At 38.0% G+C, this 72000-nt stretch overlaps 1 long non-coding RNA gene across 1 annotated transcript; it reads left to right on the forward strand.

Annotated features, from left to right (window-relative positions):
• The first annotated feature begins 31157 nt into the window (after positions 1-31157).
• On the forward strand, positions 31158-54749 carry LOC138923097 (uncharacterized). Its single transcript, XR_011436297.1, has 3 exons — positions 31158-31587; positions 36093-36190; positions 54539-54749. It is a non-coding gene; the product is annotated as an uncharacterized lncRNA (long non-coding RNA).
• Positions 54750-72000: the final 17251 nt, after the last annotated feature.

Raw genomic sequence — 72000 nt, forward strand, 5'->3', positions numbered from 1 at the left:
CACGGGGCATTCCCAATACATTTTCACTCGCTCTCCAACTCCCAGCTCCAACTGATAGGCTCATTATGACCCCATCTTATCACAGGTGACCCTGTGCTCTGGGCTTTAAAAAACTGTCTCAATTCTTTGTCCCTCCAGCCTAGAGATGGTGGCTTCCTGTGGTTGTTAACTTCTGAGTTGCCTTGCCAACCTGACGACTTCTGAACTCTTTTATTTTCAATGTAACCAATTACCTACATTAAATTCCTTCTGTTTCAAATACACTGTATTTTCCAATTAATACCCTGACTGATACCCAAGATATTACATTAATACATATAGCTATCTCAAATTTATATACATTATAATTTGATCCACTTTAGTGCTATGTTCTCAGTGGGCCTTTAATTCTCTTGAAGGTGGGATTATAATATGAAAATAAATGCATATTTAACTTCCTTTCTCAGATTCTTTCTCAAAACAAAAAAAAGTTGTTTTACCTATACAGAAATTTAAATTTTAAAGAGGTATCTAACAGCAGTTACAAGGCCAAATAATGCTTTTGTAACTTTTGCTTTTTATGGAGTCGTTTTCATATAAAGTACAATTTTCTTTCTATCTCCTTGTATTCAACTGTGTATTAAAACTAAATGACTAAGGGGCTGGTCTCGTGGCCGAGTGGTTAAGTTCGCGCGCTCCGCTGCAGGCGGCCCAGTGTTTCGATGGTTTGAATCCTGGGCGCGGACATGGCACTGCTCATCAAACCACGCTGAGGCAGCGTCCCACATGCCACAACTAAAAGGACCCACAACAAAGAATATACAACTATGTACCATGGGGCCTTAGAGAGAAAAAGGAAAAAAATAAAATCTTAAAAAAAAAAAAACAGCTAAATGACTAAGCATCCATAACTGATTTAATTATAGAATCTTAGGTGCCAATTATATGCCAAGTAACTAACAGTTAGGTTCTAATATTTGAAATCATTTTTAAATATGAAATCGTATAATGATATTTATTTCCTGAGCAGCAAAATATTTGCATATGATATAATATGCAAAAATTCCATTTTTTAATAAAACTGAAATATCCCCAATTGAAAAAGTGCCAGATTTTATCTCTATGTTAAGCAAGGGTATCAATTCCTGTTTTGTAGTTGGATAATGATTAGTTATATACCTTAAGCTTTGTATTTTACAAAAATCATGTGCTCTAGTTAAACAGAAATAGCAATTCATAGTCAATAAAACCCAGTAAGAAATTTCCCTGAGAGTCACTTAAAAACTGCAGCAAAGCCAATGGGTCTCGCCTTGTAACTACAGAATGGCCCATTTACACAGCTTCTGCTAATGCAGTAAGACTTTCAATGGGCCAAAGTCTTCTGAGTTTTTGCCAACAGACTTGGAAATTTCCTGTAATTACTACATCTGGGTATTTTTCTGGAATGATGTATGTGAAAAGGATTAGAAAAGTTTATGGGTAAATTGATATGATAATTGCTACAGATTTGTTACAATTTATCATTTTATTACAGTTTATGAGTTCAGCTGCTGACGGCTTTGGTTATTTTCTTGGTACTGGGCTGGAAATATTTCCGTGATATGCCTTCTGCTCCTACCAACACACACGCTCCTCCAGGGAAATCATCCACTCTGTACCCTCGTGTCTTTTTCTTTAGCTGGAGCTCTGTAGACGGAACAAATAGAAACCCTGACACAGGGAGAAAATAAGGTACATACTTTGCTTGATCCACGTTTTTACTTGTACAGAAGCATAGAGTTTGTGTAGATAATTAACACCAGGAGATTCCCAACAGTTTTATTTACTCACTGCCCTATTGCATTTCTTGGTACACTATTCTGTGATATCAACCTTATCCTCCTTGTAATCCACCTAAGCACTCTTCAGAAAGTAGTCAACTCCAAGTTAGCCCAATTTCACTCCCATGCTGAGCGTTAAATGTGCTTCCTTATATAGTAAAACAGGTAATTATAAAACATTTTAACAGAAAAATCGCAAAGAAGTAACTAGAAGTAACAAGCAAACCACTGTGATCACAGTTTCTACAAAGCAGGAGATGGGAGTAGCATGTGAGTACGGATGGAAACGTGAGGGTCAGTGTTAAGGACTCTAAAAGCATGAAAGAGCGAAGGCAGAAGGAGTAGTGGGTACAGGGCAGATCCCCTGGACCGATTACTAAGTTACTACCTTTCAGCTCCAAGCCCACCTTTCTCCTCTGTGTTTGGATTTTGAAGCTGAGATTGCAACCCACATTTCTGCTTTGCCAGCTGGATATATGTTAGACTCCACCAATAGGAGGCGCTAGAGGAAAGTGGGAGCCTGGAGGAGGGAGAAAGGACTTATGTCTCCCTCATTTCTTCCTGTGGACCTCCTGGCTTCCTCTTGCTTCTGTATCATCCTAGTAATTCCTTTTTATGCTAAAATGGGCAGTTCTTTCCCATAGAAAGTAGTGAATCTAAGTTTCAGTTTTTTCCAAACTTGCAGAACAAGCTTCATCACGCTCCACTTCTCAGAGGCACTAGCGCCAGCTGGCTGGTGTTCCCTCTTCCAAGGCGTGGTTCCTAGCCCCCTGGGGCCCTCCTTTAAGTTTCTAAGTTTTAGTAATTCCAATCTCTTCCGTAAGGGTGGTAGCTGTTTCTTGCAGTTGCAACCTCCGTCAGAGCTCATAGTTCTCATTTTACCCTTTCAATTATTTAGCTAATCACTTTATGCCTCATTAACAGTTCATGCGAAATTTTCTCTGTTTAAATATGTAATGTCATTTCTGTTTCCCCACTGGACCTGGCTAATCCTGCTCTCAAAGAGGCAACTGGGTTATGAATTGTTCTTTAGACATTTGTAAAACCCACCCTACCAAGATGAGAAGGTGAAAAGGAGGAGCCAGCATGCTGGCAGTGGAAAAAGCAGGGAAGATAACAGTTGCCATAGTAAAACACGAGGAATGTTTTTTTCTGAAAAATGCATTGTAATTAGGAAGCAGGTCAGTGAAGGTCAAAGAATTAAAATGAATATAAACTTGAGGGGAGTTGATAGCGCGGTAGTTCTGGCTTCTACTGCATCAGCGCTCACCCCACCTCCTATCTCACCTGTGCTCCAACACTACTGACTATGAATTTCAGAAAGATATGCAGATACCACGAGTATAGGACTTCATGAGATATTTAGCATTAATAATGGGGCATAGTGAAACTATTAATTATGTATCTCTTTATTAGGTTTATTTCTATAACTCAGCTAATATTCTTTTTATGGAGGATGAGTAAGACTGCCTTTTCCGTTAATATGTTAATATCAACGGAAATTCTGGGAGTATAAACCACATGAAGTTAGCCTTCACCAAATTAGTCATCATGAAATATAATTAATAAGTGTGGCTGATTCAGAATCTAACGATGGAGATTTATGCATTGGTCCATTTTTTATGTCCAGTAGAACACATATAGAATAAAGAGCTTAATGAAGAAATCAAAGAACTGAAAGAAAATGTAGGTGAGCATATGTATTATTGGGAATGGAAAGGACTTTTGAGACAAAATGATTAGGTCAGAGAACAGTAAATGGAAATTTTATAGATTTAACCCCATTAAAATCTGAAACATCAGTACCTCAAAAATGACCACACATGAAAAGTAAAACACAAACTAAAAATATTAATGACACAAACCTTAGTATATTTCATAAATAAGCAATCACAAATCACTGTAAAACGATGAATGCACTAATAGAAAAAAAGGAAATGGTGGTTAATAGGTAATCTATAAAAAGAAATACAACTGGCCAGGAAATATATCTAATAAAAAATGCGTTAAATGAGATAATACTTTCCATGTATCAAACTAACAAAGAGTTTAAGGAAATGGGCACCTCACGCGCTACGGTAGAGTTGAGGGAGAGGATGTTGTTTCATCAAACAACTTGACAAGAGATGTTTTTTTAGCTTTAAAGTATTCATATCTTTTAACCTAGTAATTCTTTTCCTACAAATTAGTCCAACAGAAATGATCAGAAAATGGGCAAAAATCTATCTACTCTATAAAATATTCATCTCTGCATTGTTTACAGTTCCAAAACAACTCAAATATCTGTATCAGAGGATTAACTAATTATATTGTTATAATATTATGAAAGATTAGAATATTAAAATGTAATATTTATTGACATTGGAAAAAAGTCAATATTTTATTTGTTAAAAAAAAACGAACATAATGCCCTATGATGCTATTATTCGACTGCCTGTACTCTGTCAACATTCATATTTCTACTGAAAGAAAATATGCCAAAATGATCAAGGGTATTTCTGAGTGGTGGGAAGATTGGTGATTTTGAAAATTTGTGCTTTTCTATGTTTTCCAGGGTTCTATTTTTGGCCGATTTTTTCCATTCTCCTTGCCTTCCCAAAGCTGTCCAAACATGGTACTAAAATTATTATGTCCCTCAGTTTTCTCAGTTCCTTCCCAGATTGAGTATTTTTGCTGCTGTTAATCATTTGCTTTTTAGGTTTTCACAAAGTTAGGGAGGAGAAGTGAATAAAGGAAACTATAAATTAAAATATTTCACAAAATTAAACAGAACATCTTTCATTTTTATGTAGCATTAGGGAGTGTCTACAAATTACCTCACCCCTGATAATTTTCTATTTCCTCTCTCTGAATTAAACACTAATTCTAAACTCTAGTTCTTTTTTCTATTAAAATAATTAAGGGAATAATGTGTATTATTTGGAGAAGAATTGTCCCCTCATTACATAAAGTTATGTATGTCATATTAACAGTTTCCCAAATATACAGGTGTTTACTTTGAGAATGGAATTATTCCTTTATCATTTTCTTTAGGATAGAATTTTTAAAACATTGGAATTAAAAGTACCCAAGCATTTTTTTGAAACTGGATGAAGAAAATTCTTAAAGATATTTCTCTCTAACCTCAGCAGCCTGCTTTAAAGGAAAAAAAGTAATAAATATTTGAACGTCCTATGTGATAGCCAACTTGAAATACGGACATTGTAGTCAATAATATAAGACAAGCATTTTTAGCCACAGCATTTCCTAAGCATGTTAAACAGAGTCAGGCAGTTTCTCATAAGAATCTACAATATCAGGACGTTATTTAACCAGAATGGAAAAACACTCCTCTCATTCCACACTGTTGAAACAGAGTTACCACTGTTTAAAATGAAAAAAAAAAAAAAATTATTGAAGATGAATGGAAAGCCTTATCAAGTTAGTTTCATGCTTTTTCACCATAAATTCCTTTTAGTCCTTTGGGATTTATATATAAGGCATGCTAGTAAATTATATTAGAAAATGGTTACACCATTGAACAGTTACTGAGGGCCTCATTAAACTTAATAGAGGGTAGTTGAAAGATTTGCTGGTGTAAATGCCACTTTCTAAACTATAAGGGAAGGATGATTTGGTCGGTTATGTTTGAGGTGGTTTTAATCTAACAGAAGAATTAATACAAGAAATAACTAGTAACTTTTAAAGGGTCACAATAAAAATGTATACGCAAAGCTTTCTTTTATTTGATGGTGGGATTGGAAAGAGTAATTAGAGAATGACAATATAATAACAAGAAATAAAAATATTGACAACTACTTTTCATTGCATAAAAATAGTGAAACATGCATGCTCAAAAATAAAGAGTCCTTGAAAATGGACCTTTGTAATTGCCAATTCACTTGTTGTATTTTCTTTTCAGTAAAAAGTACATTTGTGGAGGGAAAAAATGGAGCTAACAATTTTTAAACAAAAGCTCATTGTATTGATAAATTCAATTTCACACTTACTCTTATAAAATCAAATATTTTATATCAAATTAAATTGAAGTTTATATCTGTACAGGCACATCTTTTCTGTCATTCTTTTGCTATCATACAGTATTGGCATACCATATTTACCCTATATGACATATGTATAGATATCATGTGGATTTTACCTGGTCTATCAAGCAAAATCAAGTTTTTCCAGAATGAAGCACGACTTTTCTTCCAATTCCCATGCTTTTCTTCATAGGGGAATAATTAACAACCTTTACAAGTGAAGAAATTTACAGTCCTTAGATGCTATTAACTTGAAATCCTCCAGGAGGGTGACTGTGTAATGGAGCCTAGAGCTTCACAGAAGCACACACGGCCATTCCTAGTACATGGTTAATGAACCATTTGCTTTAGCATTTTCTAAAATTACTCTAAAACCAGTTCTTTTTCTACAGTGTGAAAAACACTAAACTAGGACTTAGAAACTTTGTTGTGATTTCTTTTGCTCTGAGTTTCTGGTCAAGACCTTGGAGAATATACCTTTCTAGAATATTCTCAGTGTGACAGCTCCAGTGTGGGAAGGATGGACGAACTGAGCTTTCAGAGCCTGAACACAATGACTCCACTCCCTTTAATGCTGGGCCCAACAAGCAACGAGGTTCTACACAGAGGGAGAGATTATGCTCCTCCACAAACATTACTTCCATATTTTTATCTTGAATATGAAATAACTGGTCTTGGAAGCTTCTTCATTGTCTCTGTTTACGGAATGAGGCAGAAAATGGAAACCTCTTTAACAAAAAAGCCTCCTTAAGACTGTTCTTTAAAGAGTGCTATTAACTTAATTTTTCCTCACTCTTGCAGCAGAATTGCTGCCCTATTAGTCAGAGAAGACCCTGTCAGGTCATCTCCCTGCTTAAGAATAAATGCTTTCAGTCTGACTGAACCTACACTCTACATTAAGAATTATATATAATTTACTATCTGTGTTTATATATAAAGTAACTGTAAAGAATATACAAAATTCAATTCTGATATCAGGATGTTGCCTCTCCTGACTTAGGACCCAAGGCATTTTTAAGTTTTGACTGTTCTGAACTGATCTGTTTCTTTTTCTGCACGTCTGACAACACTGCTTCCCCATTCAGCTAGTGCTGAAAAACATGTTTCTTGTTCTAAATTCCTTAATCAGACAATTTAATGAGTCCGTTGTGTCTATGGTCTGACTGTGGTTGATATTTTTACACTATTTCAGCATTCAACAGCCAAAGATCTTGAGAAACGAGTGTTAAAATACTTGCTATAAAAAAGAATCCATCCCCAACAGTAATGGAAGCTGAAAATAGATGAAATATTAGATTAAAAAAATGAACACAGCTATATTTATTCCACTACAGTAAGTAATGTTTACGGTCCCCACCCATCACCTGGAACAGCATCCAAAAGTTTTACAGAAGTGAATTACTTCATGTCCAACACCACTGGTTTACATTGTACTCTGACCTACTATAAATTTCAAGAAAGCGTCTTTGTAACTATAAAATACATTTGCTATTTCTATTTATCTCTACCCCACCTCAACCCTTCTACTTTTTTAGGAGCATGGACCATAATAATAACCAGTGGCTCTTTTATTTACTGGCTTTTCACATATTTAAAGACAATAGGTGATGGATGTGAAAGCATTGGACAAGTACAGAGAGGCAGATAAAACTCTGAATTATAATGTTAGAGTGGTCCAGAGGTCCAGAGAAGGAATTTTAGAGGATTGGTGGGAACGTGTTGAAAAAAAGAAAGAGTCAGTGACTAGTAGCTGAGAGGGACCTTAGAGAAGACTAATTTCAATATTAAATTTATTTGTGGCATTATCAAGTAATTTATATATATATTTTGAATTTTTATTTTTAAAAGAAAGAGTCAGTGACTAGTAGCTGAGAGGGACCTTAGAGAAGACTAATTTCAATATTAAATTTATTTGTGGCATTATTCAAATAATTTATATATTTATTTTGTCTACCTGACCTGAAAAAGACCCACGTTAAAAATCTCCTGCTTTATTTGCTTGTCACTTCTCCCCCTCCCTTACTTTTTTGTACTTCTGATAGTTTTTGCTTTACATATTTTGGAACTATTACTTGGAACATAAATGTTTGTAATCTCTATATTTTAACTGTAGATTGGATATTTTCAAATATATACAATGCTCTTTGACATTTTAAGTTACTTTTTGCCCTGAATTCTTATATTATCTGTTACTAGTATTGCTGTCCCTGATTTCTTTGTGCTTTCAATGACTGGGCATATTAGCAATATTCATTTTAACCTTCTTTTTAGTTCAACATTTCATTAAGTGTGTCTCCTAAACAGTTTGTTGTCGAATTATTTTGTACTTTATTTCTTTTAATAAGATCTTGAACCGAATCGTATTTATTGCAAAAATTTTGAGGGTGGTTATCTATGATTTTATTTTACGTTTCCTTGGCTTTTGTGCATGTGTGTGTAAGGAAGATTGACTCTGAGCTAACATCTGTTGCCAATCTTCCTCTATTTTATGTGGGATGCTGCCACAACATAGCTTGATGAGTGGTACTAGGTCCGCGCTCAGGATCCAAACCTGTGATCCCCAGGCTGCTGGAGCAGAGAGCACAAACTTAACCACTACGCAACTAGGCCAGCCCCTGCTTGGCACTTTTTATGTTTCTTTAATTTTTGTTTTTATCTTCATGTATTGAGCATGGTTTCTTAACTCATGCTTTTTCTCTAATGATTCAGATGTGCTATATCTTGTTTTTAACTCTATTAATTATTTTCATGTCTTTTTAAATGTGAATACGCATTTCTCTAACATTAACAATAAAGAAGCAGTGACTACCGACTCCCTCATTTTAAGATAAAAACTTTATTCTACCCCTAGTTGTATAGGGGTGCATAGGGGAGGCCTCATACTTCTTTTTGTTGTGGTTTTTGTTGGAATAATCCAGGAACTTGGTTCCAGATTCTATTATTACTTTACACTGTTTACCTTTACTTGTATGAACTATTTGGTGGCTGCATTATTTTGCAATAATATTATCAACCTTCAGACAATAACTTTGTTTTACTGGTCTCATTATCTCATTGTCGGTTTCTTTTATCACGCTACACCTTCCCCAATCTTGAGCTCTTTTTTAAAATTTATTTCTCAGTAGGCATAATTTTTCAAGGTTTTCCTTTTCTTTCTCTTGTTTCCAGAGAGACTATGAGAGTGATGTTCTTTCTCATTTCATGCATTCCTAAGAATGTCTTTCAATTGCCCGCATGCATGAATGATAGATAACCTTCAAATAATATCTTTCCCTCAAAACTTTGGAGAGATTTTTTTCCAAGGAATAGCATTCCAGACTGATACTAATTAATTCTTTCTTGTACAGGCGATCTTTTTACTGTCTGAGTGATACAAGATTTTCCTCTGCATTTTTTACTGTCTGTCTCTCCAGCCTGCCTATACACATGTCTCCCACATATCTTCTGCCCTACTGCCTCTCTTTGGCCGCCATGTTATTCCACACACCAGAAATGTATTCTCCCCATTGAATCATGACTAGTTTTCAAAACATAGTTTATTGTTTCCAATAAGCCTTCTCCTACTGCTTTAGCCTGTATTAAAGTTTACTTGAGTCTGATTCTTCTTTATGCTGATTGTTACTTGTGTGACTTTGAGCACATTGCTTAACCTCTCTGTGCTGCTGTTTCCTCATATGTAAAATGGGTATAATATATGCATTTTGGGATTGTTTGAAAGATTAGTTGAGATAATGGAAGCAAGGTGTCTTATTTACTAAAGTGAACTCTGTGATCATCTTCTTATAAGGGAAAATTATATGATAATCATTATTGCTAACACTATCCATTGTAATAATAATGTCTGGCTATTAAATGGAAATAGAATTAAGCAACTGTAACAAAGACTTGTTGATTTAATAAAATTTAACCTAGTAACATTACCAAAGTAATATTAATGTAGGAGTTTGGCTAGGTTGAAGTAATAGCTAAAATACTTAGTGCTATGTGGTATAACGGTGTTTTGTTTTGTTTTATTCCAATAAGAGTCTAACCATTGTGCCAAATAATATGCAATGACAACACTCGGGAACAAGTGTGAACACATATGAATGATGTAAACAGTATGATATTTGAGCCTAAGAAGGGAGGTCATAGCTGCAAGGATGCCTCATCTTCCTGCTCATGCATCACCAGCAGAGAGGGACGCTTCGTGTTTCCACACTAGAACACAACGTGTCTACACTGCTTCTCTCCTGGCAAAATGCCACCAGACAAATCTGTTTGCTATTTCAAAACGATATGGATATCTTCCCAGAATTGATTTCAGAGAAGAGAATTGAGCATATCCTCAGGTTTTAAAAGATCATTTTCTCCAGTTGGTCATGACCAGATTTTAAGGATACTGTTATAAAAGTCTGTGGGGGGGAAAATTTTCTCTGAGAAATCTCAGTTTAAAATTACTTCATCTAAAAGAAATCCCACTGCCATATGTTTGTTTGGCCTAGATTTCATTCAATAAGGCTTTCCTCCTTGTACATTCTTCAGAAAGAAACAAAATTAAGAGCAGTGTGGGGACACTTCTACTTGAAACTAAATGGTGATGGACAAATTTGTGTGTGCGTGATTTAAAACAACTATTGTTTTATTATTTCTCATGGTGTCTGTGGGCTGGAATTTGGAAGGGGTTCAGCTAGGTGGTTGTGGCTCAGGGTGTCTCTTGGGGTTGCAGTAAGTTGGTGTGTAGAGCTAAACTCTGGAGCTAGAAAAATGGGAGCCCCACGCAGCTGGGGGCTGCCCATCTTCTTGCAGTCTTGTGGCATCCATGTGGTTTCTCCTTTTGGGCACATTTAGGCTTCCTCACAGCTGAGGAATAGATAAATAGTTAACAGCTGAGTTTTCAGAGATAAATTAACATTACTATAACTAATATAATTGCTTAAAACATAATTACTGTAAAATATGTTTATTAAAGAACTTTGAAAATTGGTACAGCATTGGCATTGAAAATAATGTTTATGAAATCCAATTGCTGTTACTGCTGGGCTGAAGTTTACAAATAAAGCATCGTATTTGTTTGGATGTAAGTTTTAGAATGAGAGGCTGTATGACTTATCATGGCCATAACGATTATGTAATAAAACTAAATCCTATCATTTCTCCTGAGCCAAATAGTTAGTCACTGACAGAGTCAGAACTAGAACTTGGGTCTTTTGCCTTCTGATCCGGTGCCCTCCTCCACAACCCTGGTCGAGCCTACCAGTGAGAGGTCCTCTCAGTGTCTCCAGGGCAACTAAGCTCCCTGCATGGTCCTGTGGCATGTTCTAGCCTCACTCCCCTGATGCTGAAGTTCAAGTGTGTGAGGTATCAAGTCAAAGATACCAATCAACACAGAAAGCTGTTCAACAAGAAGTGAATTGAAATTGTAGTAATGAATCATATTTTAGATCTACATATTTCAATGTGATAGGCAAAGCTGTAAATTATTAAGTATCAGACTACATGCTGGACTATTTCAAGTGTTTTGCATCAATGCACTCCTTTGCTGCTCACAACAAACCATAGAGTAGATACTCTTATGACCCCATTTTACAGATGTGAAAACTGGAACAGATGATATGATTAATTTGTCCAAGGTCACATAGCTATAAAGCAGTAGAATTAGGGTATGAATGCAAGAAAGTCTGCACAGGAGTATGTACACATTCTTAACTACTCTTGCAAATTCCCAATACTTAATCCATATTGGTGAATCAATGTGTCAAATAGATATTGGAGTTGGGGACATCATTGTGTGACATAATCCTTAATTTTTCCTTTCTCTCTGAAGCACACTTATGCTGCCTGGTCCCCGTGAAGGGCCAGGACTTTTCTTGGACTCTTCCATTCTCCTTACACAACCCCAGGCCATAAATACTGAGAACTTTCACCAAAGAATTATCAACTAGAAAGTTTTGGCTGACAATGATAATCCACCATCTTGATATAACATCCGATCAGCTGTCAAGAGTCAGGGTCCTTCTGGTTTTAAGATTCCCTTTTATTATTAATAAGATCAGAAGCAGCTTCCCTGGGATGTTCTTTTACATGCTCATAAAGGCCTGCACGCTTTTTAAATTTTCTACTTCATTTCTCATCAGGATAGTTTGCCCTTATAAAATTGAAATGTTCATAATTAGAAGCTGCCATACCTCGATACACTGAGATATCCCACAGGCATTCTGAAGTTGCATAAATGACTCTGGCACATGGTTTGTGGAGTACTGTAAGGACGTCTCCTGAATATTTCTATAAAACTCTCCTGGATTCTTTGGTGTGCAGGGGATTCAACCTAACAGAGTCGTGTTCCATGTACACTATTCAATGCCGACGTTTAAACACAGAGTGAAATAATCTGGCATTTTGTTAACTAAGAGAACCCAAAACATAATGTGTACTTTTACTCTTCAGAACCCAGGTACCAAAAGCTGGCCTTTCAACTGGGTTAATTATTATCTCTAAACCCACCGAAAAGACAAATGCAGAGGCATGATTTATTTAACGACCCATTCATATGCTATACTAATGCCAAAATACCAATGATTTTCTTCGGGATTGTCTCTTTAGTCTCTGTTCTAAACACTCTTAGTTGAAAAGCATCTTCCTGTGTTCTTTAACAAGGATTGAGCAGAAAGCCAGTTATTACCTGCTATCCTCGATGGAATTCTGTCTAATTGCATTTTGAAATTAACTACTAATGAAATGTGCAAATATACGGAGAGCCCTGGAAACAGAAGAAAAATTAAAAGTGGGAGGATTTCTCTAAAGGAATGAAGAAAATACGAAAAGTAAGTGCACGCCAGAGGATTATATAAATAAAATATCACATAGTACAATATGAAACAAGTGGTTTATGACCAAATTGAATAATATTCAATGGAATTTAGACCATTGCAAAATAGGAAATGCTTTTTTTACAGAGGATTTTTTCTTACTCTTTCACTGTTCCTTCATTTATAAAGCAATAAAAAAATCATCACAAGCACTGCTTAATGATTAAGATGACCTGGGGAGCTGCTGAGCTCCTGTGGGACAACAGACAATTGCAAAGGAAGAGCCCGGAGAGAGTCACAAGGAAGGGAACAAATCAGATGTGTGAAAGTGATTAAAACACGACGATTTGCGGCAAACCACAATACTCAAAAGTCAAGTGTTGAAAACTTAGATGATCTCTGAGGGACATTCCTGACCATTTCTCTAAAATCTTTAAGTTTAAAGAAATTATTTGAGTATTGTGGTTTGCTGCAAATCGTCGTGTTTTAATCACTTTCACACATCTGATTTCATAAGGAAGTTATCAGAATCTCCATTTGGTCTATTGAACTCTTTTATGATGTCAATTCTAAGATGCTTTTTTACATTTAAAAATTCCCCCTTCTGGGGCCAGCCCCGTGGCTGAGTGGTTAAGTTCACCCGCTCCGTTTTGGTGGCCCAGAGTTTCACCGATTCGGGTCCTGGGCACAGACATGGCACCACTCATCAGGCCACACTGAGGCGGCATCCCACATAGCACAACCAGAGACACTCACAACTAGAATATACAACTGTGTACTGGGGAGCTTTGGGGAGAATGAAAAAGAAAAAAAAAAGATTGGCAACAGTTGTTAGCTCAGGGCCAATCTTAAAAAAAAAAGAAAACTCCCCCTTCTGTTATTTAATTGATTATGCTTTCTGTTCTGTATGCTTTACAATAGAATCCTGACAAATTATCATTCTTTTCAGATTTTTAGAAAAAATTTTGAATAGTAACATTAGTGAAAAAACCCTACAACTAGTTTTAAATGATTCTTTTTTTTTTTTTTTTAAAGATTGGCACCTAGGCTAACAACTGTTGCCAATCTTCCTTTTTTTTTCCCCCTGCTTTATTTCCCAAACCCCCCCCAGTACATAGTTGTATATCTTAGTTGCAGGTCCTTCTAGTTGTGGGATGTGGGACACCGCCTCAACGTGGCCTGACGAGTGGTGTCATGTCCGCGCCCAGGATCCAAACCCTGGGCCGCCACAGCGGAACGCACGATTAACCACTTGGCTAGGGAGCTGGTCCCCCTAAAATAATTCTTACACACAGATTTGTTTTTCATTAATATTTCTGGAAAAATAAGGTGATGCATGTCAATAAGCAAAGACTGGCTTTTGAGAACAATGAATTTTTTAAAATTTTTATAACACTTTCCCCTAAACAAAATCAATGCTATGTGGGACGCCGCCTTGACAAAACACCATGTCTAGAACATTCATTCACTCAACACTCATTAAATGTTATTGGGTACCAACTACGTGCAAGGAACTCTTCTAGGTACTGGATGAACAAGACAGAGCCCCTGCTCTAGAGGAAATTACACTCTAGTGAGGGGACGCTGAAAAAAAATACAACAAATAAATATAGAATATATTAGTGGTGATAAGTGGTAAGAGAAAACTAAAAGAGAGAAGACAAGGAGTGCTTGTGGTGTGAGAGGCAGAGGAGTCGTCTCTGAAAGGTGACATTTGAGCAGGCCCCTGAGTAAAAGGAGTAGGCTATGTGTATCTGGAAAGTAAGCTATGGAGGGAGCTATAGATACCTGGAAGCAGAACATTCCAGGGAATGGGGGTAGCACGGGATCTGAGCAGAAACGTGCTTGGTGTGTTTACAGAAGGCAAGTGTAGTTAAGCAGTGTGAAGGAGGATGCATTAGTATGCTAGGGTTGTCATAACAAAGTACCCCCGAGTGGGTGGCTCTAACAACAGAAATTTATTTTCTCACAGCTCTGCAGGCAGTAAGTCCTAGATCAGGGTGTCAGCAGGGTTGGTTTCTTCTGAGGGCCTCTCTCCTTGGCTTGTAGATGGCTACTTTCTCACTGTGTCCTCACATGGTCTTTCCTCTGTGTGTGTCTGTGTCGTGACCTCCTCTTCTTGTACAGACACCAGTCATACTGGATTAACACCCGCCCTAGTGACCTCATTTAATTTAATTACCTATACAAAGGCCCTGTCTCCAAATGTGGTCACGTTCTGAGGTCCCGGGGATGAGGACTTGGACATGCAGATTTGAGGGAGACAAAATTCAGCCCACAACGGAGGGGGAGAGAAGAGCTGCTTTTGTCTGTTTGTGGTTTTGTTGTGGGTGTGTGTGTGTGTTGGTTTTGCTTTTGTTTTGCTTTCAAGTGATTATAGTGAGTCCAAGAGGCAAAGGAAGGAGAAGTGGGAGGGCAACTTTGGACAAGTCTTTCACGGAGTCTTGCTGCAAAGTGGACCAAAAAAATGGGACAGTAACCTAAAGGCACATGGCAAGAAGGGGAGACCTTTTGTCTGCTCTGATTGAGAAAGAGAAGTGATAACTGTAGGGAAAAAAGTCTTTCGTACACAAGACAGCTGTGGGATTCACGAAGTGTTTAGACTTAAATAGGAAGATGAACAAGTGATTCCTTCTCTGTTCCTGCGTTCTTGGGCTTCTCCATCTGTTTAAATGCATCTCTATCTTCTATTGTCTCATATTTTAAAATGTTAAAAGAAGCAATAATTTAAAAAAAGTAAACCAAAAAATGCAAAGAAGAAGGGAAGACAGGAAGGGAGAGAATTTGGTTGTTTACTGATTTATGAAGTAGAACTTTTGTCTTACAGTTGCCCTAATGAGTCTTAGGAAAGGAACTGTATTTGGAAACTACCTGTTGGTGGGAGTAGAGCTGGGATTCTGAAGACCAGAACCAGCCAGAACAAAGGATTTAGAGAAAAGGAGTAACTACTGTTAGAAAACAAAGGGAGAGGGTCCTTGCAGATTAGAGAAGAGCAGAAACTGGCCACATGAAGGTGGGAGGATAAGAACCTTCAGTGGCGAGGGAGCCAGAAGGCAACTTTTGATGAACAGAGAAGACGTAATACAAGATTTAAATTGTTTTTTTCACTTCTTCTGGCCAAGATAGATTAACAGGGACCAGACTTACTCTCCTACCAAAAACAGTGAAAGAACTGGACAAAATAGAAGAAACAAAGATTTTTCAGGGAGTGCGGGACAGTGATCCATGAAAAAGAAGAAGCAAATGAAGTCAGCCCTCATGATTACCCTGGTTATTGACTGTAGAGGACTTTGAGGTGGCAGCCCAGGGAACAGGAGTCCAAGCAGTCCCCAAAGACATCGGTAGGAAGAGACAGAGTTGGAAGTCCAGAAAGGCCAGACCAGCATTTGCAAGGCAGAGCACTGGAGAGGAGAAAGCGCCAATGAACTCCCTGAAGAGCACGTGCTCATGAGCAAACCACACGCAGCCGGGGAAAGAACCACCAAAACCAACAATCACTAGAGCTCGCACAGGGCCTGGAATGGTTTCTATTCTCACTAGTCAGATGGGAAAAGCCTCCTAATTCATAGGGCAGCAGATAGAGCACCTAAATGGTACAGCAAAATTATCTCTAGACTAAAGATGGCTCTTGGTCCCACTCTATAAAACAAACGAGCAAGAAAGCAAGCCTCAAAAAGATCAAACTGTTTCCACCTAACTTCGCTCCATCCTAGATCAAAGCTCAGAACAGCCAAGGGAAAATTCTCAGTGTCTGCCATCCAATCAAAAATCACCAGCCATGCAGAAAACTGGGAAACCACAACCCTTAATGAAGAGAAAAACATTTTGTCAATAGATTCACACTCAAAAATAACAGACATGATAGATAGGTGATCATAGATTAGCACATTAACTGAGTTATTATAACTTTTGTGGATTACAAGTGAAAAAGAGTAAAGATAAAGCATGTTAACTAGAGACAACAGAGAGATTAAAAAAGATCCAAATCAAATTTGTAGAGAAGAGAAAGACATCATCTGAGAGAAAAATATGTTGCATGGGATTAGTATGGGATTAAACACAGATTAGAAACTACAGAAGAAATGATTACTCAACTTTAAGACAAAGCAGTAGAAACTATTCCAAATGAAGCACAGAGAGAAAAAAAGACTGAAACAACAAGAAAAGAGCAGTGATCTGTGGGGCCACTCTAAGTAGCCTAATGTACATGTAATTCAAGTCCCCAAAGGAAGGGGAAGGGTGGAGATGATAGGGACCAAAACACACTAAGCAGTAATGGCTGAATATTTTTGAAATTAAATGAAAGTACACACCACAGATCTTAAGAAGCCCAATAAATCTCAAGCACAAGATGTGAAGAAAACCATACCAAACTACATCAAAATCAAATTGCTTAAAAGCAGATATAAAAAGAAAGCACCCAGAAGGAATAAAAGACATATCATTTACAGAGGAACAAATAACCAAAGATTTCATCTCAGAACAAAGAAAGGGAAAAACACAGGAGAGCTCTATCTTTAAACTGTTGAAAGATAAAAAATTTCAACCAAAATTCTATACTTGGTAAAAATTATTTCCAAAAAAGGTGAAAAAAAGACTTTTCTAGATATACGGAAGCTTAATAGACCTGCACGTTATTTTATAATAAATAATATGCTATATATAATAAATATATAATGTAATAATAAATATATATAATAAATAATATACTATACAATATATTATTTTATAATTTAATAATATTTACTATTTTATATTTTGTATATATATATATACACACACACAAAATCCTTCAGGCAGAAGAAAGATGATAATAGATGAAAGTCTGGGTGCTGAGGATTGTAGAGCAGCAGAAATGGTAAAAATGTGGGAAAATATAAAGGACAAATTTATTTTTATTGACTTTTAAAAAATAATTAAAGTTTTAAAGAAAAATAATAACAATGTATTTAGGGGTTTACAACCATCTGTAGAAGTAAAATACACTTACAGTACTACAAAAAAGCCAGCTGTGACCTCTGGTCTTCTGCATAATCTGGTTTACCTTCTGAATCTTTGTTGTGCTCGTCTGTCATATTTATGCCATTCTTTTGTCAATTATATAAAAAGGAAAAAATGTGTTCATACAAGATCATTTCCATAGATATTTAACTTTATTGAAAATCTAGGAGTGAGTGAGTGGGTTTTGAGATGTGGTCCCACAGGGTAGTCACAAACAGCAAAACAGCTTTTGTTTCTTTTTCTTTTACAGTTTTATTGACTTATAGTTGACATAAAAAACTGTACATATGTAAAGTGTACAGTTTTATGAGTTTTGACATGAGTATACTCCCATGAAACCATCTCTACAATCGAGACAAGGAGCACATTCAGAGAACAGATCAGGCTGTGCAGGAGTCCGGAAGGCAGCCCTTGCAAGTGATCTGTAAATGTGCAGAAAACAGGAGAATTAGGAGTCTGTAACAAATTTTCCAAGATATTAAGGAAAATGTGGCCTCCAACTGACGAACAGATTATTTGAAATAGACTTCAGTTGTTTCCTATGTTTTTCTTTTCAATAAGAAAGAGAATTTTCTTCCAGTTGTCAAATATTGTGAAGGGTCTGAGAATTTATCCTGCTTGTAAGCTAACAAGTCAGCCTGCTGGAATTTCAAGGACATTGGCAGAAGACTTGAGCCTTTGGGGTCAGCAACAAAGACTCAATTACTCAAGACGCTGTAAGCATCACAAGCAACAGCATATTTCATAGCAGTCCCTTGAGTCCCAGTTTCCAGAGGGTGACATGAAGGCTGAATACCACCTGCACACACTGTGGGTTGCAACTCAGGAGAGAAACCCTGAGCTTAGGGAGCTCAAATCTTTTATCATGAGCAGGAAGCAAGCCTGCCCTCTGCTCCAGAGGGAGACACTATCTCTGTCTTCCAAGGCTATTACAATACAAACATCCTTATAGAGTCTACAACAACAGGTAGTTAGTGCCTCTGCTCACAAGATGTTCAGAAATGTGAAACAACCATATCATCCCCCAAGAATATCCACCCCTCACTTCTACATCCTCTTGACTTCTGGTGAAATTTTTCATGAGTACACCATTGCATCAGCCACTCCGATTAATCTGACCCAGAGATGCTGTTACCAAATCCACTAATTTGTTCCACATAATATATAATTAGAGCTTCTATCACAGGAGGAGAACAATCAAGGGCCTTAACCAAGCCCTTGGGGTCCTAAAGGCCAAAGAGCTTAGTAAATTCTTAAATTCCATAAATTCTTGGAGTCTATCTTAGAAAGTGTATGAGTCAGCTAGGGCTGCCAAAACAAAATACAACAGACCAGATGACTTACAAAACAGAAATTGATTTTCTCACAGTTCTGGAGGCTAGAAGTCCAAGATCAAGGTGTTGGCAGATTTTGTTTCTTCTGAAGTCTCTCTCCTTGGTTGGCACCTTCTCACTGTATCCTTATGGCCTTTCATCTGAGCCTGCACATCCTTGGTGTCTCTCTCTCTCTTCTTATAAGGACCACTCATATTGGATAAGGGCCTCACCTTAATGGCTTCATTTTAACTTAGTCACTTCTTTAAATATCTCATCTCCAAATACAGTCACATTCTAAGGTACTGGGGCTTAGGGGTTCAACCTACGAATGGAGTGGGACAAGGGGGGCCACAATTCAGCTCATAACAGAAAATAAGGTGGCTTTCTCTTTAACTTTCTGTATTGACCTTTCCACTTGTCCTGAGGCATTAATCCAGGTACAGCAGGATGTATTAGTGATTCTAGCCAATACAGGCCCACAAGGGTAATTCCATCATCTATAGCAATTCTGGCCAGTGAGGTGAGGCTAACCTGAACGACTTCCAAGGCTTCAGCTGAAGTCAGGCACAGATTTCTTAGCACTTTTTCTTTTCTTTTTTTCCCAGCTTAATTGAGGTATAATTCACATATAACATTGTGTAAATTTAAGGTGTACAACTTGTTGAATTGATACTTAAATATTTCAAAATGATTACCAGCATAGCCTTAGCTAACACGTCCAGCATGTCAAATAATTACTATTTCTTTCCTGTAATGAGAACTTTTAAGATTTACTCTCTTAGTAACTTTCAATACATTATTGTTAACTATGATCGCCATGCTGTACATTAGATCTCCAGAACTTATTCATCTTGTAACTGGAAGTTTGTACCTTTTGACTCTATCTCCCAGTTTCCCACCCCCTCCAGCCCCTGGAAACCACCATTCTACTCTCTGTTTCTGAAGACAAGAAATAACAAGTGTTGGCAAGGTTGTGGACGCAAAGGAACCCCTGTGCACTGTTGGTGGGAATGCAAATTGTTGCAGCCATTATGGAAAATAGTATGGAGTTTCCTCAGATAATTAAAAATAGAACTAACATATGATTCAGCAACCCTACTTCTGGATATATATCCAAAGGGAATGATTTTGAAGAGATAGCTGCACTCCCTTGTTCATTATAGTGTTATTCACAAAAGCCAAGATGTGTAACAATGTGTCTGTCAACAGATGAATGGATAAAGAAAATATGGTATATATATGGTATATCTATCTATCTATCTATCTATCTATCTATATAATGGAATATTACTCATTTATGAGAAAGAAGGAAATGCTGCCACTGGCAACAAGATGGATGGACTTTGAGGGCATAAGTCAGATGAGACAGATACTGTCTGACCTCACTTACATGTGAATCTCAGTTCTTTTTCTAACTGGATGACTCACATCACAGGGATAACTGCCAACATGATACGTGTAAAGTAATGAGTCAGTTAACCCTCCAGGAAGCTCCCCAGAGAAAGCGACAGAACTCTCTTTGGAGAGAACCCCACAGTCGTCTGAGGACTACCTGATGTACTGATGGCGTTTCCTTAAATGCTGGAAGGTCTCAGATCACAACCTCAAAGGTATAAGTAGCTGTGCTTTCAGGAGGGAGGCAAATTAATACCTGACTTCCACACAAGAAGTTCAGCCCCAGAGACACACGTGGTGCCCCTGGAAAGAAAGTGTTTACGACTCTTGGGCCCTACATCAGTTTGGGGAGCACAGGTTGACAGTGCCTCTAATGTGACCTCATAACCAGTATGCGGGCCTTAGGGTTCCCAATTTAGTTCCAACAACTGAATCCAGTCCTTTTTTTTTTTGGAGGAGTTGTGTGAAAGCACTCAGTCCAATCTGTGATTTTGCCCTTCACCACCAGCTGGGTGGAATTTGTGTGCCCCACAGAATGACTGAGCAACTGCTACAGGACTGGGGCTGGAACAGCTATCTGGAGGCCCTCGTAGGTGTTTTGCATGGAAGGTTCGGGAACTGGGACCATCCTCTGCTATTTCCGATAAGTTTCTTAGTAAGATTAAGGGGACTGGATTAAGAGGAATCAGACTGTAGTCAGAGTTGTCTGGCAGAGGACAGCTGACCCAGTGGTAAGTTAAACATTATTACAACCATTTAGGGGAAGCTCGTTAGGTCATTTCTCCTTTGTGATAAAGGCTCCGGGACTGATTCTAAAAGAGAGGAGATCATCAGTGTCCTGCCCTCTCCTGGACCATCGAGGGATGGAGGAATTCCATTTCCAGGCGCCAAGGTTATTGTCCTTCCACTGCCACAAAATCGATGCATCCCATTCCAGTAGCTATAACTTTACCTTTTTCCAGTCGTTCCCTAATCATGCCTAGACCCTTCATCTACAAGAATCAGGCCACGAGGGACAAGAGCGTGCCTATAGAACTCACAGTGACCCCATGCCCCTTCCTTTGGCCCTGATGAGCCTCTGGAGAAGAACACAGCCAGCAGAAATAATCAACCAAGTATCATTCTTTTTACGACCGAGGACCGTGTCAGTCCCACAGAAGAAGGCAGACGGGTCACCCAGCATTAAGTGTGAATACTCCAGCCCCCTTTCGGCCAAGCTATACCTGGAAATCGTACCAATCAAGTCAACCTGGGGCTGCAATTAAGGGAAAGAAAGAAGCATCACGTCCAGGAAAGGTCAGGTTGGAATCCCAAATTTTCAAAATTGTTTATAGAACCCTCCTCCGTTCATCCTGGTCATTCTCCACTCTGTTAGTTTGCTAAGGCTGCCGTATGAATGATCACAAACCTAGTGGTTTAAAACAGCAGAAATGTACTCTCTCATGGTTATGGAGGCTAAAAGTCTGAAGTTAAGATGTCAGCAGGGCCATGCTCCCTCTGAAGGATCTAGGGGAAAATCCTTCCTTGCCTCTTCCAGCTTCTGTTGGCTCCTGGCATTCCCTGGCTTGTGGCAGCATAGCTCCACTCTCTGCTGCCACCTTCGCATGGCTGTCTTCCCTGTGTGTCTCTCTGTGTCCGAATATCCCTCTCCTTTCTCTTATAAAGACACCAGTCATTGACTGTAGGGCCTACTCTAAATTCAGAATTATTTCATCTCAAGATCTGTAATTATATCTGTAAAGACTCTTTTTTCTAAGGTCACATTTTGAGGTTCCAGATAGATGTGAATTTTTAAGGGACACAATTCAACCCAATGTGCCTAGGAAGTGTGCAAGAGAAGATAACCCTTTCTAGGAATAGCCACATTCAGGACCCAAACTGCCTCACAGATACATGGACCAGGAGGAGGTAAGAGGTAAAATCAGAATACATTTTGAGCCAATTTTTGAAGAGGTCAGTTAAATTATACCACTTTAACTTAACCATTGGTGAGCCAGGCTCAGGCGTTTAGAGGAAACTGTGAATTGAGGGCCCCATTGAGCCAGTGACTTTGCTTCAAGAGTCTGAGTAGGCGTAAGCTTTCTCCTAAAGGGATAGTTGTCACTTTTTAATATAAAGCTGAGATGTCCCTGGAGCCAGGCCAGCTGCGGTCTTGGCCATTGCATTTCCACTTGACAAGAGAGGTGTATTGGTCCCTTCCCACCCTGTCAGTCAGAGGCTAGTTTATGCCTGCCAAAGTGAGACATCAGACCAGAGAGTCATGAGGCCTCCCTGGATCCGGCATTCAGTTTCTGTAAGACCACAGTAGCAAGCTAATAGCTGCTTTTTGAGAGATGGTGACCTGGTAGCCATGTCTTGGAGGTGAAAAATACAAAACCCCAAGGGATGCCTCTGGATGAAGGCTGTTTCCCATTGCTAGAGGCAAAATCAGCACAATAATCAGTCACAGACGCTAGTAGCCGAAAGGGATCACTTGGTCGTGGGGGCCCAAAGGTATTAACGTTTCTCTATGAGCAGCTCTCACTGCCTGGGGCCCTCCTCTCTGGCACCTGGGGAACAGGGATCTATGAGCACATAGCACATTAATCACTGCCATACATTCAGATAGGAATCTACAGCAACAGAACACTGACTTGGCCCCATAGAACAAGACCCACAAAGTCACGTTACCTTCCTGTCACTACTGTGGAACTTGCCCAGACCCCATCAGCTGGATTTGGATGCCCCTGCTGACGTGGGACAGGATAGGATGGAGGTTTGATTGTCTGTCTCCACAAATCTATAAAAGTTGGAGTTCCTCCTGTTTGTGAAGCTCCCCAGCAGACTCAGACAGCTGCATATTGCCTTTGAAACCCTTTAGGGACAGGGAGACCTTGGATCATCGTTCTCCCTAAGTAGCTGAGATCAGGTAAAGGAGAAGGCCAGGGGATGGGAGACGTGGAGGGAGAAAGTGGCTCCGCGCAAGCAAGCAAGGCATATTTGTATTCACTCTCACGCAGGGCAGCGGCTGCTCACAGATCCATCAAACAGGCTTCTAGTGTTTGCATTCCACTCAAAGCCCCGTATCAGGAAGCAGGGTCGTCGTTACTGGTACCAGCTATTCAGATTTGAGGACCCTTGACTAAGCAGCCACAGCCACTTTGCTTTCTGGCTGGGGCCACTGGTTTGTGCCCTGCGGCTGACTTGGGCTTGACTCAAACGGTGTCAACTCTTGTCAAGGACTCCATCCAAACCAGGGCTTTTGCTGCCACATTGTCGTGATAACATCTCTCGAGTTTTCATTCATTTTAACATAAGGGATAAGGGAAGTTTGTAGGGCTGCAGATCTGACCACAAGAATCTACCTAGATTCTTTTGGATCAGGTACTCACTTCCCAGTGGTTCACTTTCATCAGCTTTATAAGCCCAATTCAAGGAAGTAAGAGCCCAATTACTACTCGACACCTCATTTATGATTTCCCGTGGGAGTTGACCTAGCTCATAGAAATCTTACCAAGAACACTAAAACTCCCTTATAACAGCCACAACCTACTGCAAAAAAATTCTGAGAACTTATGCTACTGGCTCTGAATAGATCTAAATTTGGCAGGATACACGGTGTCACAACACAGCCCAGCTCTTGCCATTCTTCCTTGACAAGCATTGCATGCCTGCTCCTCATCTCCCAGGTGAACCAATGAAAGTTATAATGATTTGCCAGGTTTTTGACAAGAGAGGTCATGAATTTCCCTCCTGTTGCACTCAGTGTAGGTACACGTCAGCTAACTTCTCTGAAAGCGTCTGTATTTGTCAGGGTTCTCCTGAGAACTAGAACCAACAAGTGTGTGTGTGTGTGTGTGTATACACGTATATCACTTCTCTCTCTTTCAGAGAGAGACTTATTTTAAGGAATTGGCTCATGGGATTGTGGGGATAGCAAATCTGAAATCTGCAGGGCAGGTCGGCAGGCTAGAGACCCAGGGAAGAGATGATGTTGTAGTCTTGAGTTCAAAGGCATCTGTAGGCAGAATTCCTTGTTCCCTGGGGGACCTCAGTCTTTTCTCTTAAGGCCTTCAACTGATTGGATGAGGCCCACCCACATTATAGAGGGCAATCTGCTTTACTCAAAATTTACTGATTTAAATGTTAATCACATCTAAAAAATACCTTTGCAGCAACATCTGGACTGGTAGCTGATCAGACAACTGGGCACCACGGCCTAGCTAAGTTGACACATAAAATTAAGCATCACAGGGGCAGAACCTTCTGTCTACCCATGAAGAAGCTTTGAACTGGTTGTTACAGTAGGGCAGAACTGAGACTGTCCACCAGATTGATGTGGAAGTCTTCCCACTCAGAGGAGAGTTAACAAGCACAAAGACACGATTTGGTCTGCAATGAACTTCCCCAATTCCTCCTTATAATCAACCAATAAAGTAGAGGATCATACCACACCACTTGGCCAAGACATTTGCTAGAGATTCCTATGGATTTCTCTCAAATCTCATTAATCGGCCCACGTGGCCCTCATCCTTCTTCCAGAAAGCCACGTCTCTATAAGCACCCCATCTTCACACCATCCAAACTGTCAAAAACTCTGAAAGCCATGAGACTTTATCTTACGTGCAAGTTGACAAGTTAGCTTGCTACAGTTTGAGGGGAGAAAAAAGGACTTTACTGCTCATGGCAGCGTCTTAGTCCATTCAGGCTGCTATATGACAAATACCACAGGCTGAGAGGCTTATAAATGACATCAATTTGTTTCTTACAGTTCTGGATTTTGGGAAGGTCAAGATCAAGGCAGATTTAGTGACTGGTGAGGACTCACTTCCTGTTTCATGGCTGTCTTCTCTCTGTATCCTCACATGGCAGGAGGATCGAGGGAGCTCTCTGGAGTCTCTTTACAAGGGCACTAATCCCATTCGTGAGGGCTCCTCTCTCATGACCTGATCACCTCCCAAAGGTCCCACCTCCAAATGTCATCACACTGATGATTAGATTTCAACACATGAATTTTAGAGGGACGCAAACATCCAGTCTGTAGCACGCAAGTAGGCAGCATAGTAACATATTTGTGCAGCTTCCTCGAGCCCCAGTTCCCACAAGGTAATGAGTGTAGGCGCAGGCGACAACTGCATATGCAGTGGCTTGCATTGTAGGAGCGAAACCTTTAGTTCAGAGAACCTGAATCTTTTATAATGAGCAGTAAACACATCTCCCTTTTTCTCAAGAGAGAGACACTATCTCTGTCTTCTAAGACTCACAAGACATGCGAAAAATGCAAGAGACCCACAGAGAATGGTCTTCAGCACCAATGAACAACCTGGACTTTATTTCTTCCCAAAGGTGGGCTATTTTTTCATGACTTTTTCTTCTTGAAGTAAATGTATTTGTAAGCCATCTTGGGAAAGAGTGCCTGTCATGGGCAAACATGATAGATTTTCTTTCAATGAGTCTACAGTGTGTTAAGGATATAGTATATCGGGTCAAATTGGAAACTGACTTTTTTACTACATGATGAGTATGAAGAACCAGTGAGTGAGCTCAAGCACAGGGGAGAAATGGAATGTGTGAGGCAGATGAACAAGCAAACAATAGACAATGAAACTTTGTGAGGGAGTGAAGATTCAGACTCAAATGTGTCAGAACGTACAGAATTTAAGCCATGACACATAAAGTGGGGAATGAACTCTACCAAACATCTGAGGAAAAATAACATGTATTTGTCATAAGTCATTTGAAAGAAAGATCAATTGTTTCTCTTTCTAAAAATGGAGCTTGTTTTCTATAACTAAATGACACTTGACCTCTGAATTTGGTTGTAATAGGACAGTTTATGAAATACTTCAGCAGTTCAGTCCTGGCTTGAGTTTCATATTATTATTTTAAAATCTAATACATCTGCTGAAACAATAACTAAAAATGAGATACCAAAATATTCCCTCTTGTTCCACTAAAGTTTCTTTTTTAAACATATACATATACACTCACACTTTAATATGCACATTCTTGGTACAATTTACAACACTGAGAAAGAACATTAATTAAAATTAATTTATATTTTATTAATGTAAAATAGCAATGAAATATAAATAAATATTAATGACACATTGGAAGAGGATCTTTTTTTTTGCCTTTGATCCTTCCTTCCACCTTCTAAAGCAGACAGAGTAAATACCATTTTTTTGAGAAAATGAAACTGAGATCCAGAGTTGCTAACCAGGTCTAATTTCTCTACCAGTTAATCCAATGTTCCAGTCACTATATTAAGATCCTGGAAAATCAATTTATAATCTCACCAGTTTCAGAGGATAAGTTACTGAACATTGATATATACATCAAATGATTATATCACTGATCATATACAGATACATGGTTATTGCATTAGCCCCGCGACAGCTGGGTCAAATGTACAAGGACCGTGAAAAACCTGTCTCACATTAGTGCTTTATGGACCATGAAAATGCAAACACAAGTATATTTTTAGGGATGAATACCTCACAGCAATTTCACCAGCCCACATAGAAAACATTTTTTGGTAAACATTTACTTTTACATTACAAAAACTAGTAAACATCTTTGCCGTAAATTATGAAGTAGAATTTTCTCAAGAACTTCAAAATGAATGTTTTCTATATATTTTTATTTTATAAAACACACAAACATTAACTCTGTCTGTGATCTGATTTTTTTTAATTCCATGCTTAAAAACATTTACTTTTACTCGTTATTTCACTACTTATGTTTCTCAAGACTATTTTGTGTCAACTCCGCTTTTTTGAGTAAAAATCTAAAGAAATAATTACAAACGTTAAGCTGAATTTACCTTTATTTTTTAGATTCAGTACCCTGTTGCCTTAGAGAGGTCATTACATCTCCTAAATTCATTACTGATGCTTATGCCACCTTCATTTCTTTAAAGCATAGTTTTGGACGTGTTACTGCCCTGCTTTTAAACTTTGAATGGTCCAAAGTCATACACACACACACACACTTTTTGTTTTTGTTTTGTTTTGTCGTTTAATTTGGTATAACGCCTTTGCTCTCTCACGTGGTTCATTAAGAATCACTTCAGCAAGGATGGATGATAATGTTTTAGGTCAAAGGATTGCTGCCCTATGTGACCGATCAGCCTTCATGGTGGGCCTCTTGCCTCAATGTAAAGGTTTGCTTAAAGCCTTTTAACCAGAAAACTCTGCTGATCCCACTCCTTGACATCAGTTTTATTCCGAGTGGGACAATACTTCACAGAATCTGGCACAGCACCTCCCCACCCATTATTAATAAAGGAGAAGGAGGAATAGAGAAAGTAGAAAGGAGACAAGGAGAATGAAAGGGATGCCTGGCACATCGTTCATAGACCTTAAAGGCATTGAACCAAGGCAATAGAAAAAGTCTTCTTAAAAGCTCAAAGCTGCTGGAAGACCCAAGGAGGGAAGTCTCCTTCAACTTTTGGTGGACGAACCTCTCCTTGTTTTGTCAGCCAGCTAACCTTATACCTCTTAACATTTTAAAATCTGTCCATGACTTCAGGAGTACGCATCACCGTCCGGAAAAAAGATCACCACTGCTGCCCATTGCCCTCCGGAGCCCACCTCCTCAAGTGGGGTGTGGAGCCATAGCTAATCCATGAGTGAAAACATAATGATCACACTACCGAAAAGAGCAATCTGATCTATAAAAAGTTCCAGGCAGGGCTGCAAAGATGCAGTTGCATTGACTTTGAAGAAGGCAGTTACTGTATTTTCCATCAAGTGCCATTAGAAGATGCTAAAATTGAGCGAGCATTTCTGCAGTACATCATGAATGTAATAGGTCCTATAAATTTAGCAGAGCATAAGCAATATCGGCTAGACGAAAGACCAAATGTTACCCCATTTAACTACATAAAAATATATATGCCATATTTAATCTGTTAACAATTACCATAAAAATTATTCCAACAAAAAAACATCTATTTTTTGTGGTACTGTAGCTTTGCTTTGTTTTGTTTCTTTTATGGTATTACCACCCAGTCAATTTTAGCTAAGTTACTCTTTTATTTCACAACATACTACATAATTGTTCAAAGGTTTTTCTTAAAATTAATAGTATATAGTAGATGTCTGGAGGGGCACTGAGTTGACCATTCATTTTAATAACAAAAGAAACTCCTTGAAATATAGTTTTAAATTATAAAATACGTGCTGTCCTTAGAATGTACAATATATTTTGAATGTTAAAGTGTTTCTATTGCTAAAGAATAAATCATTCTACTGACTTTATAATACCATGGATATTTACATACTTAAAATAATAGTTATTGCTTTCTCCAAATGCAGTTTCCACAGAAACAGTACACTTTACTTATTAGACAAAGAAGGACCAAAATTCACTCTACTACACTAAGTCCTTTTAACCTCTGATTTCACTGAATTCACATTTATGTTAAATGCATTTCAACATTTAATACATTTTGTTTCGAGATCATAAAATAATTTCATATTTTCTTGACAATATATTTAGAATATTTACAACATCTTTAACATGTATACACATTTTTCATACATATTTTCACAAATACACATAGAGGAAGTAGGTTAGATAGGGACAGACATAGGTAATAATGATATGCTTTCCAAGTCTCTTAGCTGCTTTCTAAGAATACGACACATTTAGAAATGCATTAACGTAAAAACGCAGTGGTTTTGTTTTGCATATTTGAAGAGCTGAGGTTTTAAGTAATAAAGATATTTTTAGGTGATAGGCAATCTAAAGTTAGAGTACTTGAGTGTACCAATTCTCAATGAATGACATCGAATTCATCAGTGCTAAAGTGATGAATGTGGAAATGACTGATAAATATTTGTGACCTGGAAAAAAATGAAGGTAGGGAAGACATGGAAGCAGCATACTTCATGATATTTTTTTAAATGGCGCTTTGAGTTCCTTTTTTTTTTATGCTATGACACATCAAGTGTTTACTTGATCACCTGGAAAGGGTTAAGTCAGAGTGAAATCAACCTAACTGTTAAAATCTGTAATATACATTGTTTATGAATATTCAGATGCATTTATCTCCATTCAATCATCGGTCCTTAGTCCAAGCAAAGCTCAGATTATCAATTTTTCACAGATGGAACCACCCTTCCTTTTTGGCATTCTGTACCTGAATGAATAAGCATCCTGCACTGGAAACAGAGCAGTAAAATAAACAGAAATAGTGATGTAATTTACCTTCTGTCCTAAACACCAATACTTATTAGGAAATGGTTCGGTAGCCAAAAGAAATCTTTGTTTATTTTTAATTTGGTCTTGGTATGAAGTTAAGTAAGAAAAGTGGGTGTATTTGATCAAAAGAATACAAAGCCAAGTTTTTAAGTGTGACAATGTGTAGCTTATCAGTTCCCCTAGGTTAGGAAAAATGGCAAACTATTTAAATTTACAGAAGAATTGGTTCAGGCAAGGCATTAGAATAAATGTCTTGATTATGAGAGTTGTTGAATAGCAAATTCAGGAATAAAGGAAATCATGGAAATGTTACTACCCTAAAGAGAGGAGCCAAAGGTACAAACGTGCATTAAGCGAAGTCTTTCTGTGCACCACACGTGTACTTCCTATCCTTGACCCTCATTTTTCTATCCCAACCACTTGCATTTCCCCACGGCTTCCCCATGAGACTCCACCAAGCAACATACACTGATGGAATCCACATCCCTAATCCATGGGGTGCTATTCTCCAATCAAATTTAACATCTGGTGAACCGTTCCCTAAGCTTACTCTCCAATTAGAGTGGGTTAATCAGAAAAATACACTAATGATTGCTGATTGCTTCAAACATATTTTGAACTGTTGGACTATGGAAAGAAAAAAAGACAATCTTCTTTCCTTTGGTAAGTGTTCAAGTCTCCCTTTAGAGACTTTGATTCTCATAAAAATCCTGTTGTCTGATTTGAATTATCCCTAAACTGCAAAAGACTCAGTTTTGAATGAGATGTTGCTTGTATGCTGGTTGGACTTCTAAAACAGCAAACAGTATTAATAGTAAGATGTTTTGTACCAACTCACTAAATAGCAGCCTAAATTCATCATTCTTTACGAATGTCCAGGGACTTTAATAGGATCTGAGATTTGATAAAACACACATGTTTTAAAATAGGAAGAAATTAGCAAAATACTTGGCCAGATTTTGTTATTTTGCTTTATTGGGTGATGCTATAAAAAAAATTATGGTTTTCATTGTGGAATTAGAAAATGTCCAAAATGATCCAATTTTCATAAGATCCGACAATTTGAAGTCATAAGTCAGGCCAAAGAGATTATTTCCTATAAGCACTTTCATAGAAAAAAATTGAAAAATCATATTAGAAAAGACAGGGAGATTTCTATAACAGAAACATAAAACTTTACTTATTGTCTCATTTTATCTTCAAAGGAATAAAAGCAGATTGAATGAAAAGTGGATTGAATAAAAAGTAAAATAAAATATATTGAATAAAAGTAGACTGGCACGTGCATGTTAGAGCTTCAAGCAAACCCCATTTATAGGAACTCTAGTCCCTGCCCTGAAATAAAAATCTCAGCAAAGAGTCCACACAAGCACAAGTGTTGGCTTCCACATGTTTCCAAATTACTAATAAGTTATGCCACTACCTGACATCTGCTTAAATAATTCATGCACAAACAAAGAGGGAATAATCAAAGTCCAAAATTCATTTAGTCAGCATTTTTAAAAAACACATGGGAGAAAAACCAAAATTGATCTCTGATCTTGACCTTAGCATCTGCCTATCTCTTCTCTCCCCTCTCTGGATGTGTATTCCCTCCCCTTCAGAATTTGTCACTTACCTCATCAACCCTTCTCTACCTGTAAATCTACCACAAGAGCATCTGGCTCCCAGACAAACCAGAACAGTGCTCCAGTCCTGAGCGTCAGCCTGTTGGGGATGTCTAGCTCACAGAGCTGCTGGATTTCGGGATTTGGTTGGACACTGTCCACTCCAGATTGCCTCTCTTTGAGAGTTGGTGGTTCCAACGGTTAAAGTTTCCACCTCCTTTTGTGGGCTTAAGCACCCGTGCTTCTCAATCATTTCCCTAAGCTCTGTCACTTTTGATAGAGACTTTTTACCACAGCTGGAGTTTCAATCTCGTGGTGCCCTGAAAGGCTGAACAGAATAGTTCCTACCATGTGTGGCCAAGGATACCAGAGTCTGAGCAGGAAGAGAGAGGATCCAGCATCTGTGGTGACCTACTACTTTCTGGGAACAGTCCTGGGCTCTCTATCTGGCTTTCACCCAAAGCAACACGGTGAGTTATGATTCTTATTCCTTTTCAGTTTAAGAAATCAGGACTCAAAACAATAAAGTTTGCCTACTTTATGCTGTTAAACTGTCCATTGGAAAACAGAGGTTCTAGTTTTGCCTCTGCCACTGGGTGACTTTGGTCAACTCATTTAACTTCCTTAGTCCTCAACAGCCACATCTGTAAAGCACTGTCATCATATTGGGCTGATATATTGGAGACCTCATTAACTCTCAAATTTTCTGAAACTGTATAGAAAAAATTTAATTCTGTGCTCAAGATTGTGAAAGCTTGATGATGAGTAATGGGAGTTCATTATACTGTTCTCTCCTTTTTTATATAATTAAAATTGCCAAAATAAAAAGTTTTTTAAATGGAGTTGCTCTTCACTAAAACACATAAATTAACAGTAATTTGGAAATTATCTTCATCTTCATATTTATTTTTCAAATGAAATAGATATGTAAAAACAGCTACTGATGGTATTTGAGTTTTTCCATCTGTTCCACATTTTGTAAACCAAAATCCTTCCATAATAAAACCAAGCAAGAATATTCTTCTTCATTAAAAACAGCCCCAAATTTTCTTTGTCTTCAATGTTGCAGTTTGCCCTGAGGGGATGCGCAAGCCTTTAATTCCTGCAGGAGCCCGTTCTGGCGTAACTAAACTCTGTTTTATTTACAATTCTGCCAGATCTTGCCCAAATTCCTTTCTTTAAGGGGTGCACTTACTGGACAAGAGTTCTGTGTTCCAACACACACTTTCACCCCGAGTATGGGTGAGTAGAGTTTGAGTCACTGAGAGCTGGAAAATCCACTCTGCAAACCACACCATTTCTGTTAGGGTAAGCAATGTTCACCAAAAATGCTTAAGCAAGTCAACTGAATGACGAGCAACAATTTCCCACATTACCAGGCACAGGACAATGCAATGGTCTTTTTTGAAAGATCAGCATAAGAACAGTAACAATTATCCCACTTAAATATTATTCATTCAAATAAGGAATGCTGGGATGCTTAAAATATCAAGAACTAGCAAAACTCAACCAGATGTTTTATCATGGGTGATTTCATTCGTTTTTTGTAGTCCAAAGTCCCTGAACCAACAAAGGAAGAAATAAATGTTTTTAAGTTTTAAAATGTTTCCTTTAAATTTCATTTAGTTGTTACTCTTAAATTATCATATACAAATTCAGAAAAGAATGAGTCTTGCCAATCTTAGGACTATCTTTCTTCTGGAATGTCAATTCCCCTGCACTATTCAGAATTTGATGTGTGGGAAACAACATTTGATTGGTGAGGGGCTTTCTTTGAAGTGAAAAAGCAAAGAAATACTTCTTTATATGTCTTAAAATATTTTGTAATCTCAAATCAATTTATTATTTACAGCTTATTTCTGATTCAGAAATAATTGTACATTAGACTTCAGATATACGATTTTGGTATTTCAAAATCTATTAGCTCAAAACCTCACCCAGGAGCTGGCCTGGTAGCATAGTGGTGAAGTTTGGTGCACTCAACTTCGATGGCCAAGGTTTGCAGGTTTGGATCCCAGGTGCAGACCCACAGTCCTCATCAAGCCATGCTGTGGTGGCGACCCACATACAAAGAAATAGAGGAAGATGAATACAGACGTCAGCTCAGGAACACTCTTCTTCAAGCAAAAAGAGGAAGATTGGCAACAGGTGTTACCTCAGGGCCAATCATCCTCACCAAAGAAAAAAACCCACCCAGAAACACAAGATAGAACAGACAGAACAGGAATGACACTTCCATTCCACAGCCACTTGGTTGGCACCAGCTCCCTCCAACACGTAAATGTAAAACACACATCTTTGGACATAAAAACAAAAATTAGTCAGAAGTACTCTAGTGTAGAAGCAAACAAATGGTTTTAAGAACAGCTGTTGCTGCTGCAAGGAGGGTAAATATTTGATTACATGACACAGAAAACAATAACAAACAAATATAGTTTAAGAAATGGCTGGGATGGGCATAAGGTGCTTCCAAGTGGCATCCCCAAATATACTCATCCCATGAAAGGAGAGAACAGAAATAATCTCTTGTCAATACTTAAGAGAAAAGACACAGATAAGAGCAGTTTTTAATGGAGAAGAGTTTCAGTCGAATGGTGTTTACCCACACAATAAGATATTAGAAATTAGAGCATTATTTTATTTGTTTATTTTTGCATCTTTAGACCTGGATGCTGCAAAAAGAAGCTATGTTGTAGGAAGGGATTCAGCTCTAAACAAAGAGTTAGAAGGATGGAAGGGGTGGCCCCAACTACAGAAATTCAAAATGGGATAGAAACCCAACTGAGCTCCCAGTGATGTGTGAGAATAGAGGCAGTAAATTGGAGACCAAGATCCGTAGTTAAAAAAAACTTGTAAGATGCTGTGAGCTTTATAATTTTTGTTCATTTCCCTCTCTCTATTAGCAGCAATGTACTTAAATCGTGAAACGCCTGTATTCTGGCTATTTTCATTAATCAATCTCCCCACCCATCAAGCACTCCATCCTTATTTATTCTGCTTGTTCCCCAGAGGCTGATCTCTATGGCATCCCCCCATAGCTGCCACCCCCTCTAGCTCCTGGTGGGCCTGGCCCATAGGAGGCACTCCCACATTTGGGAGGATGGAGAAGCAAGAGTTCGGGGCATTTATGAATTCTCCCAAGTCCCTCACTGCTGGATGCTGGGAGTTAGTTCCGTCTCCACCGAAGGTCACAGCTTCTGTCATGTGGTACTCTCCACACAGCTACTCTCTCTGCTTTCAGCTTCCCTTCCTCCCACTCCTTCTCTCTCCACCCTCCTCAAAATACAGCAATCCAAAAGTGATACCACATGCCTGGGTGAATTGAAAATCTTAACTCCATAACAAAAGATTTTCAAAATGCGGGGGAAGTTGATTTATACCACATGTCTATTTAAATAGCCTGTTGGGTTAGTGCACAAGCTTGATAGGTCTTGGAGTGAGTGTGACCAATGACTGAGCATTATCACAAACTTAATCTGCAGTTCCAGGTGAGGAAAAATTACTCCAGTCCCCAGCAGCTAGAATAGAGCTATTGATTTAACCCATTTTTTAAAAATCTAACAAAGACGATCAGAAGCAGTTAGCTTCACAGAGACAAAAGCGTATCTTCACTACTTTGCCTCAGGCCCTCTGTCATCAAATCCCTTTATAGTCTTTATATGCCACAGAACATTAGGCTGGCTCATTCATTATACTGACAATGTTATACTAAATGCATCTGGTGATCAGGAATTAAGAACCCTAGATGCCTTAGTAAGACCCATGCATGTCAAGAGGATGGAAACTAAACCCAAGAAGTTTCAAGGTCTGCCACACTGGTGAAGTTTCTAAAAGTCCAGAGTCTAGGAAATGTCAAGATATTGCTTAGATAAAGTGAAAAGATTTTCAATACTTTCTATTATCTACCGCAAAGAAAGAGGCACAACATTTGGTGGGTCTTTTTTGGATTTGGGGGCAAATATACCAGATTTGAGTTGTCAGTTCAGAGTGGGTTCCACATCAAGAAATGGCTTGCAGCAGGTCCAGTTAACTTTCCCTCACAGGGTTGTTTCAAGAATTCAATGTAATAATCTGTGAAAATCACCTAGTATAATACAAGGCACATAGTAACTCCTCATTAAGATTGCTTGAGAGGAAGCCCCCTAAAGAACGGCATTCGGGATGGGGAGAGAGCTGAGGACAGGGAAAGAAGTCATGGTGGTTCACAAGCATAGATTTTTCATGATTCAACTTCCCCAACGCCTTCACTTTACTGTATTCTAAGTAAGCTTATCTATAAGTTGCATTTTTAAGAATTCTTTCAAATGCCAGATGTTTAGTTTTGAATTCAAAAACATGAGTTAACACAGCCAAGAAATTAATTGCCTATCACCCCCGCATACAAAAATCGAACTCTTCTAGCACAAATATTTTCATTTAATGTACAAGCTTCCAACCAAGTCCCTTTCTCCTACAGTTTTCAACCCTGATGGTTTATTCCACTCCTCTTGTTTTTATGTATTAGTTAATGGAGTAAAGCTTAAATGAAGTACAGAATATATTTTTGTCAAATTGTTATCATCACTTATTTTATAAAAGGAACATGATTATGAGAAAAGATTAGACTATTTAAGAATTGTAGTTCACAGTATTTTTAATAGTAAAACAAGTCCCACTCTTTTTTTTATTTCTTGGTAGAGTCAACTGTCCTGTAAGCGGACAATCACATCAATATTGATGTTGTCCACCCCTGCCATCCCCTATGCAATTCTTTACAGCTTCATACCAAAGACAGTGTGTGAAGAAACACTACTTTGGGGTCTGTAAATATTGTGCTTATGCCAATACTACCATTGGGAATACCTGGGACCCCGGGCAAGTCATTCACCTTACTTCCCATCTGTAAGTGTGAGGGTGGGAGAGACTCACCCACAGTGACTCATCCCTTTCTAGAACCTGCATCATGTATAAGACCTTTCTCTCACGTGTACCACAGGAGGTGTGTACCATGCCTACATGCAGGCCACAGAACATTGACTTCATTTATGTTCACCAAAGAAGATGTGAGACAATTTCAAATCTGAGAAGAAATAGGTAAGTAACACTGCCCTTCAAAGGCACTGAATGACTTATTAAGAACATTCTTTTCATTTTAGCAACAGTGGTCACAAGCTAACAGACTCTTAAGTGAAAAGCAAACGTCTTGGTCCATTCAGACTGCTGCAACAGAAGCACTGTAGACCGGGTGGCTTATAAACAATAGAAGCTTATTTCTCACCGTTCCCGAGACTGACAGTCTGAGATCAGGGAGCCGGCCCTGTCAGGTCCCAGCGAGGGCCCTCTTCCAGGTTGCAGACTGCCAACCTTTCCTTGTATCCTCACAAGACAGAGAGCAGAAAGAGGAGGCCAGCTCTCTAGTGATTCCTATAAGGGCACTAATCCCATTCATGAGGGCTCTACCCTCAGGACCTCGTCTAATCCTAATTACCTCCCAAACGCCCCACCTCCTAAGGCCATCACATGAGGAGGGAGGGGAGGGTTTCAACATATGCGTTTTCGGGAGACACGAACAGCCCATAATAGCAAATACCACTTCCCAAGAGACCATCTTGAAAATAATTTTGGTATCACCCATTGGATGTTTGCATACAACCTGGAGCTCATCTTTTACCTCTGGCCAGAGCACAAACACACACCAGCTTACACAAGTAATGGTGATAAAGCAGGAGACCTTTGTAATGAAGTCCAGCAAAAGAAGATACAAGTATTCTCTAAAAAATGTGCTTCTAACAATGGTTGTTTTGAATTCGCTGCTATTAATGTTCCTACACAGGGTAGGTATTCACCTTTATGTAAAACTGGAAGTGTTAGAAATCCCAGAAAACTCCTCTAGCAGTATAAAAGCATCTCTGTTCCATGTATAAAATGATTTGTCCCTGGTGAGCTGAGCTAATGACACTGTCCATAGCACAGAGGTGGTAAACGGACAAAGAGACACCTCCATGGGTACAAAATCTCAAGGGGAAAAGAAGAGACAGTTTCTCACTTCAATTGCTGCTTATCTATAACCAAGAAAATGTAACTTCACCTGAGAATAGAACTTGGATTTATTGCACGTCTATGTCCATCTAAAACCCTTATTCGGGGAACGGCTCAGACATAAGTGTTATTACACAAAGTTCTACCATGACAAATAATGTTAATGAGTGACTGACAAGATGCGATGCATTCAAGGTCAAAGTACCAAAAAGAATTTGCTAGTTTTGGGATTTGCATTTATTTTTCGAGGAAAGGAGGACTAAATAGTGGCCTTTCTGCGATAGGATGAGAGTTGGTCCCTTCCTCCTGCTCTCCTCTTTTCCACGCAAGCAAAATTTGAATCCTCAAGGAGATGCTTCAGAGTTCTAAGCTCTAAGCAAAAAGTTAGCTTTCAAAAATTCTTGCTTATGTGACTGTAGGGACTTCTCTGAGGAGGAGAAAGTTCCAGGAATTACCAAGTGAGAATAAAATCAAGGTTCACAGAGCAGCATAAATGAAGGATTTCTCATTGAAGTGAAAAGGAGCTAAACTATCTTTTACCTAATTAAAAAATACTAGATAAATGGATTCTGTTTTTTTAAGACATGATCATGTACAGCTAAGCATGGTTTTCCAGTTCCTCCTAAGCATCACCCTAAAGGTGTTTTTTCAGTTTCTCTCTTGAGTGATTTATAAACACATATATTTTAAAGTGATTTTAATAAAACTAGAAACACAAATTTCTGGCTAGATATAGAGAGCTGTCTAACAATTATTGCTGACTAAAATTGAAACAGCTTCTTTAATGAGGTACCCTCATGTGATTCATATTGAGTATATTTGACCAGTGTTCAGAATGGTCCAGTGGCTGGGAGATTAGACATAAGTAACCTTTAATGTACATTCCATTCATAGCCGCACTTCACAGTAGACAAACAGTAGAAACAACCCAAGTGTTCACCAAGTGATTAATGGACAAACAAATATGGTATAGCCATACAGTGGAATATTATTCAGCCATAAAAAGGAATGAAATATTGACACCTGCTACAATGTGGATGAACCTTGAAAACATGTTAAGTGAGAGAAGCCAGACACAAAAGGTCACATATTGTAGAATTCCATCTATATAAAATATCCAGAATAGGTAAATCCACAGAGGCAGAAAGCAAACTGGTGATTCCAGGGTCTGGGGAGAACAGGAATGGGGCCTGACTGATTAATAGATGTGGGGTTTCCTTTTGGGGTGATGCCAATGTTTAGGAACTAGATAGAGGTGGTGGTTGCACAACATTGTAATTGTACTAAATGTGGCTGAATTGTATGTCCTAAAATTATTAATTTTATGTTATGTTAATTTCACCTCAATTTTTTAAATGAAAAAGTTACAATTATTAGGACAGTTTGGTATTACAGGAGCAGAAATAAACAGCCCAATGACACAGAATAGAAAACCTAAAAAAATTCATATTCATATATGAAAAAAGTGTACATGAAAAATATTTCATTTCTATGATTCTATGATACACTTGTAAATTAAATTAAAATTCTGAATTAAATTTAGAATTACTGTTGTCATGTTCTCTGTAACAGAAGAAATTAAGTAAATTATATATAAAGTTACTCTGTTGATTTGAAACAGAGCAACTCACATCCCCAAGGTTTTGTCAAAGTGCTAGTGACATAAGCGTGAGAATACAGTTCAGCATGCCTTTCAAATGAGAATTACAAATTATATAATTGCTTAAACGTATTGAGGGTCATAAGGGTGAGTTGATGGCCAGTTGTCAATTACCTATGACAGAGGAGTTATAGCAAATGACTTGATGAGTTGATAAGCTAAAAATCATTCACTTTTTGCTTTCAAAATTGTTATGACTACTTTCAAGATCTTTAACTCTGTTCTAAAATGTGTTTCGCTTGCTTTATTGTGGGATGACTCAGATGCTAGCTTGGAAGCAGGAGAAAAACAACTTAGAGAAGCAAACTTACCATGAAAGATCAAAGAGATACCTGTAATTATTTCATTTGTGCAGGCCATCCCCTTGCCATGTCACCTTCTACGCACATGCCTCTAAGCCTTGCACTGAACTTAAATGTTTAAATTGATAGACCAGTGGTACCTAAGACTCTTTTCACCTTTGTCTGCTTCAGAGTAAAGTTTAATTCTTCAATTTTATTCATACAATAAATAATTATAATTGCTAACTAGGACACAGGCATTATTCCATGTGACAGGGACATAGCAATGAAGAAAACAGATTAACATCCTTGTGCTCACGCGTTTACCTTACAGGGGGATGCACGCTGATCTCACCAGCCACCTCTGTTCATCCGAATGTGCCCACTGGGAACTCTGCCCCCTGCCGGGTGGCGGAGCTTCAGTGCCAGGGAAACTTTATGACACAACAGAATGGGCTCCTCCTTCATAGTCAGGACCTGAGTTGGAGTCCCAGCCCCATAACTATAACTTGTGGGACCTGAGGAGATTATCTATCCTGTGTGAGTCTCCATTCCTACAACAGGGATTAACAAGACTAAATTCACAAGACTACCAAAGGGATTCAATTAGATGATACAAATGAAAAGAGAGTTTACAAAATTTAAAATTATATATATAATTATATATGAATTATATATAAAATTGTATTTTTATATATATAAAACTTATAGTTTTATATACATACCTCTATTACAGAATTGTTACATTGTATTTGGGACCATTTTACATTTCCATGCCTCTCAAGGCATCAGGTAAATGGAAGGTATTCATTAAGGTTTGAATGAATGAATAAATGATTCACAAACAACATCAAAAACTATGTGAATTATATCTTCAAAATACCAGCATTACCTTTGTTCTCTACATAGTGTCACAGTTGCCTACCATTATGTTTTCAAAAAGGGGCTTTTTAGCCATCAGGAATAGTTGTATCTACTTTTAAACAAAAACAACTACACAATTAAAAAATATGTAAGGCTGCCATTTATGTAGCACCAAAAAATATCAAATACTTAAAATAAATGTACAAAATATGTACAACACTTCCACGTAGAAAATTATAAACCTTAACGGACAGAAATTTTAAAAGAACTACATAAATAAAAGAAAATACTGTGATTATGCATTGGAAGAGACAATATTATAAAGAAGTTAATTTTACCCAAATTGATTTATAATGTCAATACAATCACAATCAGAATCTCAGCAGGGTTTTTTTGGTTTTGGTTTTTGTGGAGCTAGACAAACTGATCCTAAAACTGAAATGGAAACACAAAACATCAGGAACAGCCAAAGCTCAAACAACCTGCCGAAGACCTTAACAGACACCTCGCCAAAGAAGATCTACAGATGACAAATAAGCATATGAAAAGATGCTCCACATTCCATGTCATCATGGAAATGCGAATTAAAACAGCAAGGAGATACTGCCACACACCTGTTAAAATGGCCAAACTCCAGAACACTGACAACAACAAACGCTGACAAGATGTGGAGCAACAGGAACTCTCATTCATTGCTGATGGGTATGCAAAATGGTACAGCCACTTTGGAAGACAGTTTGGAGGTTTATTTCAAAACTAAATGTATTCTTACCATACCATCCAGAGGTCGCTCTCCTTGGTATTTACCCAAAGGAGTCAAAAACTTATGTCATACAAAAACCTGCACACGAAGATTAATAGAAGCTTTATTCATAATTGCCAAAACTCGGAAGCAACCAAGATGTCCTCCAGTAGGTGAATGGATGAATAAACTGTGGTACATCCAGACAATGCAATATTACTCAGCAGAAAAGAAATGAGCGATCAAGCCATGAAAAGACCTGGAGGGAACATTAATGCATGTTACTCAGTGAAAGAAGCCAATCAGAGAAGGTTGCATACTGTATGATTCCAACTATATGACATTCTGGAAAAAGCAAAACTATGGAGACAATAAAAAGATCAGTGGTTGCCAGGGGAGGAAGGGAAGGAAGAGATAAATAGGCAGAGCACAGAGGATTGTTAATGCAATGAAAATACTCTGTATGATATTATAATGATGAATACATGTCATTGTACATTTGTTCAAACCCATACAATGTACAACACCAAGAATGAGCCCTAAGGTAAAGTAAGGACTTTGGGTGATTATGACGAATCACTGTAAGTTCATCTTTGGTAAAAAGTTGAGCACTCTGGTGAGTGGTGTTGATAATGGGGGAACCAGGCATGTGTAGGAGCAGGGGATTTATGAGAAATCTCAGTATTTTCCTCTCAATTTTGTTGTAAACCTAAAACCTCTCTAAAAAAATTGTTTTTTTAAAAAAAGAAAAGCCAAAGCACTCTTAAAGGAAAATAAGGTGGGATTTGTTTTACTGAAATCAAGACATTAAAAAGCTACAATAATTAATGCAGTGTTGTATTAGCACAAGGATAGGAAAATAGACAAATGTAACAGAGCAGAGAGACCATAAACATACCCACTTGATTTACGTCAAAGTAGCCCTGCAACACAATAGGGAAAGGATGGCTTTGCCATAAACAGTGCTGGCTTAATTGGACACCCATATGGGAAAAATTGAATCTTGACCTCTACTTCGTACCACACACACAAAAAATCCCAGATAGAGTGTAGAGTTAAATGTGAAAAGGAAAGTAATGCACCTTGATAATACAAGATCGCATATTTAAACCTTGAGTTAGGTAAAGATTTCTTAAACAAGAAGCAAAAAGTCCTAACAATAAGGGAAGAAATGATAAACCACTTTAATATGTAGAAATGTGTTCATCAAAAGATGGCATTAAGAAAGTTATATGCTACACATATAACTAAGAAGGGGCCCTTACTCAGAATAAATAAAATACACATTCAAATGTCAATAAGGAAAAAACACACAACCCAAAGGAAAAATAGGCAAGAGACTTACATCCAAATGACCGACAAATCTATGAAAAAGTGGAACAGTACTAGTCATCAGGAAAATTAAAACACAATGAGATACTACTGCATACCCATTAGAATGGGTAAAAACAAAAGGACTTTCAGTACCAAAAGATGGCAAGGACGTGGAACAACTGGAATTCTCATACTCTTTTGGTTAATGTTTAAATTGATACAAAGAATTTGGAAATCTACTTAGCAGTATCCTCTAAAACTGAACATATACATTTCCTATAAGATGTGAGTTCCATTACTTGGATACTCCCAACAGAAATGCTCGCACATGTATCTAAAGAGGCATGTAGAAGAATTTTTAGCATTATTCATAACAGCCAAAAACTGGAAACAATCCCAATTTCCATCCACAGTGAAATGGACAGATAAATTGTGATATCTCTGTCAGGTGTAACAAAAACAGCAATGACAAAGAATGAAATATTGCTACTCATAACAACATGAATAAATCTTAGAGGCATAATATTGTAAGAAAGAAGCCAGGCATAAAAATATACATATCTTATGATTCGTTTATATGAATTTTCAATCAGACCACACTATAGCAGAGAAGGGAAAGAGCAGAAATTGGGAGTGCATGAGGGGATGGTCCTTCTGTAGTGCTGGGAATTTTCTATCTCTTGATCTGGAAAGTAGATAATTGTTGATCTCCTCATTCATATTTTGTGTACTTTTTGATGAATGGATTACATCTTAAGTTAAAAATTCAAAAACATGATAATTTTTTTTATTAAAAAGTTTGACAGACATAAAATACCATAGGGACAGGTATGAGTTAAGTTCAGGTATGCATAAAAGGTAGGTTTGTTAAGCATTTAGATAAAATTCAGTCTGTGGAGGAATATATTTCTGGTTTAGCAGAGAAAAACAAAACTATGTCTGACTAATCTAAGCTATTTAAACTTCCAAAAACCACTGAAAATTTTCCACATCAAAGACTGAAAAAAAAATTCTACCAACATAACTAGGGGTTGGGGAACATTTGTCATGGGTAAGAAACTGGGTCAGAACAGGGGGTAAAATAAAGGGGAAGAACAAATTGTACTCTCTGGATGAGCTAACATAAGAACCTGTGCAATTCGGCATTTTTATAAATAATCCTAATGGGATAAACAAGAGACTCTTTGTGTTTACTTTCACTAAACTTTGTTTATCAAAGTCTGCCATCTTCCCTCATCTTTTCCTCAGAAATCTTTCTCTATTGGTCTTTTTGTTCATTTACTTCTTTGTTTATTTGTTTCCTAAATATTTATGGGGAATTATTGTATAGGATTAGGATGTACAGACACTGTGCTGGGCACTAAATTCTCAGTGGTAAACAAGTCAGCAGATGCCCACACTGATTTTGTGTCCTACTAGAAGATACAGACATATTCAAGAAAACAAATAAGTAAACAAGATAATTTCAGATGGTGAAAACTGCTATGAAGGAAATTAAAATGGTATGGGACACCATTAAAATGGTGAGAGATAGAGTGTAACTTATTCTGGGGTGGGAGCTATCACAGAAATAGGACTTAGGAAAGGCCTATCTGAAGAGGGGAAATTTCAACAAAGATCTTAAGGATAAAATGTATTCATGCATTTAATTCAGTAAATGCATATTGAACACCTACTCTGTGACAGGAACCATTCTAGGTTCTGGGAAATCAATGAATGAGAAAGACAAAGATGCAAGCTTCATGGCATTGACACTGAAGCCTATAAAAGGACTTTCATTGATTCAACAATGACTGCAAATAATTTGACCGGGAAAAACCTTGATTGGCTTATTAAACTTAAGAGGCTGGAGTGTCAATAACAAAGTGAGCTACTGGGAGAGTGGCCTGCAGTGGATTTGAAGAGGTCGGCAGGGACCAGAGTAGATGTGACTGTTTAGGTCGTGGAAAGAAGTCTGCTTTGTATTCCTAGCATAATTAGACGCCATTGTATGGGTTTTAAGCAGAGGTACGGCATGATTAGATTTCATTTAAAATCATACTTGCTGCTTTGTGGGAAATGTTTTGAAGGGAACAACAGTGGCCTAAAGAAACAAGTTAGTAAACTATACTCCAGGAAAGAAAGGATAGTGATCTGAACTGATAGGAAAGTGGAGATGGAGAGAAGTTGACAGATTTGGAGAATAAATTGGGGATACAATCAACAGAGTTCACTGAGGGGTTGGTACAGTAGGGAAAAGAAAGAAAGAACAAATTACTCTTTTCCTTCCAGGAGAAGCAACTAGATAAATTTTGATGCCATTTGCTAAGGTGGCAAAAAGGAGAGGAGTTTAAGCAGGAAAATCATGAGTTTCTGCTTTTTAATAGGTCGTGTTTGAGAGGTATATGAAACGTCCAATTGTGGTTTCAGATAAGGAGTCTGAAATACAAGTCAAGAACTCAAGGATAAACATAAACATTTGAGAGTCATCAGAATAAATATTGAATTTTTACCTATGCCAGTTGATGAGATCACCCAGCAAAAGCATGTTGAAGAAGCAGAGATCTAGAACCCAGAATTAAGGAACCTGGAAATGTGAAGGCCTGTAGAGGAGGAGTAGCCAGCAGAGGAAACGAAGAAGATATTGCCATTAAGTTAAAGAAAATCAGCAGGATCGTGAAGCAGGAGTTAAAGAAGAAATTAAGGGAAACAAAAATTGTCTACTGTCTCGCATAATGACGAGAAATTGAGCAAGATGTAGACAGTAGAATGTTAATACTGACCCAGCTAAAAAATTTTCAGAGAAATGCTGGGCACAGAGTGGTGGGCATAGAAATCCAATTACAGTGAGTTGAAGTGAAAATGGAAAGGGAAGAAATGAAACAGCACAATGATCAACTAAGAGTGAGAGACAAGAAGTGACAGGTGGTTTAGAGAAGAGACAGCATGGAAGTTTCATTGTGAAAGTGGAAACGATCCCATTAGACGAAATGGCAGGATCGATGAGTAGTATCGAGCAGAAGTTTGAGATTTTAGATCACAGAGTCATGTGATCTTTCTCTAGCAGACTTTCCCAACTGAAGTTCAGTCATAAAGGCAAGTGGCAGCATTTTGCAAGGTGATTAAAATGGAAGAACGGAGGGACAAAGGACTGAAGGATATTTGCAACAAAGTAACTATAATGATGGACAGAGAAGGTAGGCTGAACACGCACAAAAATGAACTGTGGAGTTGCCTGCTGAAAAGATGTGAGTAGGGGTTGGAGCCTTGATGTATTTGAAGTATTGTGGCAATAGAGATACTTGAATAAATGTTGCAAAAAAAATAGACAGTGGTTATGGGAGAATGGAGTATTTAAAACCAAGATTTCAGAAGTGGTATATTTTCTGGGGCTGAAAAGACAGGGAGAAAGTGGTTGACCAAGAGAAATGAAAAGAAATTTGAGGATGAAAAGACCAAAGATCCAAAAAGACATCATTTTGGATGATTTATTTATGTGGATTCTGAAGTCACAAAGAAATACAGTGGATTTAGGAATCTATATTCTTCAATAAAGGGCCTTAATAAGAAACAAAATGGTGGAAGCAGTAAAGGTATTCTGTTTGCATATGGAACGTGGGTACATGTCACAGTGTGTGACTCAACTACTACTGAGTGCTTATCAACACTTTTTCTCAATAAACTACTACCTTCATGATATTACAAGTGAGCTCATAACTGAGAAAAGAATCTGCCAGCCAAAATATGTATAAAAGTGGTAGGCCCCATGGATGAGCCTTCAAAAATGATAAACTAAAAATTTAGACTTTGTCTAAATTATCATAGTTGGATTTAAAATTATTATTGTTGATTTATTCACCAAAAAAAACTGCTACAGTTCTAATATGTATTAAGTACCTAGAAGATCTTAAAATATTTGTTTATACCGATTTGTATTTCCAATAGATTATACTCATCCAAAAATAAAAATTCAAATGTTTCTTCTGCTCTTTAACACACAAAAATTATTTTCATACTCAGGTATATAAGCAACAGTGGCTGATTTTAAAATAACAAATATGCAGAGGTAGAGAAAAAAATGAATTTAAGGGCTTGTCAAAATTTATTTTAAAAATACACAGCAAACACAATAAAAAATTATCACAATTTCAGTAGTACTAGAATATTCTATGAAAGATATCTGTTCCTTGGTTTAAATGATGTAATCTTGAGATTAAACACGTGTTTTAATAAACATTAAAAACCTAGTAGACCATGGGAAAAAAACCTAGAAGAGTCATGAAGAAACTAACAGTAATCAAAACAAGCAGGTTCCAGCGTATGCCTTATTCAATTAAAGTTCAGATAAACCAGCACGCACATGCTGCAAATTTAAGATGTCCCTAGGCATTAGTAACTTGTGTAACTAAACCTTCTGTAGCTGAGTTTTGTTAAGAACTCTAGCATTACCACAGTTTGTATTCAACATACCTTTGAATGAATCTTCTCAATTCTTGCTCTTTTCTCTCTTAGGTAAGTGAGCCAAGAAATTAGCCAAGTAACTGGCTAAAAAATAACTTAAAATGGTATTCATACTTGGTGTTTAAAGGATAAGATCAACACTGAAAGTGACCTGTACATTGGGACCTAAAGCTTTAGATATGTTTAACCTCATTGAAAGAATTTTCATTTTAATTGATTTTCTAAGGGTTAATCATTACCTAATCTGTATCTACATCCTAAATTAAAATGGATATGATAGAAAATAGATGATACATAGACAAATAACATATATTATGGGTTATCTCTAATATATAATTGATAATACACATATATATGCATGTATAATATATAGACACACATACAGAAATCTTAACCAACAGAAATTTTAGTGGCATTCTTAAAGTATCATAATACTATTGCTTATTTATTTAGTGGTTCCCCCAATTTTCAACTTAGACTAAACTTGCATTTTGAATTAGGATTCAGACTTCTTCCTGCTTGCCTAGAAAGAATAAACATATCCATACTCACGAGAATAGAGAAATTTGTATTAAGACAGGAGGAAGTAAAACTTGCTATACTTACAGAGGGAGCAAAGGGTGGCAAACCTTCCCAGTCTGGCCAGTATGAATGACGCCTTGCAAGAACACAGTAAACAAATACATATGATGGACTGGATTTTCATTTCCATCCATTCCATGCTTATAATGTCATAATACTTGAAAGAAAAGAAAAATCTGAACCACCACTGTGTATTTAAGTTTCCATAATGGTGAATAAGACTTTAATAAAATATGCAGATTTTATTTGATAATTAAGTGGATTCCATCCAGAACTAACATAACAAAGACAAACTGTGAATGACGCTGTGAGTTACTGTCAGAGAGGTTTCTCTTTGTTCTTGCAAAAATAATACCGATACAATAAATTGTCTAAGCTACAGCTGGTCTACTGGGAAGTTAAAGGCAAAGTCGGGAGAGTGCTCCCTTCAGCATCCTCTAAATTCATTCAGCAGCTCTCTCAGGAAATAGGACTAATAAGAAAAACTATAGTGAGTTCTCAACCATGTTAGTTGTTGTATTAGTGTGCCAGGGCTGCCATAACAAAATACCACAGTCTGGGTGATTTAAGCAGCAGAAATCTATTTCTCACAGTTCTGGAGGCTGGAAGTCCAAGATCAAGGTGCTGGCAGGCGTGGTTTCTTCTGAGGCCCCTCTCCTTGTTTGCAGATGGCCATCTTCTCTCAGTGTCCTCACGTGGCCTTTCCTCTCTGCTGGAGCATTCTTGAGATCTCCCCATTGTGTCCAAATTTCCCTTTTACAAGACTAGTCAGAGAGAATTAGGGCCCACCCTACTGCCCTCATTTTAACCTAATCCCTTCCTTTAAAAGCCCCATTGCCAAATACAGTCACATTCTAAGGTACCGGGGATTGGCACTTCAAAATACAAATTTTGAGGGGCACACAATTCAATCCATAACAGTTACTACCGGTCTTATTATCATGACTGCTTTATTAGTCTGTTTAAGAACACTATTTTACTTAATCTTGATAGCTATACTGAAAGGTCAGTATTTTCACCTCCATTTAACGAAGGGTTCTGAGAGCTTACTTAAGCCTTCTTAAACAAGAAAGTGGAGAAACTAGAATGCCTTCTTTGAAATTGTTTCTTCTGGACAGTAAGTACCAAGAAAAGTTCCAGTGTGGACTGACTTTCCCAGTCGTCACTCTTTCCAGTCTACAGCTGGAAAATTCGAACTCAAAGGCAAAGGGAATGCTCCGTTTAGTCAGGCAGAGCATCCACACACAAATAAACAACCAGAAATTGGTGGTCTAGCAAAATTCCACAATTCTTAGTTTCAAATTCTTTCCCCTCTGCTCAGAAGAACTCAAAGTTTCAATCCTGGGTAACTGGTGAGCATTTGTTCTTCATCACAGGACTTCTTGCATCAGGACTTGGGCTTTCATGTTTGGGAAGGAAAAGCTACCATGTTGAAAAATGGCCAAGAGTATCATTAAGTACATGAGACTGAAACACTGATACTTGCTTGGAAGTGAAGTGTGGTTTCCATGGCAACAGCTTTGGGAAGAACAGCAGCTACAGATTTTTTTAACTGTGCTTTTTTTTGTTTAACATGAACCAGATATTCAAATATATCATAAGCTATTCAATTAAGCTCAACAAATACACTTTGGGACCCTACTCTGTGGCCTCTATATTTGGGAATGTCTTTATTTTACTTAGACTAAGCTCTTTTCAGGAGTTCCAGCACTTTCTCAAGTCCATAGGGATCTCTCTGCAGGCCTCTACGTCACGTTATTCTATCAGACCACACAGATGTCTTTTTTTCTTGCTTCTCTTTACGCTCTTTATTTCATTCCCTTCTCTCTTCTCTAAGGAATTAAAGAAAAAAAAACAACTTTCTTACATTTGCTCAGGCAAAACTCTATTGAGTTATTTTATTCCTATTTAGAAGCATTTAGATGTAGCCAAAAGCTGTTAAAGAAATACATCAAAAGCCGTGACTAAAATCGTGTATTTCATCCTCTAATGTATTTGTGTTTTTTTGAAAGGAGTAAAGACATGATGTAAGAATCTATAATGATGTAAGCTGGTTAGATATGTTTGCTTGTTTTGTCACATGATGTTTTTGCAAATTCAAGAACTATTAAATGATTTTATTGTTCTCTTGCTCCTAAACGCCATATAATAGAATAAGATTTTGAATTGATCCCTCTTACTGGTATACATGGATGATATCTATGGTATATTTTCTATATTTTTCCAAATGGATGACATTTTAGCAGATAATATCATTTCCTTTTAAAACAATATAACAACAACCAAAAAAACTAATTACAGAAAAACAAATTTCATTTCAAAATGAAAATCAATTCCACTACATAAGAACAAGTTAGGACATTTATGCCCAGTTTACCCATTCTATACTTCTACCACTGTATAAACTGTATCTTGTTCTTTGAGTATAAAAAGAGGGCAATGTTGGAGCCCAAGGTGACTTTCCGAATCTGCCTTGTACCATGTCACTCGTGGTCCCCGCGGCCTCTTCACATAGCCTTCCTGTGAACTATTTTGTTTTCACACTTCCACCCAAGTGACAACTTTAAGGCAGTTCTCAGGCTCCCATGTGGCACCATGCCTTCCAACATGATTGATTTTTAAACAGCTTATTTGCCAGTTGAAAAGGATCAGTAAATGAGATTAGATCTGGCATATAAAATTTATATATATGTTGGGTTTTATTATGTCTATAAGTTTTCTTCATACTACAAAATAGTTTGCAAGGGAACCAACTAATTCACAATGAAATGTTATTAGCAACTCTGCGAAATGGTGGATGTTCTTTTTCTACTTCTATGTTGAATTCAACGCTGGCATTAAACTCAATAATGTATGCAAAGACGTAAACTTTGAGGAGGTTATTTTTAATACAAAAACCCATATGCTGACCTTTTAAATTTTTCCAGTTGGTTAGAACATAGGAAGTCAGCAGTAAATTCTTAAATATTGCACAATCAATCTATTGGTAACATGTTTTCATGATTTCTGCCAGCTGGCGCTAACATAAGAACTTTACTCACAAAAACTTTTAAGCGAAAGTTTAGTAAACTTATTTAAAAAAAAAAAGAGGTCATTACAATTTGAAGGAAGAATTAATCCATAAATCTTACTAAGTAGAAGTCACCACACATATTCTGAGGATAAAACGAGGCCTAAAAAGGAAAGCTGTGACTTCAAGAAGGTTGCAAGATACTTTAGGGGAAGGGCATAAATGTAAAATATACAAACTCAAAAAACTAATCACTAAATCCCATTATTTTGAGAAATGTGGTATTTGATGGATCAACAAACATTCTCTCATACTCTTTTGTAATGTGTCTTAAGATATGTTTTTTCTAAGAGGTTATCCTACATATGTAAAATAACATCACTCCTAGGCCAATTGTTTTTCCATAAATCTTTAAAAGCACTGAATCTTGGCCTTGCCAGATTTTCAAGACTTATAAAAAAAATTGGCTCAAAAATTTTAAAGAGAATTATAAATTGAAATTATTATTAACTGATAATAAAATGTATACAAAATAGTACATTATATCAACTATTCGACTGCATTGAAACTCAGTTTATTTAATTATATATAAATAATGTTTAATGTGGGATGTGGAAGCATCTTAATGTAGTTGACATAACAGAAACTTGACCTCTAAAAGTTCCTAGATTCCCTGAAGCTTTTAATTGGTCATGCCCCAACTAATGACAAATTAGTTGTCAAACTAATGACATTGCCAAACATTTTGAGTAAACAACATTCAAACAAGAAATCAATCTTTAATTCTATTGAGTACGTATACAATTAAATAGCATGACCTTCAAAGGAAATAGAAGGTCTCTACTGAATTAAAGTAGAAAGAATACAAAAAAAAAAATTTTAATTTATAATAATCCTAATGATCTGGACCAGGTGGTAAAATTTCAGTAAATGCAACATCCAAATCAATGTAGCAGTAATATTCTAGTTGTTCCACTTTTATTCATTACCTCCACTTCCACGCCACTAGTAACTCTATTGGTTGACCAGTTCTCTCTCTGAAATGGGACCATCATTCTTACCTCCAAGTCTCAGTTCATGTTTTCCTTACAGGGAAAGTCTTTGCCTTTCTCTCTCAGATCCAAAGCCACCCAATTTTTCGACCTTTGCATTGAGACAAGAACTCCTATGCTAACTAATAAAAATGAATGTCATATGATTGTCATGAAAGATAGATGTATTTCTTTGATTTCTTTTCAAGTTTAAGAAGAATTTCAACTGCCTTGGTATTTTCAACAATTTCTTCATATCATAGCAAGGGAAGCAAAAGGGGAGATCTGTGCCATCCCCTCAGACACGGGGGTCCAGAACTGCCTGTGCTCACCTGAGATCCATAATTATGTGCTCTGCATTGCCTGCTCTCAAACCCTAAATCTAGGAGGGCTGCTCAACAGTAACCTAGCGCTGGACCACATGCCACACTCTCTGGTGCTGGTCAGCCTTCCTGGGTTCTCATCTCTGCTGCCCAGGCTCTCTGCTTTGGATCTTGACCTAGGGTTCAGGGACTTTCTCCTTGAGTTCTGAATTGGTCCTCTCTCCAATCTCATCCTATTTGGCAACTTGGCTCTCACTCTCTCCACAGTCTGACCTCACTACGTCTTCATGCCCACCCACATCAGTGCCTCCCCCATCACTCAGAACTGCTCGTCCACTTCCTCATGCACCATTTTCCTTTTTTATTATATTATTTTCCTCAGCTTCTGAAATCTTCTCTAGTCCTACTTGGCAAAGCTTGTTTTCCTGGTTGAAGGTCTTCATCATATATTATAACATTTATTATCAATCTTAAAATAATGGTTATCCTCTGAGTCACCATTTTTTGACAGGTGTTTTACATATGATTTCCTCTACTCTTGCAGCCCTCCCAAAAGCAGGTATCATTTCCCCCTATTTAATGATGAGCAAAATGAGACTCAGCAAACTTGGACCCTGGTTTCTCTGCCTTCAGGTCTGCCCTCTGGCCATTACAATGGTAGCTCCCATACTAGAAAGCTTTGAAAAATAGGATTCTTGGGACATATCCTAGAACTTCTGATTCCAGCAGTTGCAGAGGCCACCCCAAGAGATTCCAACAATAAGACAGATTTGGGAGCCAATCTACTGCACATACTGCCATTACCCTACTGTCACCTCTATCATTAGGCATCCCACCCCTGAATTGAAACTAGGATCACTTTTGAAACTGGCAGAACTGGCAGTGTGTTCTTACAGATTCATGAGGTGTAATTTTGCTCAGGCAAATTCCATGTTCTAGTCTGCTTACATGAAGAATATGTTACACACTCTAGATTGAATGCCACCCGCATTCTCTCTTCTCTTTCGACCCAGACCTCCAATTTGAATAGCAGTTGCTTCACGTCAGGAGCCTTAGAATGGGAATTTTTCTTTGTAGGTCCCATAGCATTACACAAGAACCAAGATTATAACCATGAGGTCATAATCATGTGGACATCTTTAAGTTTCCGTTATGTGTTGGTAAGAAATAATAATAATGTGACAGCATGGTCTTCTATAGTTATTAGCACAAAAAAGAAGTATATGCAATTGTATTGCTCATATACAAAGATCAAACTTTAACCTAAGTATTCTAAAATAAATCTTTCTACTAGAAAATAACCATGAATACTTTTCATGATTTGAGGATATACTTTAATGTATTATACATTCCAACTAAAAACAAGAGGCAAAAAATCATTAACTCTTTCTTCTGAGGCCTTCTAGGCGTTTTGCAGCTTGAAGTCAAGAACTAATTTTTAAAAATGCAAATTGAGATACATAGGGTAGTTGCAATTGTTTTTGTTGTTTGTATCCTTTACACCAAATGTATAGACGAAACACTCAGAGGTTTTGGAGAAGTAGCCAGTAAATTTTCAGACTGATGGATTAATAAAAATAAGAAAAAAAAGCATCTAGAAAGCTATTTTACCAAACATAGTAGTGACCGTAATTTTTTCCACATTTTTACAAGGGATGGAAATGAGGTATGGCAATATCCAGCAACCCTCTGAATCAATTAAGGGTTTACTGGAAGATACAGGGAGAACACTTAGGATGTGTGACTAAAAATTGTTCACTGGACACAGCAGTGCCCCATGATGCTGACATTCATGTTCCTACAATGCTTTTCCATTGTCACAGAATCTTCTTAGATGTCAACACTATCAATTGTGGTCTTCCTATAAGTCAATAAAATAATTTAAAAACTGATGTTTAAAAGTCCAAAGTAAAGAAGACCAAAGGAGGTATATTGTTTCGGTCTGGTTGTTTTATCTGTGGTAGAGCAAAAAGTAAATGGGCCTGGGCCATGGTTGGTCAAGACTTCACATAAAAATTCTAAGGTGAATATAGTTGATTTTGGAGTAAGTCCAAAGAAGGAAGAGGGGTCTACTTCTGAGATGGCAACCCAAGAAGGCATTATGCCAGGAAAGAGTTTAAAAAGCCAGGAAATGAATCAGAATGGTTGTGAATGGAGGGAGTCAAACATATCACTAAATCAGGAGGACCGGGCAGACGGGAAACCAGAAAAATGTACCCAGCTTTGGAAAATGCCCATTGCAAATGAGATTGAGGCCAAATGAGCTGATGTTTTACTGGCTTATTTATCCGCCCCATTGTTCTTTTTACCCATAAAATGCTGGGCCAGGTTAATTTCTATAAAGCAAGACATACCTACTCTATGGTGTTCCTTTAATAGAAAAACCATGTTTTCAAAATTCTGACCAGTTGTCTGGTATTGTGGCTTTTGTGAACTCTACAAAAATAGGCTAAGAAGGAGATCTCAAGATTTAATACAAATGGCCTCTTAAAAAGATGGAAGGAAGGAAGGACCTAAGGATGAAAATTTGGCATGTAAGCTAGTGTTGAACTTCTGACAATTATTCATTCACGTCTCCAACTCATGTATTTTCACTCTTGGCAAAGCAGGATGGTGCTAAGAGCTGGGGACTCTGAGCATATTACCGCACAGCCGCAGCCTTGGGATTTAGTAACGTCAATTTAAAAGGAACAAGAAGTTCTCTAGTTCTCTACTCATAATCACATTGCTCAGAGCAAGCTGTTGGATGTAAATCTCGGAGATAAAAGACAGACCAATTAATCTATTTATACCTTGGAGAGCTAAGCAAAATGAGAATGTTTCTAATTTGTTTTGTTTTGATAATCTCCATGGGCTTTATGCCTTGTCAAAACACTGCCCTCTTTGTATAACAATCTGGTAGACAGTTTTATAAGTCTTACATTTATAGTTTGACGTTTGGACAAGGCATTTCTAAGAGGTATTTCAGGATTCTTATCAATTATTTCATAGATCATAAAATCAGTATTTGGTGACTTGCTTAAAGTTTCTCTGCAAATCAGTAGTTAGAGTCAAACCCTCACCTGACTTAAACAATACTGTTTTCCTACACCATAAAAATTTTCTAGTTATAAAAAGTACATTTACTTTTTATCTGTCGTGTTTTCTCTACTGCAGGCTCTAGCATTGGTGGTGCTGGGGGAATCGGGACAGACGATGTCCAAGCTCTGCTTCAGAAACCTTAGGAAAGGAGTCTGTAGGTGGAAAAACATTCCATTGAGATATTCATGAAACCCAAACTAAATTATAAGTTCCGGCGTTGGGGGGTTTATTATTGTTTCTTTTTATTTAACAGGTAGTCATCAATAAAGTAATACCTCTAAACCTTTGAAAGCCAAAAATGTGTTTATTTCTCTAACAAAAAGGTGGGGAGACCTGGAAAGTGAGTTTTTTTCTGTCTGTTTGTGTATGTTTAAGGTGTGTTTCATTTCCTAATTCTTCAGTTTTCCTTTATAGTTTAATTTCGCTGCTTATTAGAATACTGTTATATAAAGCACTGAGAATATATATATATATATATACTTTAAATCCTCACAATAACCCTATGAGATAATGAATCATTGTCCTTTTTTTATGGATTAAGAAACTAAAGCTCAAAACATGCAAATAACTTGCCATGAATATTATTGCCTTATATTTCAATAGTCACTCATATTCATTGCTCAAACAAGTAAACTATTTCTGGAAGAGTTTTCACATAATATAAAATAACAACAAGGGGAAATTTTCTCCCAATTATTGATTTTTTAAGTTAAAATATAATTCCTGATTTAACATATTCTGATTCCTTGAGGTTGAACAACAAGATGCAATGTGCATATGAGTTTAGGATCAAACCTAAGCTAAGCATTTTCATTAGAAATTGACAGATTCAAATAGAAGTCATTTTTTGAGAATTTTTCACCTTATTTTATTTGCATAGATTTTTGTATCAAGTAAAAAAGATACAGCTGTCCATCTTCTTCTTTCCTCTTTTCTCTCTAAACATTGATTTTTCCCTTTTCCAAATGTATTTTTTAAATTATATTCATTGATTTTACTTTTGTATCAAATCCAAAAAGTATTGAATTGCTACCTGTGAATACGTGTGTAACAGCAACTTCGTGTTGTTAGAGCGATCATTCTTCATGACTATTACACAACCAGATATGGTCTAGGCAAGTCTTTCACTTGTCAGTTTTAAAATAACCCAGCCCAACCGAGGATGTTAACAAGAGCACACCCATCCACCCAGGTGTGGCGGGTAGAGCGTGATCTTTTCCTGAGACAGAGTTTAGAGCCCAATCTTTCACATGCTTCTGTATTTTTTTGGCAGTCTTTTCTATTTGCTTTTTCCACAGGGAACAGCAGAATTGCAAGTGTCTCATAACTTTCAAGGTAGATCTTCTCATTGTTTGCAAAAAATATTGTGATTTTAAAAAACTACTTCCAACAGTTTTAGAATATTCCCTCAGAGCCCAGCGTGAATCATAGGGAATCATTTTGTGGCCAAAGGCTGACTCTAATAATCTAACTAGGTTAGTAGGTCATTGAAATTCTTTCCCCTTACTTTAAGCTAATCTTTCCGGGGGGTGGGGAGGATGCCATAACCAAATATCAACAGAATCAGTTTTTCTATAGTTTCTAAGGGGTAGCTAGAGCAAAGTAAGAGTGGCAAGTCTGTGAATTACCTTTTGGAGCTTAAAAAGAAGCCAATGCTTTGCCCATCTTCCTCCAGCTATGCTAGCAATGGTAGTGGACAGATGCTCTTTTTCTGCCCAGGTCCTCCTAACTTACTCTCTTCACTGGACCAATGTACAACGTAGATAAACATACAGCCTCTGTCTTTATTTTCTCATGGTAATGGTGAAGAATCCTCAATTTTCCCCCTGTTGCCCCGACGTCCTTCTGTATTTGTTAGCTCTAAGACTTGTGGGCACTTGGTTTTTCTATCCACACAATTCCATTACGAACATTTGACCCTGTTTGTTCATTTCAATTATTATTCACCTCCCATTTTAAAAATTCTCTATGAAGTTGAAATTCTTATGCTCCTTTCATTTTCAACTAAAAGATAGATAGATTTATTTTTTGAACAAGAGAGGAAAATGTAGCAAAATGTGGTAGAAATTACTCCGGACCAGAGGGTAAGGGGCCTGAGACTAAAACGAAACTCATTTATTCAGACGTTGCCCACAGTAAGTGTTTCTAGATCTCAATTTCTGTACCTGATACTGAAATAATAGGTGCACAAAATATTCATTGTCCCTATTCCCATGACAGAATCTGGTGAGGAAGGCAAGAAGTAATCGGATAGTCACACAAATCAAATGTAATTACAATATGTGATAAATGCGTCAGGATGTAAGAGAACTTGACCGCACCAAGAGGTCAAAGAGGGCTTCCTGCGGGAAGTGATATCTGACCCAGATATGAAATCCGGGGTGGGCGAGGGAGCAGGGAAGACTGGTCTAGGCAGAGGAAAGAGTTTAAGGGAAGGCCCCGAGGAAACAGAGTACTTTAAATAAGGAACTCTAGGCCTGTAAGGGAAAGAATGACTGTGCCTTATCTGTGGGGAATGAGTTAGAATGATGCAAGAACAGAATCTGGAAGAGACCAATACAGGAATCCAGAATGTAGATTATGGTTTTTCGGACAAGAGGACCAGAGAGGTGTTTAGGAGGAAGAGAGAAAAGTAAATGAATTCAAAATATACTTTATTGGAGAGTAAAATCAGTAGAATTTCATGATAGACTGGATGTAGTGGATGACAGCGTCAGCAGGGTCTGTGGCTTTGGGGCCTGCATGTTACCACCAACTGAAATGGAACATGTTTGCAAGGAAAGATCACAAGTTTGGTTTTAGACTATGTTTGGGATATCTTTGAACCACAGCTTTGACACTGAGGTTTGTAGGGCTGTCTATAAAATGAGAGAGATCATCTCTAAGATTCCGTTTCAACAGTATACTTTGATTTCATTCTGTCTCCCAACCTTACCTATAGGAGAAAGTGGGAAATTGAATGTCCTTGATCCAGTAAGTTTCCTGATGATAACCAGAAAATTTCAGAATTGGGAAAGAAGAAACTTTACCCTAATCTTGACTAAGTGTATTTTCAAAGAGTATTTTAGAGGAAAAGATCTTTGGGGTTCACACTGTCAACTATAGTTTATTGTTTTGGGGTCTAAACTGAAAACGGCATTAAATTCCCTATCCAATTTCTTCGCCAGTGGTTCTCAAAGATCTTAACAGGTCTCTTTTCCATTGGGGTGGGGAGCGGGTAGTGATAACAAAGAATTGGTAATAACACAATACCACTAAAAATAGAAAGGCAGTAAATACATAAAAATAAAAGCTCCATAAAAGTAAATTTTAAGGTCAAGTCTACAAATGTACTAAATAGTACATACATTTCAGCAAGTGTAAATCATAATTAGCTCAAGGCAGCATCACCTTTGCAGTGATAACACAGAGTCCTTCCTGAAAATGGCAGGAATCCCAACAATTGACCTGGGCATGTTGGAATTAGGGATTCAGCTACTGTGGTAGGCAGCCTCTAAGATGCCCCCAATGATCCCAACCTCCTGCCATTTCCACCATTGAATGAAAGATGGTCTTTCTGGATGGCACGCCATACCTAACTCCATATCTAACTCAAAGCCAAGAGCCCATCAGAAAAATCTTACTCATTTATACCATATGCATAGCACATCATTCACTTTTCAGTTGTTCTCCAAAAGATTCAACTATCAGTAGGAAGAAGCAGTACAAACTTCAGCTACAACCCAAAACACTTAATTTCCTACCCAATAAACATTATATACCCTAAATATACCTCCATGTCTTCTTATGAGAGCATCATTCACCGCCCCCCCCCACAACAGGAACTATATCTCCCCACCTGAACTTTGAAAAGTCTTGGGAGGATAGAAATAACATGTTAACACGGTAATCACAATTTGAAGCTCCTGTGATATGCCAATTGTTTCACATAATCCTCACAACAACTTTATAAAAGACATTAGCCCATTCATAAAGAACCTGGGACACTTAGACAAGTTAAGCACATTATTCAAGGTCTTATCTAGCAATTGATAGAGCAGGGCCTATATGCATGTCTGTCTATCTGATTCTGAACTGCCGCATTCCCATGGCCCATTCCCACCTCTAAGATGTATTGAAGAAGCAGCACCCAACCTCCCAAGGAGTCTATATTCAGGTCCTTTTAGATGTCACCAGCTGTCATAAATCCATGTTTCCTTACCAGACCAGTAGCAGATTTCCTTGCACCTTTCAGGGTTGGGGATGTTTCCTATTGTTTTGGAATTCTCCAAAAAGTTTGGATTGTCTTTTTAAAGGATGAACCCCTTCAAAGGATGTCTTCCCCGTGGTACAGAATGGCTTTTCTCTGTACCATCTGTCAATTTCTTCTCTCTTTCTCTTCTTCTGTTGCCAAATATGTATTCCTTTCATATTATTGAAGTCTTCACGTTCTGTTCTTTTTTGGTTTTACTTCCTCCATTAACTCCATCAACTCTTCCATCTCTGGACATGAAGAGTGTGTGGAGAAGTGCTCCTTAAGCCTTTTCCCTCTCTCAAGCATGCTGTGCAGTCTGTTTATGATGTTGGTGTTCACCTTTGGCAGGAAGAGGAACTCATCCGCCAGCTACTCAAACAGCCTTCCAGCTTCTGTCCTCTTAGTTAGGGATGGCACTCCTTATGAAAATCTTGTCTCTTGGAGCACAGCTCTTAACAACTTGCTTGGCTAACTCTGCAATAAGAGATGGATACATACATTGTCTTCTATTTAAGTTGATTTGAGCAGGGCTTAATTCTGAGTTTCCACAGGGGGATGGAGGGGTAGGGATGGCAGGGTTATTTTTCCGTTTGGGCTCCATATTCCTAAAGAGGAAAGAACCTCTGCTCAGTCAGCTAAACTTCACATTAATGCAGAAACCCAACGCTTTCTGGAAAGGTAACACAGACCTCTCAGGTGAGAAAGCCCTCAAGCAAGGAAACCGGCCTGTGAGCCAATGCGCCATTGCATTCTGCTGTCATATTGTCAGTTGTGAAAGAAGACTTGGCCAAATAGCCAAAACTCCATTACCCTCTATTTGAGTGTTTGCCAAAACATACTTGGAAATGGAAGAGTAAATTAATGAATATTAGAGTTAAGTTATCTCAGAGCACCTGTGAGAGACAGCAGCAATTTTTTCAGCCAGACATTTGATGGAATTTAGCAGCATCAAGAGCTTCTCAACCAATCTCTTATTTCCAAGGGTGGAAGGGGAGGAGATCACTGAGGCGTTTTTAGAAGCTATGAGACGGTATCAAGTATCCCAGGACTTTCATATTCACTGAAGATAATTAGACACAATGTAGGAAGGACCCTTGTTCCATGCAACATCAATTTCCAAGGCCCCCCTCCTTCAGCTAATATTTATTAGGTACTTGCTATGGAACAGGCACTGTGCTAAACCCTGGGCCTGGACTAGTGAACAAAATCTGACCTAGTCCCTACTCCAGTTGGGGGGTGACATCAATCAAATACTCACACTATCTTTATAAGCTAAAATAGACATTCTGGACCAAAGGAATATGGGGTAGATGGAGGGCAGGACTGGTACACGACCAGATCTGTATTTTTTTTTAACATAATTGCCGACAGTAGAAAATCAATTGGAGGAAAGCCAAGTAATTACTCAGTAGTAAAATATTTTGATGTCACTTTGCAAGGGAACCAACTTTTTTTTTTTAAAAGATTGGCACCTGGGCTAACAACTGTTGCCAATCTTTTTTTTTTTTTTCTGCTTTATCTCCCCAAGCCCCTCCTGTACACAGTTGTATATCCTAGTCGCAGGTCCTTCTAGTTGTGGGATGTGGGACGCCGCCTCAACATGGCCTGACGGGCAGTGCCATTTCTGCGCCCAGGATCCGAACCCTGGGCCGCCGCAGTGAAGGGCACGAACTTAACCACTTGGCCACGGAGCCGGCCCTGGGAACCAACTTTTTATATTAGGTTAATAAAAATATACCTAGAAGAAACCTCATCTTATGTGCACTTGTCAGGAAATTTGAAAAAGAAGGATTACATTCTATGTGGGAAAACATGTAAGCTGGGCAATGTTTAGGCAAAGTTAGTCTATGTTCATGGTACTTTTGATGTTTTGTGTCTTCTTTTCATGCATGTTTTAACTTGTGTAAGGTCTGAGTGGGTGGCAGGCAAATATACTTGGTTAATACTTGCTCTAATCATTTGCTTTATAAAGCTTCAGAATATGGTTACTGGGGGACTAGATTCAACTAGCTGTTATTTCTGAATCAAAAGATTAGGTCAACAACATGGATCCTTAAAAGAAATCACAACACAAAATATACTTAGTCATAATAGATTCTTCTAGTCTTTTGCAGAAAATAACAACTGACAAGAAATTCAGCTAATAGACATGACACAGAAATGTTAAAATTATAATAGCATGGAAAAATGATACCTTTTTATTTTTTCTGAGAAAGATTCATCCTGAGCTAACATCTGTTGCCAATCTTCTTCTTTTTGCTTGAGGAAGATTCACCCTGAGCTAAAATCTGTGCCAATCTTCCCCTATTTTGTATATGAGTCGCTGCCACAACATGGCTGCTGACAAGTGGTGTAGGCATGTGTCCAGGAACCAAATCTGGGCCGCCAAAGTGGAGCACACAAAAGTGGCCCCCAAATGATACCTTTTTATTGAAAGTGATTTAAATAAAATACATTGCAAAATGTATACTGAGACAACTCTCCCATTTCTATTTTTCCATCTTTATGTAATATATATTTGCATATGTATTATCTCTAAAAATTCCATTATTCCTCCATTATTCCTCTACAATCTTTTCCTGATCAACTTCAGATTATTTGAAACACCACTATTTGTTTATCACTCCCTCTACAGTCTAAAATTACGAAGGTTTTTAACATTATAAAGTATTTACTTCCTTCCTTTGCATTGTGACTTTTTCTACTTCACAAGGTATGAACTAGAAATTCTCTCATTATAAATGTCATCAAAGTTTACAGCAGTTGAGAAAGAATGCTTAACCAAAATCAGAATTATTTTCTACCCATCAATTTATGAATTTAAAAAGCTCCAGTCACACTAGCTGTACACAGAGAACTACTGGTTATTTTACATTAAATTCAAATACATGTAAATTAATTGGATTGTTCCACAGAGAGATAGTATATGATTAATGTATGATACTACATGGATACGATTTTTTGCTAAAACTATTAACATATCATCATAAAGGAAGTACAGATTCCTTAAATTAATTCATACCAAAAGAAATTTATGAATGTTACAAAACTAGTTCCCATGTGGTATTAAGCTGAAAGAAAGAAAATAAAATGCATTTATTTCTAAAAGTTTTTAAGGTGGATATTTTATAAACTACAGTCAGACTTATTTCTCTGAATTCTCAGTATGCTAATAAAAACATCTGCAGAGAATCTAGTTTTTTATTAATTGTGGCAAGTGAACACAAGATAGCCACGAGGGAAAACTTGTCCTATAAAATCGTATTTTTATGAGCCAATCTTTGATATCAAAAGGAAATTATATTACAGTAATGTTTAAAGTGATGAAGTAACTTTCTCATGGGGTTATTTTAACATGAAAATCTGACAAATAACATTTTAAAAATGAAATGAAATATGAAATTTTAGATATGACAATGCATTTTAAAAAAATCTTATTAGCAAAACTAGTGTTCCCCATTCTGGACAAGAAAAATTGCAAGATATCTGCGTTTGTTTTAGTATTGCCGAAAGATGGTGTAATCGCCTCAGTTGACCCAGTGACTTCAAATCAAATGCTTCCGAAGAGGCTGGGGTTGGGGGCTAAGCAGAGAAGAGAAGGAAGGGTGCTCCTCAAGACTTCCATCATAGTATAAGAGCAATTCATTGCCAATTCCACTTATTTTCTGAAAATTAAATTCCTTCTGAATAACTGAGTGTAAGAATTGACCTCATTAATAACGTACATATTATCGAATGCTATGGTTTTCAATTTTTTCCAAATTAAAATCTTCTGGCATTTAATTTACAAACAAGAAGGAAGAAACTTTAAAAAATAGTAATCAAGAGCATGTCGTGATCAAAAAAGAAAGCATTAAAGCAGAGGCAAGAGGCCGGCATTCTCACTGCCTCTTTAGTCACTGATTCCCTATGTGACCCTGAAAAGTCCACTAACACCAAAGGGTCAGGATCAATGCAGGCTCTTCTTAAAGGAGAAGTGAGGATGGAAACACCAACAAGGACTAATTCCAGGGACCAAAGTGAGAAAATGGGGAGTTGGATGGCTTCTCGGAAAGGAGATGCAAAACTAGAGGGAAGAAGTCTCCTGGGAATATAAGTTATGAGCATAATGTATACGGTGGAAAGTTAATTCTGATCCTTTTTCATAAAATAAAAATGACTTTTTGAAACAAATCCCTTCAGTACTACGCATACAGAATTTCGGCATATTTTTGGCACATGTCAGTAAATATTTGTGGAAAAGAAGTGAATTCAATGGAGTTTTTTCATTAGGATATCTTAGGATTAATACTCTCCAATGCTATCCACTTTTAAGGAATTATTTGATGCCGGATATTTTTGAGTCACAAACATAATACCATCCTCATAATATCTTGCTTTAAGACAGCACCAATTGCCAGATAGCCTTTTTGCCCCAGAGAACATTAGTTGACCATGGAGAATGAGATGATGCCGTGAGAGTATCATGCACAGTACCTGGCAGGATGTGATATGCTCACTGTAACTAACACTCATTGAATGGCTGACTGGTGCTGGGCCCCGTCTTTGTGTTGTGCATGCATTAACATATTTAATTCTTGCATCAGCCTTATGAGTGGGTAGTATCTTTACCTCCATCTTATAGCTAAGGAAACTGAGACAGAGGGAAGTTAAGTAATTAGTTACGTAGCTAATATATTGGAACAGAAATTTGAGCCTAGTTAGTCTAGCTCCGAAGCCACCTCTCTAAAACCAACAATTTTTTGAGCACTTTCTTATTTCAGGAATCTTGCTAATTTTCCAACAGGAGTCAAGTTCTCTAATTCTCATAGTTTCTCCCTGAGGTACTACTGCAATCTGCATTTTAAAGCAGGTGTTCAAACTGTGCTAGTTTTGTGTCCCTCTTTTTTCTCTTTTTCTCCCCCCTTCCTATTTCTGCCCTCTCTGCTCCTGCTTGTGCAGTGCCTGGAAGAGGGGTTGAGCCCCGGGGCACCCAGCCTTTTTCTGCACACTCTTACGTGAGCTGCCTGGTGCCTCCTTTCTTCTGCTTCATCTAGTCTGCTGTTGAACTCCTTTAGCGCATTTTTAGGTTCAGTTATTGTATTCTTCAGCTCTTTGACTTCTGTTTGGCACTTTCTTATATTTTCTGTCTCGTTGCTGAAGTTCTCACTGTGTTCATCCATTCTTCTCCCAAGTTCAGTGAGCATCTTTTTGACCATCACTTTGAACTCTTTATCAGGTAAACTACTTATCTCTGTTTCATTAAGGTTTTTCCTGAGGCCTTGTTCTTTTGTTTGGAGCATATTCCTTTGTTTTCTCATTTTGCTTGACTCTCTGTGTTTGTTTCCATGTGTTCCACCTCTCCCACTCTTGAAGGAGTGGCCTCGTGCAGGAGATGAACCTTATCAACCCTGCCCTAACCCCTGATTGTCTCTTGAACCTTTGTGATTGTCCAAGCAAATAATGTGTGAGCAATTTACACTAACCAAAACTATGAGAAAGTGATCCAAAAATCAGAATGCCATTTTATTATTTTGAACTGGATATATCTTTTCCGTAGCCAGACAGGTTGCATTTGCTAGTGAACATGACTGCTTTCTGTTTCCTCTTGATGTGACTACTGCTAATTCAAGTTTAAGCAGTAAGAAGCAAATCAAGGCAGACAGATGTAATGATTCTCAGGAGACGTTTCATCCAGGCCTCGATAGAAGCTGAGAGTATGAAGGCTACAGTATGAAATGAAAAACCTAGGCCTGTCATGTTTTCTCTATTAAATTTGGCTGTACCCTTCTGGCAGGAGATCACCACACATAGGCGAGAATTATACCACAGCCTATTTTACACTGATTACATTTTAGCCTTCCTTTACTCCCTCTAAAAGCTATGGGAGAGAACCTTCAAAATCATTAAAAGGATAACTAAACAGTGAGGAAGACCCAGCTGAGATTGAATAGCATGAAATTAAGCAGTACTTAGCAGCATAGAAGCCAAAGTAAAGAAAATAAATAGAACTATTTACCTAAAGTTGGGGAGTAGTTGCACCCACACTGCGTTAGGACCCCCATTTTACACTCTCATAGAACATCAACTTCATAGCACTCATCACAGTTGGACTAATCACCCATTATCCATTCTCCCAGAAAACCACATCTCAATGAAAGCATGGACCTTGCTTGTCTTATGCCCTGCTGAGTCTGGCCAATGACTGACCAATTGACCAATAGTGGACCCTAGGTAGGGGATAGTTGAGTGAATATCAAGGCAGAAGGAAGGAAAAAACAAAATGTAAAGACATAGCATATCTTTGAAACTAGTTGAGAGGATGTGATGTGAGTGAGGGAATAAACAATAGAGGGGCCTGCCCACGCAAGTTAACAAAGGAAATGATCATCCACAGAGAGCATGATAACAAATAAAGACATGTTTGGTAGGATTGAAAGTAGAAGAAGGGCATGAGCCAACATTTCCCATTTTAAAGAATTAGGAGGCCCCAGATGAAACTGAGCCTAAAGTGTAGGTAAATAGGAGATTGGGCAATTAAAGTGGTTGATCAATCAAAAGCCAGAGCAGTACAGTAGACCTGGGCAAGACAGGGAGCTGATCTCTGGCCCTCCTCCAGTCCTGCTCCTTCCCAAAGGGGAGGGAGACCACCCAGAGTCTACACAGCCCCTTTTAGATCATATCTGGAATATCTGGGCCCCAAAATTCCATGCAAAGATCCCTTCTGCAGGCCTGTCCTTCTGAGGGAGGAACACATAGCTATAGTATGCTCCCTGGATCAAGGGGAGAGCAAGACAGAGCTGTTTTAGAGGGGTGTGGACAGTTTGGTCTTGTGGTGTAGAGTGTCTACACACTTGTATCCAAGGGCCTTGTGGTGCAGGAATAGAGACAAAGAGAAAGGAGCGAACGTGGGCCGGGAACCAAACTACCAACAAATGACATGGAACTCTGACAAGCTCAGGAATTCTAATCTTGAATCCGGCTTCTAGATCATTGAATCATTGATCATTTGAAGGTAAATATACCTTCTGGCTCTCAAATTATATCTTTGTCTCCCATGTATGTTCCTTTGCTCTCCTTATAATAAAAGAGAATGCAGGATTTCTAGGGCAGAAACAAGTGGACACCAGTTAAATTGATGAAGTCAGAGATTTCAAATCAAAGCCAACTAGAGGAATTCATTGTAGATAGGAGGATAAGAATCTATTTTAGTTAACAATTTATTAGCTTGACTTGTTACTATTAAATATTTAAATGTATGGCAGGTAGGTTTCCATTTTTAATCTTGACACGAGCCCTGCAATGTAGGGGCGGGTCTAGCCAGGATGTTTACCTCATGCTAGAAAGCTATGATTCTGAAATGATCTTTCACTACAGGTTGATCTTGGCTGGTTGTAGACTTCTTAGTATCCATAACTCTTATTTTTATGTGGAAAGTTAACAGACTATTCCACAAATACTGGCTTAGGTTTAGAGTTCCACCCACTCTTTTCAGATGGACACTGAGTCATTCATTGCTCAGGAGTCTCCAGAGGAAAGGGGTTTTCTGAAGTCAGGGAAATGAAGAAAACCAGGGAGAGATGAAGAACCTGCAGATAAAGGGTGCCTGATGGTTTCAAAACACTTTCATGAATCTTATCTCAATGTGGTTCTTAGAACTACCCTGTACAAGTAGATAAGGAAGGTGTTATTTTCCTTCTTGACAGTTGAGAAAACTGAAACTGAGAGAGCTTGCACCATGATGGAGAGCAGAACTAGAACCTGAACCTAGTCTTCAAATATTCTTTTATTTTTCAAGCAAGGAAAGAAGCGACATATTTGTAAAATTCGAGGGTTTTTTTTTTTTAACAAGATATAGAAACCTACAGTGAATGTAATTTTACCATGACAAGATGGTGTAGTACTCTTTGAAAAGACATAAATTCCTCTAGTTGGCTTCTGTTTGAAATCTCTCTGACTTCATCAATTTAGCTGGTGTCCAACTGGCTTATGCCCTAGAAATCCTGCACTTTCTTTTATTGAGGAGAAGGAAAAGGAATGTAAAAGGGAAACAAAGGATATCATTTTAGGACTATAATTAAGCTCTTAATTTTTACTTGAGGTCACTGAGGCTCAGAAAAGTTAAGTGAATTGCCCTAAATCACAAAGAGATAGACGAAAGAGCTTGACCATGAAACCTCATCTGATTCAGAACTCTGAGGCTGCCCTTCTCTCGGTGTCCTGTGAAATTGTCTTCAGTCCCTCCAGTTCATTTTATTCTTTCTTCTTTAATTTCTTGTCACTCTATTCTTTTTAACACAATCTCTGCCCAGTTATTCAAACTTTCGTTTGAAACTGTATATAAGATATACAAATATATCTTATATATAGTTAAAATATATATATATATATTATATATAGTTATAGTTCTGGTGTACAAAATATTTCCCATTTTTATTTTCCCTATCTCTTGTCCTCAGTTCCCTTGACACGGCAACAGGCAGCTCCAGCTGTAATCTGGAGAGTTAACCCCTCAGACTGGACAGCTACCTCTTGATTCTCCTTATGGAGCCTGACTGAGCCTGCAGGAGGCCTTCCTGAAGAGGACAGCAGACCGTCCCAGGGCTGCCTCTTTCATACCTACTCTACATCTGGTTCCCAGGAGACACTCAAGCATCCTTTGCTCTGACAAACTCAGGGAGAGCGGGCCAGGCCCTGTAAGCCCCTCTCGTCCTCTGCTTCACTGGCAGCCTGTTCTGAGGCTTTCTCAAGTAGCAGCTAGACACCAGACCTCTGAATCTCAGGGGGTCAGCACCGCCTGCCTTGGGCCCTTGTAGGCAGGTTTAGATGTTCTCAGGGCACAGGAACAACTTCAGAAAAATGTCTCTTCACACACAGTCTCTGGCCTCCACACACTCTGACCATTTTATTACCTCTGTGTGGGTAAGAATGTTAAGAGTTGTCGAACTGGTTTTTAAGAATCTCCTTTGAAAACTGGCACCTTGTTCTGGCACACCTCTCTGGAAAATGACAGCTCTGAATCTTGGTACCTCAGTTAGAACTTCTGATTTCATAGTGAGTTCAAAGTATTTCATAATCAGTCATTTGCCACTGAAATTTCTATATCATTTAAAGACCAAAAGTAAAATATTTTCCCACAAATGTGATATACAGTCAATTAAATTTTCTGTTGAGCTTTCTTTAATTTGTTTTTTTTATTAAGCACTCCAATTTCAACTAGACGTGTTTTTCTTTCGGTGCGCGCTACAAGGTTTGGATTAATTATTTTTTAGTGTGATTATATAATTATCCAAATGTTATGTTCATCAGTCTTAATGCTTACTTTTTTTTGAAAAGTTTCTTTTTATATATTGTTTTTCTATAGCGTCAGATCAACTTTTGGCCTCTCTTGTTCTACTATGTGATAATGTTGGGGCCTTCATATTACTCTTCTTATAAAGATTACTGTATGCTGAGTTCTGAATTATCATCAGATTGAGGTTTTGGTTGGAATGACATTAAACTATAAATTAACTTAGAAATAATTATAATAGGAATAGCAAATTCAAACAAACATTAATAGTGCTTTTAATGGACCAAGCACTCTTTTACGTGCTTTCAAATATTAGCTCATTTAATTTTCTAAAGAACTGTGGTCAGTTTAATTATTGGCCCCATTTCTTCACCTCTTCCTGCATCAACAGCTTTCTTATGACCACATGCTGGGAAGAGTGTATTTCCCACTCCTTGACTCTGGACTTGGTGATAAGATTTGCTTTGGCCAACAGGATTTAAGCAGATAAACTGAGTCTTGATATGAGCTTGCTTGGTTGGGCTTGCTCTCTTGAACTTCAGCCACTGCCCTGAGGAGAACGTGTGTCTATCCCACTGATCCTAGGAGGAGATGGGGAACACTTGGAGCAGAGTTGGCCCAGGAGATGCTCAGATCCGTAAGAATAAAGTATTATTGCTTTAAGCCATTGAGTTTTGGGGTGACTTGTTAGACAGCATTGTTTGGCAATAGCTAAGTAATATGCCACACTATGAAGTAGGTACTATTATTATCCATATTTTACAAATGAGAAAATGAAACAAAGAGAGATTAAGAAACTTATTAGCTAGCAAGTGGGCAGCATGACTCCAGAGTGCATACTTTTAATTATTTTTACAATACTGAGTCCTTATAGGATAAGGTGTTCCTTATCTCCCCACCCTCTTCACTCTTGACTCTGCTGACCTCCCCCACTTCCTGGTGTGCTGGTTCTCTGGTCCTTGGCCATTTGATATAGCCAAATTTGATATAGCCATCATATCAAATTCTCTTATGATGGTCTTCTCTTGCTTCCCTTCCCTTTGTTCAACCACCTGGTGTAACTTAATCTTGGTTTTTTCACACATATAATGGTAATAATAGCACCTACCTGTGTAGGTTGTGAAGAGCACTGAGATAGCTCATGGAAAACCACTTAGCATAATGCCGGCACCATGCCATTATTGAGTAATATTCGATAAATGTTGCCGTGTTTGCAGTTACATTTTTCTCCCTACTTCTTACTCTCCTTGTGGGCCCCATTTAATCTTCCCTATCCTTAAATAGATCTGGCCTGGTCTCCTTTCTCACTCCTAATTCTCCACCTTTCCCAGGGAAATTTTACCCACCCTATCTAGATTCGGCTGAAATTTTCTGTCCTGTCCTGTTCCCTGAGGTCCAGACCCATGTATCCCCCTATCTCCTGTACTCCCCCTTTGGGATGCTGCACAGACCCCAAGTTCAACAACACCAAAGTAATTTTTTCATCTACTCCTCAAATCTGCTAGTCCTTTCATGGCTCCTACCATCATAAACGGCATGACCATTCAGGCAATTTCCCCAAAGCAGAAACTAGGTATAATAATTTATTCCTACTTCATCCTTATCCTCCAATCACCAACTTCTGTTAATATCTTATAAACTCTTATGAGTTTTATTCTTACAATTCATATTATTCTTATATTCTTTAATTCATATGACTCTTATAAACTCATTATTGGGAATATGCCACTTCCTGAGTGCTAGATCAGGAAACTCTTATTCACTAGCCTTGACTCTGGATTTCACATCTGTCTAGCATCAATGACACCAGATATCAGAACACTTCAATCTCAGGAGGTCAGCACCTTATACCTTTGCCCCACGCCGCAGGAAGAAACCAGGAATCTTGCCCAAAGATCTCACTATGGAGAAGCTGAATTCAGAACTTAGCTTTTCCTCCTGGTGTTTCCTTTGAGGGTACCTGTGTCCAGCAATGCCTGCACAGACTGTTGCCCCCGGCATTCACCCACTTCTGCTTTAATACCTCTGCCTTCTTTTCTCAATCCTAGTGGCTTGGCCATATCCCAACTTTAATTCTTCCTGCCATCTTACAGAAACTGGCTGCTCAGCCCTCAGTTGTTCTGACTCTAGACTTAGCCACCTATTTTTCAGCTGTGTTTCCCATATTATATTTGATAGATGGTACCAACTGCATCCATTAAGCAATCCCATTGAAACTTTTTGATGCTTTAGATCCTAAATCAGTGGTTTTCAAAACTGTATTCACACCAGAATCACCTGGAGAGCTTTTCTCTCTGGATATTTTGATTTGGGTCTTGGGTGCAGCTGGGAATTTCCTTTTTTTATAAGAAGATTCCTAAAGTAATCAATGAGCAGCCAGGTTTAGGAATTGATATCTTAAACAGAAAGTAGAATTTTACTTACAATTTAAGCAATAAGAACAGATTTCAAAACTGTGGAAATTACCAGATTTCCCCATTGTAAAAATTTTGTTTAAAAATCTACTTTCACATAAAGATATTTGTTGTTGAATGAAAGAAAGATCTCTTCTTTGACAGTTCAGGTTTTCTGAGTTTCTAATGTCAAAAGAATTGTTACTTTTGGGTGGGTACATTTATACACGGTTGAAATTTAGGGTGTCTCACGTTACTCACCTTTTCTTTATAAATATTACAGCTTGTTTTAACAGAGACTTCCCCAAAAAGGGAAGTGATCTTTACTTAGCAATTACTAAACCAGCTCCTTCAGCATCCTACTTTGTCTGATTCAGAGAGCTCTTCTTTCTTATGAACGGCCCAAAGCACCCTCTGTCCCAGAGTCTAATAAAGAGTTAATAATGGGGGCCAGCCCGGTGGCACATCGGTTAAGTGAGCACATTCCAGGGTTCGCCAGTTCGGATCCCGGGTGCCGACACAGCACCTCTTGGCACGCCATTCTGTGGTAGGCATCCCACATATAAAGTAGAGGAAGATGGGCACGGATGTTAGCTCAGGGCCAGTCTTCCTCAGCGAAAAGAGGAGGATTGGCAGCAGTTAGCTCAGGGCTAGTCTTCCCCCCCCCCCAAAAAAAAGGAGTTAATAATGTTTAATAAGGAGTTTATTAAATGGGATCCACATCAACATGACTCTATTAGGACAAATGCATGTTTTAGACTACTTGTGCATGAATTTAAACTTGGTGACATTCCTTCATCTTTAAGTACTTAATGCACTTATAAACCCAAACAAGCAGCACTTGAGTTTTCAATCTTTTTAATAGTCTGTAAATCCCTGTTGACTGTTTTCACAACTTTTTTAAATCTACATCTAAAAGTTAGCTGTATCTTTTAAACATCTCAGTACAAGTTTAGTTGAAAACAAATACCTACAGAAGAAAGGAGGACGGTGTGGCAGGCATGCTGTCTTACTAGGCAAGAAAGTGTGTTTAGGTTTATGCAGTTGTAAGCTGGGGCAATTCTGTCCACGCCTCCTGGGGAGGGCAGGAATATCTTTGTGGTGAAGATTAATATGGATGTTTCAAAGAAACACTGTGCACCTAGCCATTCTACTGCTCGCCTGTGATTTTCTTAGCTTCTCTGTTTACTGATAGGCTCCTCATATGCACTCTCTCAGCCCACCCTCCACCCCTGACTGTCCACCACCCTTGGTCTACCCCCTGAAGAGCCTCAGGCCACACTATGGCACCTTATTCTGATGTCCCTTCTCCGGTGGTGACCATCCTGTCAATTACCCTACTCCTTCCTTTCTTTTTCTACTATCCAGTCAAAGAAGGTCCTATCTTGGGTCTCTGATTCCTTTGTCACTTATTTTCCTTTTAGTTGATTAATTACTTCTTTCCTAACTTTTAACAAATGCCTCTTTCCCATCACATGACATACTCATAGCGTCGTTCTTTAAGGAATATAGGTGCGGTAGAAATTTTACGCATTGTGGCAGTGGTGTGATTCTAGTCTTTACTCCCTCAAACCTCTCCCTGAAAATGTCCTGGGATATCTTTTCCTTTATTTTTCATCATGTCCTGCTCTAACCAAAA

Source organism: Equus caballus, chromosome 2 (genome assembly GCF_041296265.1).
Source record: "Equus caballus isolate H_3958 breed thoroughbred chromosome 2, TB-T2T, whole genome shotgun sequence".
Classification (NCBI taxonomy): domain Eukaryota; kingdom Metazoa; phylum Chordata; class Mammalia; order Perissodactyla; family Equidae; genus Equus; species Equus caballus.